Source organism: Castanea sativa, chromosome 11, assembly GCF_040712315.1.
Source record: "Castanea sativa cultivar Marrone di Chiusa Pesio chromosome 11, ASM4071231v1".
Lineage (NCBI taxonomy): Eukaryota > Viridiplantae > Streptophyta > Magnoliopsida > Fagales > Fagaceae > Castanea > Castanea sativa.
In genome coordinates, this window is record NC_134023.1 from 65,701,527 (window position 1) to 65,773,615 (window position 72,089).

General features: G+C 32.2%; 1 protein-coding gene across 1 annotated transcript; it reads left to right on the forward strand.

Moving 5' to 3' along the window:
* The first annotated feature begins 8,449 nt into the window (after positions 1 to 8,449).
* On the forward strand, positions 8,450 to 22,134 carry LOC142616970 (carotenoid 9,10(9',10')-cleavage dioxygenase 1-like). Its single transcript, XM_075789696.1, has 15 exons — positions 8,450 to 8,533; positions 8,596 to 8,730; positions 10,113 to 10,183; positions 10,373 to 10,387; positions 13,305 to 13,416; positions 14,461 to 14,560; positions 15,234 to 15,296; positions 15,495 to 15,605; positions 15,685 to 15,869; positions 16,994 to 17,132; positions 17,602 to 17,719; positions 17,802 to 17,903; positions 18,176 to 18,427; positions 18,914 to 19,025; positions 21,791 to 22,134. Exons 1-15 carry the CDS (start codon positions 8,450 to 8,452, stop codon positions 21,818 to 21,820), a joined length of 1,629 nt encoding a protein of 542 aa, XP_075645811.1. The 3' UTR covers positions 21,821 to 22,134.
* Positions 22,135 to 72,089: the final 49,955 nt, after the last annotated feature.

Below are 72,089 nucleotides of genomic sequence, written 5' to 3' on the forward strand. Positions count from 1 at the left end.
TTGCTAAAAGGTGACATCTTTACTTCCCTCTCTTCTTTTAATTTTTTTATTTAATGCACATATTCACATGTTAAATATGTAATAAATAATACTAACATTTTAAATTATACGTATTATTTTTACATCATTGTAAATTCTCACATGTTATGTATACATACCTCACATGTTTTGTTGTAAATAATTTTTGTCATAAATATTCAAATGATATGTTATATGTAAACAAATACTCTCTCTCTCTCTCTCTCTCTCTCACACACACACACACACACACACACACACACACACACACACACACACACACACACAGAGGCACCCCACACCGCTTATCCAAGGGATAGTACCCCATTTTGATAGAGAGGGAGCCTTATGTAACAAACTTATTTCTAGTTAATATCTTACATTCTCTTTCACCCAAAAAAAAAAAAAAAACTAATGATTGATAGCGACTCCTTAAAATAAAATAGGAAAAAGAGATTCATACACACCTCACCCTAGAAACACATACACACAAAAGAATCACGTCACCAAAGACCCAACATGCGACAAGCTAGCCAAGAAAGAGAAAAAGCCTTAAACGAGCTTTTCTCCAATTTTTGGCGTGTCCATAGCGCGCGCACACATTCTTAAATAAAGAGGTTTTGAACTTTCTCTACCTTCTTGATTGAGACTTTTTTTGGCATTCTTTGGCTGTGTTTGCATTAGTTTAAAAAACTAGCTTTTTAAATATTATTATTTAGCTTATTTTTGTTACTGTTAGGTTCTAAAACCTTAGGGATTAATGTATTAGAACTTCAATATGTAATGTGTTGGCAAACCATGATCAAAACATAGAGTCTAGGTTTAAGCTTATTTGAAGTATGTTTAATTGTAAAATTGGAATTGAGTGATTGCATAAATTATTGGACAAATTCTGCAAGGCTTAATCGATCGAAAATTAGATTCGATTGATCAAGAATCGTGTAGATTTAATTTTTTGCAGATTTTCCAATTCAGCCTAAACCCGTTTGATGTGAAGGGTTTTATGTTTTACTTCACATATTAAAAGACCCTAGCTACGTTTTAGAAGTCTTTGATGTGCTGTGTGTTGAATCTATTGTGAAATCTAGAGGTGTTTACCTTCATACACACTTAGGGTTATCAAGATCAAGATTCATGTCAAGAACTTGGTGATCACTTCAGTTGCTGCATAAAGAACTTAAAGAAGATTTGAAATCTTTGACTGGAGTCACAAAGTCATAAGTAGGAGAACTTGTGGTTGCAGTGGAATTAACAAAGAAGTAGTCCGTGGACTCGGAATTGTCACGTGGTCATGGTAGTAAATTTTCTACTCGAGGTAGCAATAAGATGTTAGTGGTTTAAGTTCTATTGTACAAACTTTAATTTTTTCATAGTGGATCTGTTTTACCATGAGGATAGCTAGGTTAAATCCTCCCTAAGTTTTTTACTAGTTTGGTTTTCCTGGGTCATTAGATCTTTGTGTTCTTTACATTTCGCATTATATTTATTTACACATATTTGTTTAACCTAGTTTTAATCAACAAACTTGTTAATCAACTTGGCTTAATATTAAGTTAAACATATTGTGTTAATGGGTCTTATGGGTCCCATTTTTTAGTATTATTCATTGGTTTCACTATATTATTTTAGCCAATTTTTAGTTTTATCTACTTTCAGCAAAAAGTGGTCCTTGCACTTGTATTATTGCACAGACACCCTAGTTGCAATGTAATAAGTGGTCCTTGCAGCCTAAGAACTATTATAATTGTAGCCCCATCTTTAATAAGTTACAATGTGGAATGTCTCTTACAGGATTGCTTAAATGGAGAATTTGTTAGGCTGGGCCCTAACCCAAAGTTTGAACCTGTAGCTGGATATCACTAAATGTATGTCTCTTTTTCCTCTATCCGGAAGGGGGTAGGGGCCTAAGTGGTCCGTTTCTAGAGCTGCGTCACCAGTGGCTTCGTGGTTTCTTCCATTTGACCAAAAATGTAGTTTGGAAAAAGAAGAGAAAACAATCAAGAACCTTTGGTGATCTAGTTGATTTCATATAATGAAGTTTTGTTTGGAATTGAGGAGTTTTGCTTTTTGATGAAATAAAATGAACAGAGTTGGTTGAGTTTCGGAGACAGAGAGGGAGAGAGTTGTTTTGTTTTGGATATAAATTTTTGGTTTCATTTGGTTGAAGAAATTTTTTGGAATCAATGTATTTGGTTTGTGTTAATTCTTCCCATTTGAAATAAAATTAATTTTAAATTTCTCTTAGTTTTTTTTTTCGAAAAAAAAATTATTTATATTTTGGATTTTTTAATTAAAGAAACTGAAAAAAAATCAAAATTGTGTTGTTTACATGTGGTACTTAACTACAACCCACCTAACGCTAGTAATGAAAGTCTGCATTAGATAACAATTAAAGTTAAAGAACTGAAATGAGGTTCACATTTTAGGCTTTTAGTACAACGGTAATAGCATCATCTGTTGAGGTATTTAACATCCAATATCTATCTATCCAAAGAAAAATAAAAGTTTGATGATTGAAATGATCAAATTAAAAGTTGTCGAATTGAATTGAATTTTGATCAAAGTTAAAAATTTCAAATTTGTAATATAACCATTAAATTTTTAATTAGTCGTACAGATTATAACATGCATCATGGGTATATAGAATTTTGAAGTGAATATGCTGAATTGAAGGGGTTTGGTTTCGGTGGTTGACTACTGGTATTTGGGAATGGACTGTTAATTTAAAATGTGTTCGTGGGCAATATTGGACATACCCGAGAGTTGGAGGGACTAAAGACAAAGTGGCACCGTTCCTGAAAGTGATGGTCCCGTTCACTTATTAAAGCCCCCAGGTCATTTTATCTTGTGGGATAGCTGTGACTTGTGACAAAGTGCTATAGTCTACTTGACCACAAAATTTTTCTTTTCCCAGTGAAAGAGAAGGGTGAGGGGACGACCAGTATGACTTCTCTATATGGATATTACTATAGTAGTACTCTCACCGCTTTCGAGCCAAGACCCTCGTTGTATATGCAATATAGGAGTACAAGGAGTACCAACGAGTTGCTAGTGCGTAAGGGGTATTCGAACCACGTACCACCAAGAATAATGGTAATATGTAGCCTCACTAGCTCACGGCAATGCTCCCAGCGCAGAAAAAGAGAGAGAGAGGTGGCGAAGGAGAAGAAGAGGTACAGTGGTGATGAAGAAGTGGGAATAGTGGCGGTGGAGCCAAGGCCAAACAAAGGGGTGGCTTCGAAAGTGATGGACTGTGTGGAGAAGCTGATAGTGAAGTTCATGCACCGCTGTTCTACTCCTAATCACTATTTCACTGGCAACTTTGCTCCACTTCCTCATGAGACTCCTCCCACCACTGACCTCCTTGTTAAAGGTTTCCTACCGGTGAGTCCATTGTATTTTGCTTACACACCACATTCTTGGAACTATTGGTTTGGACTGCATGCAGCAACGTTTATTTTTTATTTTTTTTATTTAAAATTTAAAACATAGTAATTGTTTATTATTGTTGAATAAGTTAATTAAAAAAATTTTATATTTGGCATACAGGAAAAAAACCCCATTGGATTTTCAAAAAATCACCTAACCATCAGGCGACTAGTGGTGCAAATTAGTTGGTGGTAAATGAGCTTAGTCAAGTATTAAAAGTTTAGGATTGTTCAATTATTTTTACTTTGAACACGAGCTCGACTTGTGCTCATCAACAAACTAACTGAACAATCATTTTTATAAATTACAAGTCTCATCACACGTGTTTTTGCGCGTACAATGAGATTTTTTTTAGTGGTCTTATTTTGTAGCAAAAAAGTGTTTTTATTTTATATATATAATTTTTATTTTGAGAATTTAATTGATAAGTGGATAAAGAAATTTGAAAATCTACAGAAAAATGACCTTATTTTTTAGACAATGTTTTAGTGGGAGTTAGAGTTGCATTTTTACCGGATTGTAATTTAGTTTGTCTCTACTTAAATAGAGGGGTGTAGGAACATTTTTGAACAAAAAAAATGAAGAATCCAAATAGAGAAGCCTCTTAAATAATAGTATAGATAATAACTAAATTATGAATTTTGTTGAAATGGCTTGAATTTTAATGTCCGTGGATTAACATTACAAGTAAGCATTAAATGCTATCTTGTACGAATTGTCAAAGAAAACGGCAAGTAACAACACCAACTTTAACTATATTCATGCGTAGCTGAAATGTATGACTCTATAGGCAATAAATGGAAACATGCCTATGTTAGAAAGTATGACTTGATCAACAAAGTCAAAGATATGCAATTCAGCATGAAAGCTTGCGTGAAAAAAATACTACACTCATGCATTAAATGATGCAGGGATCGCTTGGCCACTATTGTTGACTTCCTTAAACAATAGAAGTCTCTCATGTGCTGAAACTGTTGGTATTTCAGCTGAAGTTTGGCCATAAATAGAGGTGGAGCAAATGAGAACAAAAGAGATGTAAGCGAGAGATAGTTCATGCGTGAAACAGAGAGATAGCAAAAGAACTTCTTCTGTGTGTGCACACCAGAGTTAGGAAGTGAGAGTGTCTTGCAATTTGTCTAAATACAATAGGGTGTTCTCTATAATGAAGTGAGAGAACCAATGGTGTATTTAGGGTTTGGGTTTGTGTGAAAGTGTTTTCAAGCCGTTGTTGTAATCTCCACAGTTATAGTGAAATTTATTCTGTCGCTTCCTGTGGACATAGGCATATTGCCGAACTACGTAAATTTCTTGTGTCATATTTTCTTCTTTCTTTTCTTTAACCTTGTGTAAACAAATTATTTCACCAATTTTCACAACAACTGGTATCAGAGCTCCAAGTTGATTTATTCAATGGAGATCAATGCTTCTATTGCCAAGATAGACGTAGTTAAGTTCAACGGAACTGTTAACTTCAGTTTATGGCAAAGAAGGGTGAAAGATCTGTTGGTACAACAAGGTTTGGTGAAGGCTTTGTACGGGAAAGCAAATAAACCAGAGACGATGATGGATGACGAATGGGAAGAACTCGATATGAAGGCAGTCAGTACAATTCGACTATGTCTGGCAGACGAGCTTATGTACGATGTCATGGATGAGGTGTCTACTGCGGCTATATGGTTGAAGTTAGAGAGTCAGTATATGTCCAAGTCCCTCACAAATAAACTTAATCTTAAGCGAAAACTGTATGAGCTTAAGATGGCAGAGGGTACGGATTTGGCTTAACACGTCCACACATTCAAAAAAATTATTAGTGACTTGTTGCGGATCGATATAAAATTCGATGATGAAAACAAGGAGATGCTGCTTTTGTCCTCCCTCCCGGCATCCTACGAACACTTGGTTACAACCCTACTTTGGGGGAAAGAGGCTTTGGAATTTGAAGATATCTTAGGAGCCTTGTTGGATCACTACTAACGGAAGCAGAATTCGGGTGAAAGTTCTGGTAAAGGGCTTATGGTAAGAGGTAATCAAGAACGTGGAAGGAAGAAAGACAGAGATCACACTTCTGCCAGGGGCCATAGCAGATCCAAATCCAAAAGCAAGATAGTGAAGTGCTATAAATGCCAAAAGAAGGGGCATTTTAAGCGAGACTGCCCAGAGTGGAAAAAAGGCAAGGACAAAGACAAGGAAGGGTTATCAAGATTTGCAAATGTTGTGGTAGCAGATTCAGATTCAGATGGAGATATGCTTTCTGTTTCATCCAGTGCCAACAAGCTAATTGATTCTTGGATTATGGATTCAACATGTTCTTTCCACGTGACTCCTCACAGAGATTGGTTCGACACTTACAAATCGGTTAATTGTGGTTTTGTTCTAATGGGCAACGATGCTACTTGCAAAGTTGTTGGAATATGAACAATTAGAATGAAGATGTTTGATAATGTGGTGAGGACATTAGGAGAGGTACGGCATGTTCTAGAGGTGAAAAGGAATTTAATTTCATTGGGAACCCTAGACTTTAATGGCTATTGCTATAAGTCTGAGAATGGGTTAATGAAGGTGTCAAAAGGCGCTATGGTTGTGATGAAGGGGCAAAAAGTAGAAGGTAATATCTACAAGCTATTCGGCAATACCATTGTAGGTGGAGCTGTTGTAGTGACTGAATCTGAGCAGGATGATACACTCTTGTGGCATATGCGACTAGGGCATATAAGTGAGTGTGGTATGAGGGAATTGCAGAAGAGAAATCTGTTGGCTGGAGTTAAGTCATGTAAGTTAGATTTCTGCAAATACCGTGTTATGGGAAAGCAGTGTAGGATGCGATTCAAAACAGCCACGCACAAGACAGAGGGTATATTGGATTATGTACACTTTGATATTTGGGGGCCAGTGCAAGTGGTCTCTAAAGGTGGAGTTCGGTATTTTATGAGTTTCATCGATGATTGGTCCAGAAAGGTTTGGGTTTACTTCTTGAAGAACAAGTCCGAGGCATTTGCAAAGTTTAAGAAGTGGAAAGCCGAAGTGGAAAACCAGACTGGAAGGAAGATCAAGTGACTAAGATTTGATAATGGCACTGAGTACAAGGATGGAGAGTTCTTGAAGTTTTGTGAAGAGCATGGTATCAAGAGGCACTTTACAGTACAAAGAACACCTCAACAGAATGGAATGGCTGAGAGACTTAACCGGACAATCGGTGAAATAGCTAGATGCATAAGACTGAATGCTGGGCTTCCTAAAGTCTTCTGGGTTAAAGCAGTGAACATGGCTTGTTACATTCTTAACCGATCGCCTAGAGCTGCGCTTGATGGGAAAGTTGCTGAAGAGGTATGGACAGGGAAAGAAGTTGATTACTCGTTGATGAGGATATTCGGGTGTCTAACCTATGTTCATATTCCCATCGAAGAAAGGTTAAAGCTTGATTCAAAATCCAATAAGTGTATTTTTCTCGGGTTCGAGAAAGGAGTAAAAGGGTACAAGCTCTGGGATCCAGTGGCACAAAAGGTGGTGATTAGCAGGGATGTGGTGTTTGACGAGAAGTCCATGATAAAAGATTTCAGAAAGGAAGAAGAGTCTCAAGAAAAGGGAAACAATAGTAACAACAATAGATCAGTGGTGCAGGTGGAGCTAGATGAAGTGGAGTCTCAGCTAGAGAAGGAGCCTCACAATAGTGATCAAGAAGATCACAACATGATATTAGAATGGCCTAGACGCAATATAAGACCACCAGTCAGGTATGGTTTCGAGGATCTTGCTTCTTATTGCTTAGTAATCAGTAGCGGGGATCTTTCCACTTTTCAGGAAGCAATTGATATCTTTGAAAGGGACAAGTGGATGGAAGCTATGGTGGAGGAGATGGAGTCCTTGAATAAGAACAAGACTTGGGAGTTGTTAGAACTTCCAAAGGGAAAGAAACCGATAGGTTGCAAGTGGGTGTTTAGAAAGAAGGAAGCAGTATCAGAAAAGGAAGGAGAACAATTCAAAGCAAGATTGGTAGCAAATGGATATTCACAAAGACATGGGATTGACTACGATGAGGTTTTCTCACTTGTGGTCAGGCATGCTTCTATCAGGGTAGTGCTGGCCTTAGTAGCATATCTGGATCTAGAATTAGAGCAACTGGGTGTGAAGATGGCATTCCTTCATGGGAATTTGGAGGAAGAAATCTTCATGGAACAACCAGAGGGGTTCAAGAAACCTGGTACGGAGAATCTTGCCTGCAAATTGAAAAAGTCACTCTATGGGCTTAAACAATCTCCTAGACAATGGTACAAGAGGTTTGATTCCTATATGATTCAGATTTTTTATACCCATTGTGAGTATGATTGTGTATATGTTAAGATGCTTGATGATGGTTCTTATATTTTCTTGTTACTGTATGTTGACGACATGTTAATTGTTGCTAAGAGCATGTGTGAGGTTGACAAAAAGGTTTGTTGTACAAAGAATTTGACATGAAAGACTTAGGTACTGCTAAGAAAATTTTGGGTATGGAGATTCGCAGGGATAGGGAGTCAAGAAAGCTGTGGATATCTCAGAAGAACTATATCAGAAAAGTTCTTGAAAAATTCAACATACAAGATGCTAATCTTGTAAGCACCCCATTGGAGAATCAATTCAAATTATCTAGTAGTCAATGCCCGAAGAATGAAAAAGAAATTGAAGACATGTCAAAGGTTCCATATGCAAGTGTAGTTGGGTGTTTAATGTATGAAATGGTTTGCACTAGGCCAGATTTGGCTCATGCAGTGAGTACTGTTAGTAAGTACATGGCAAACCCAGGTAGAGAGCACTGTAATGCAGTGAAGTGGATATTCAAATACCTAAATGGAACTGCAGGATATGAGATTCTGTTTGCGAGGCAACATGGGGATAATGTAGTGGTAGGATATGTGGATTCGACTATGCAGGCAATATAGATGACAGAAGGTTTACAACAGGTTATGTGTTCACACCGTCAGGAGGGATTGTTTGTTGGAGATCCACACTACAATCCTTAGTAGCTATGTCTACTACAGAAGCTGAGTACATGGCGGTAGCTGAAGCTGCAAAGGAAGCATTGTGGTTGAAAGGGCTAGTCAAAGAGTTGGTTTGAACCAAGGAGGAGAATAGTTGCATTGTGACAGTCAAAGTGCCATTTACTTGGCAAAGCATCAGGTTTATCATGCTAGGACAAAGCATATTGATGTGAGATTCCACAAGATAAGGGAGTTGACTACTATAGATGAAATTATTCTTGAGAAGATTGACACTTCAGAGAATGCAGTTAATATGTTGAAGAAGCCGGTACCTACAAGCAAGTTCAAGCACTGCTTGGACTTGATTAGTATTTGTGGCTTGTGATAGCCTGTAGGGGCTAAGGTGGAGGCGATTGAAGAGTTTAGTTTGTGAAGCTTGATACAATTCAAGCCAAGGTGGAGATTTGTTGAAATGGCTTAAATTTTAATGTCCGTGGATTAACATTACAAGTAAGCGTTAAACGCTATCTTGTATGAATTGTCAAAGAAAACGGTAAGTAACAACACCAACTTTAACTATATTCATGCATAGCTGAAATTTATGACTCTATAGGCAATAAATGGAAGCATGCCTATATTAGAAAGTATGACTTGATCAACAAAGTCAAAGATATGCAATTCAGCATGTAAGCTTGCATGAAGAAATACTACATTCATGCATTAAATGATGCAGGGATTGCTTGGCCACTTCTGTCGACTTCCTTAAACAATAGAAGTCTCTCATGTGCTGAAATTGTTGGTATTTCGGCTGAAGTTTGGCCATAAATAGAGGTGGAGCAAATGAGAACAAAAGAGGTGTGTGAGCAAGAGATAGTTCATGCGTGAAACAGAGAGATAGCAAAAGAACTTCTTCTGTGTGTGTGCACTAGAGTTAGGAAGTGAGAGTGTCTTGCAATTTGTCTAAATACAATAGGGTGTTCTCTATATTGCAGTGAGAGAACCAATGGTGTATTTAGGGTTTGGGTTTGTGTGAAAGTGTCTTCAAGCCGTTATTGTAATCTCCATAGTTATAGTGAAATTTATTTTGTCGTCTCCTGTGGACGTAGGCATATTGCCGAATCACGTAAATTTCTTGTGTCATATTTTCTTCTTTCTCTTCTTTAACCTTGTGAAAACAAATTATTTCATCAATTTTCACAACAAATTTTAATAACTCAATTATGATACGTTTCGGAATAACTTTTATTTGAAAAATTAAGTTTTTTGGAGTGTTCAAATGCTCTACTATATGTAAAATGAATATTCGGAGTTTAGAATTTAAGAACTAATATTTTCATATAGGTTTTTCTCTTCTTGCCGATAGATTCTAGATTTTCTTTGTGAATTGAAGGTTTTGCGTTTAGCTAAAACGAGATCTAGCCCTTATCATGCTTTCCTTTCTCTTCATCAAAAACGTTTGTCGCAGGGCGCACACATAGTGAAATAAAAAGGTTTTGAATTTTCCTTACCTTCTTGATTGAGACTCTTTTTGGCATTCCTGGTATCGTTTGTCGCAGGGCGCACACATTCCTGGTATCGTTTTAGCTTCTTCTACTTGTATTAATATACAGACCCCCTAGTTGCAATGTAATAAGTGGCCCTTGCAGCATAAGAACTATTATCATTGTAGCCTCATCTTTAATAAGTTGCAACGTGTAATATTGCTTACAGGATTGCTTAAATGGAGAGTTTGTTAGGGTGGGCCCTAACCCAAAGTTTGAGCCTGTAGCTGGACATCACTTGTATGTTTCTTTTTCTCTGTGGAACTATTTACTATGATATATAAGAAGTTTATCATGGTCCGTTTTCTTTTTGTAGATCGTCTTTTATATGTGCGTGTGAGTTCGGCTTTTTTTTTTAGTTCTCATGAATCAATATTCAGTTGTTGATGAGGTGAATATTGCTCATACCCTTTGTTGCTCACTTTGCAGGTTTGATGGAGATGGGTACATGACTTTCTATTGCTTATTCAAACCAGTATTTCTTTCAAGTTTTCTTGAAGAGAGACTTCAAACATATAACTTCAGTACCATTTTTCCAACACTACTAATGTCTCTCTGCAGCTTTGTATGTTTAATATGTGGGGGTGCTTTTTAGTGTACATACTACTCAAAAGATCAATATATTTGTGGGTTCTAATTAGCTCAACTAGTAAAGTCTTTGATAGTTGTATAAGAGATTTGGGGTTCAATCTCCGTCTACACCAACAAGATTGGTATTTTGGTCTGATGATAAAAAGTTATCATCAGGAGCAAATGCCATATGTTGAAACTTTCTAAAAAAAAAAAACGATCCATATATTTCATAATAAAAGTAACAGTTTAATCTTCCATAACAATGTACTGTGAAGGAAAAATCTTCACATAATTTGAGAAAAAAAAGAGGGTAAAATATCATTTTTGTCCTTAAACTTTCACAAAAGTTCGTTTTCCATCTCTAAACTTTCAAAAGTTTGTTTTTCGCCCTTAATCTTTGCAAAACATTACTTTTTTTGTCCTTTTATCAATGTCTGCTAATTTATGTCCTATGTGACCTAATGGCGTGCTGAAATAGTATATAACTTAAACCAAATCATTTAATTTAAAAAATGGCTAATTACATTTTCCTCCCTTAAGATTTGGGGAAACGACAGTTCTCCTACCCCAAACTTGAAGAGAAAAAACACTTTCCCCCCTTAACATTTGATTAACCAAATTTTGTTAAATTAGTATTCAATATGTTATGTACTAATCTGTGCTTTATTTAAGAAAAAATTTCCAAAATTATCTTATTTCATAATTAAAATTTATTATTTTAAAATTTTAATTGTGTGTATTTTAAAATATTAAGTGTGAATATCTTACTTTTTTTCTTCTTTTTTCAACGAGTTATGGAGAAATTTCTCATTACAAGTGTTTTGGTACTTGATAAATTTTACATTTTATTCTAAATTTATCAATTTTTTTTACTAACTATGATTTAACTTTTGTATAGAGATATTTACATAAAATAAAAAAAGAATATTTCGTTACTAATATAAACAAAAGGGTGGGAATATTAATTTCTTCAAACCTCATGGGAGGGGAGTGCTTTTCCTTTCGACTTTGCTTCATTCGATGGAAGAGGAAGGAAAAGAAGAGAAAGGAATGACTTTCCTTAATTTGTTTGGTTAGAAAGAAAAATTAGGAAAAAGGAAGAATGAGAGGGAAAATTTTTTTGTGGAATCATTTATTTTCTCTCCTAAAATTATTCTTATACCATTAAAACTTAAATATTCTGGATTTTTTTTTTTTTTTTTTGTTGTGAAATGACGTTTATATTCTTATTAATTTATAAAGGACAAAACTGTAAAATACATCACATCTTTTTCCTCTCTTTTTCTCTTTATATCCAAACATAGACATAGTAGAGGAAGTACTTTCTTTCTCCACTCTTGTTCCTCTCCCTTCTCTTTTTCCTTTCTCTTTTCTTCCCTCCCCTTTCACTCAACCAAACATAGTCTTCAAATTTGGGATGGAGCGTCATTCCCCCAAAACTCAAATGAGAGGGGTGTAATTACCAGTTTAAAAAAGTACGTATAGGCACTTACTGGCATGCAATTATTGGCACATGTGGAACAAATATTCTTAGAGACAAAAAAACACCTCACTTTGAATGTTAAGCAAATAGAATCTAGATACATCTCAATCTCAAATAATAATAATAATAATAATAATAATAACAATAATAATAATAAACACATTACAAATTGTAATTGGTGAAACATAGAATGAACATAAAAAATAGTATAGAAGATTTGTATTCATATTAGACTGCAACACAATCATGAAGTAATGTACTCAATACAAACTTGGACGTATTGGTGATATGTTCATCAGGATAGAAAGAAGATATTTTTCATGTTCTCCTTCTTTATGATCCCTTCGCAAACTTAGGTGTTATTGTATTACTGAAGGGGAAAAGAAAACTTGATTTTTTTTTTACTAACGTCATTTGCTATTTTCATGACACATTTTACACTATAGTATTGTATTCTGGTTGGTTTTGGCGAGTCATGTGTGTCTATGTGGATATCGCTTGATTTTTTAGAACTGTCAACGGATAGAAAAATGTGAGTTAGGAGCTGTATTAATTACAGTCCTCTTAGGCTCTTACTATTTATTCCTTATATAGAAAGAGTGATTACAATAGGGCAAGGAGTATCCTTCAATATGACTGCTCAGAAACTTCTAAGTTTTAAGAGCATTCTTATCAATCCATGTATAATAGAAAAATGTGTTGAATTTATACAATTAAAAAAAAAAAAATGGCCTACGTCAGTTTGCGTATAATTATGTAAATTTACATATTTGCTATAGTAACCGTGTAAATTTATATTGACACTATTCTTTTTGTAATTAGTTATTTATTATTTTTTTATGTATTTCAAGAAAAAAGGAAAAGAGTGGATGGTGGTTGTGTGTGAAGAAAGAGAAATAATTTTAAAAATCAAGAAAAATTGACATTTTAATAAAATGTATTGTAAAATAGATAATCTGATATGGATGAGTATTTTGAAAAGTGAGTATTTAAAATAAAAAAAATAAGTTTTTATGCTAAAATAGATAAAAAATTTTACATGAGCTGCACATCACAAGGGTACAATCCATAGGACTAGGAGTACAATTCAATATAATTTATCCAACAAGAACCATCCTTGCTAGTTTTATGTTCTCCGATATATTATAGTTGGTTATGTTCCAATATTCTGTTCTGTGTTTACAGCCTTCCCACTTTTTGTTTAGATTTAGGAGATTCATGAATGTTGGTTGGAACCCATTGCTTTTATACACTGTTAATCTGCTATAGCAAGAAGGGATTTATGTGATATCTTTTATTTTGCAGCATGATTCATGGTTTGCGCATCAAAAATGGGAAGGCAGCCTATGTCTCTCGCTATGTAAGGACATCTAAGCTTAAACAAGAAGAGTATTTTGGAGCCGCTAAATTTATGAAGGTGTGCAGTAAGCTATAGGTTTCTTTTCTATTTTTTCCCGGTTTTTAGTTGCATCTTTTGCCTGTACATATTAACTTTGCTGCTAACGGGATTGAAAGACTTTTGAGGAAGTATTTTCTCTTTATTTCTGTTGATCTTAGTGCATGCTTTTATAGTGGGGAAATACAATTGTTGGAAAAGCACTAAAGGATTATTGGGGAAGACTGTGAATGTGGAGGTGGTCTTTTAGGAAAAGATAAAAGTAGGCAAAGAATTGGCACTACTAGAAAAGCCAAGCTCTAGAGAACTAGAAGATAGGGTGGGCGACTTGGGAACATGTTATAGTGTATAGAGTGCATAGTGTCACATCATTTAAAATTCTAAATGAGCTGGTACTGTATACAATTTTATATTTGTAATATATCCTTGATTTGAACCATGAAATGAGTTCATTTTAAATGGAGAGAATTTTACTATGGCAAATTAGGGCATGATAAGCGATAGGGTTTTAGTGCAAAAAACTTGGCTCTCAAGATCATTATAAACTACCACTTGTTCCAAGCAATTGAAAAATGGCGAATTTCATTTAATCACTATAGTAACATTCTCTTGTAGTTGTGAGCCAAGACTCATTCACAATAAGTGAGGTCCAACATGTGAATTTTTTAACTTCTAATTGGAAGATATAGTGGAGATAGAGTTTGACCTCGTAATCATCTACTTCGATACCATGAAAATTTTTAGGAAGAAAGTAGTTTCTTTTTGTTTCCATCTATCATTTTATGTGATTTATAGAAAGGAAATACAACTGTTACAAGAGAGTCGAGGGATTTGTATTAATCTAGGAAGTAAGAATACTTTGATTCGAATTCAAAAATTTAAAATCAAAATACTTTGATTGGCTAACAAGGGAGGCAAAAGGAAAAGTTTGTGATAGATAAATAAGAAAAGGTAGTTGATGATTGTAGAAGTAAAATTATTTTGGGCAGATAGCTTCTGCCATGCATGTTTACTATGGCGGTCACATTTCAGGTTTTTATTTTTTTATTATTATTTTTTTTTCAGATTGGAGATCTGAACGGGCCATTTGGATTACTTATGGTGATTATGCAATTGCTGAGACAAAAATTGAAAGTATTAGATGCTTTGCACGGAACTGGAACAGGTAAGTTAGTCTTATATGCACGTTTGCTTGAATGCAAAGACATATACTGGGATTGTACACACAATTCTTTGAGTACAGTAATCACGGTTCAAAAACACTAGTCTATGTGTTATTCTGTTTTGGATATAATAAATTTTAATGTTGAATGAGCTCATTTATCTTGGGTACTAGACTACTAGTATATGTGTAATTTAAACTTCTTCTTTTGATGGGTAAGCTTTGAAATTTTAGACCTACACAGCCCATTCTACACTTCTGCCAGTTGAGTCACAAGTGTATACTGCTTATGTAATGTAAATAACATTAAAAGAGAGTATCATCAGGAACACTTGGCAAAGTATGATTTTTTGCCTTTTTATATTTTTATTGGTAATTCAAACATCCCACCAGACTTGAACAGGGGACCTTGCCTACCCCCCATTCTATGAATGGGATGGAGGTACCATCTAGCCCAAAGGTAACTGGCAACTATTGGCAAACTATGAATGTATCCCTCTTCCTTTAGTACACACATGACAGGTATGGATCTGTCAGTAAATATCTCTGATATATGCATCTTTCCACAGTCTTTGTTAAGTAATTTTAGTTGGGTATAATATCTTCTTTTTTTTTTCCTGTTTGGATAATCCTGATGTGAAGTGCCAAACACTAACTATTTGTCTCCCGTGTCCAGCTAATACGGCTTTGGTATATCACCATGGGAAACTTTTAGCACTTCAAGAGGCAGATAAACCATGTAAGCATGTCTTCTTCTATAGTTTTTTTCTTCTGAAAAGCTAATAAGAAAAGGGTTGGTTTTTCTCTGCATTGGCATGATGATGTAAATGCTGTGTGCTTTTCATTCTAGGGAAAAAGTAAATACAGACCAATGCTGATTTGTTTAAACTTTCCTGCTCTAATGTGGAATTGACATCGTTCTCATTACATTATTTAGATGTCCTTAAAGTTCTGGAAGATGGAGATATTCAAACACTTGGGATGCTGGATTATGACAAGAGATTGGAACATTCTTTCACTGCTCATCCAAAAGTTGACCCATTCACTGGTAAACTATTGTAAAAGGTATTTTGTGATCCATTGTAATGAAAGATTGCCTTCTTAACTTGCAGAATCCTTCCATGCAGGCGAGATGTTTACATTTGGCTATTCACTTACACCACCATATATCACTTATAGAGTAATTTCAAAGGATGGTTTCATGCATGACCCAGTACCAATAACAATATCAGACCCCATCATGATGCATGACTTTGCCATCACTGAGAACTATGCAATTTTCATGGATCATCCATTGATATTCAAACCAAAGGTATGGTACTTTCAAAGTTGTTTCTTTTGGAAGTTTTGCCCTGGTACAAGTTACAAGAGAGGAGGTGCCATATGATATTACAAAAATAGTTGGCGTGCATAGTGATGAAATACCACTTTGAACAACCGTAGGCTGAAGGAGGAGGTGCCACCTGAGGGGGATTTAAAGTTATGTTTTAGCATTTAGTTCACCAATTCACCAACTTAGTTTGTAAACAGTTATTTTGATATTTTGAATTTAAGAGGGAGATGTACCTACGATTTTATTTGGCCTTCGACAAAACAATATGAATATAAATAAGCTTGACCTCATTTGCTTTAACAATGTACATGGATTACATTTTTACACAGAAGTATTGTACAGCTGGCTGCATCAACCATTAGGGTCACCCATCTTAGTGTTTTCACTTCTCAATCAATGAAACAAGAGTGCTCTTGTGTGTGTGCATGCATGCGTGTAATATATATTCCCATTCTTGTGTTTCTGTTTTGTGCACTTCTATCTGTTGTATATATTTGCATTGAAATTTAATGCCACAGGACTCTGATTGTTGAGTGTTCATTATTATAAACAATACAAAGGGGCTAGTCTTTCCCATTCTTTGGTATCATTGAAGCCATTCTGTAGTCATTGAGAAGTTTCTCAAAATTCAGACACAAAGTTGGTACTGTTGAAATGGATAATATTAAATCTAAAATTTGAGGTGTCTCAACTAAGATGAGCAGAAAAAGGGCTTGCATCAGGAGTTTGTCATTTAATTTTAGATCTATAGATGTCATGAGTTCCAACATATAAAATTTATAAATCCTTCTGAAGTAAACAATTCTAATGTACATAGATGTTCAAATCATCTCAACTATGATGCTTTGATTTTGAACTTTTGTAATTTCTTTAAAGCCTTCCATAATTTTGGATAAAATCCTCAGCACGCTTTGTTGATCTCAAGATCAACTCTTATAATCTTCGCAGGAATTTTTTCCTTGAGATTTAGATGTGATACCCTTGAAGACAAATTTGGGTATTACTGTTTTGGTAAATGTGATGATCAAAACAGTGCTTTGTTGAGCATCATATCAATCAAATGACATGCAACTTGGAATAATTGTTTAAATTTTGATTTTCAGGAAATGGTGAAGGAGAAAAAGTCAGCATTCACATTTGATGCTACAAAAAGAGCTCGTTTTGGTATACTTCCTCGGTATGCAAAGGATGAGATGCAAATCAGATGGTTCGAGCTTCCAAATTGCTTCATATTCCATAATGGTGATCTCTTTTTGGATGCCAAAATATCTTTTGAATTTATATTGTTTTATTAGATGAAGCTTGTTAGTGGCTAACATATAACATCTACACAAAGATCAAATATAAGTAGTAATCTAGTGTTATAGGCAAGACCTTACTTGAATAAGATCTTTCCATAGGCTCGTAGCTATGTATCCTTCATCACTAAGGAGACAGGAACCTAAGTCTAGTGGATGACTCATCACTCATGACTGTGTGATCAGAGTGTGATTAACTACCTCATGATCCATGGATTAATGAGGCAGTAGATGATCGTTCTCAACCTGGAGAGAAGGAACTTACTCCTTTCTTCATATTGAGATTTGGCCTATCTCAATTCTTTATAGATTTGCAAATTTATATCATCTTGTAGTTCATTATTAAGCTTTGATTGAAGTTTATTTGTGTTCACGTTTCCATCTTGACCTTTTTAATGACTTCCTTTCACTAGCCAATGCTTGGGAGGAGGAGGACGAAGTAGTTTTGATCACTTCTCGTGCTCAGCATCCAGATCTGGACATGTTCAATGGAATTGTCAAAGAAAAGCTCAAAAACTTCTCAAATGAGCTGTAGAACATCTTTCATCCATTTATGAAAATGTAAATATATATATGCATACCTAAGTGATTATGATAGTTACTATTTTTTCAGGTATGAGATGAGATTCAACATGAAAACTGGACTAGCTTTACAGAAGAAACTATCAGCTTCTGTTGTAGAATTACCTAGGGTGAATGAGAGCTACACTGGCAGGTAATGGGAGATTTTGGATTTGTTTATTGTTGGTAGATCATTCAAGATTGCATAAGTGCTCATTATGGCAGCAGCAGATAAGAGAGGCTATATATACTCCGAAGGCCATATTTATATGATCTTTTGCCTTTTTGAAAATGTTCTGAAACTCAATTTTTGTCTTGCAAAACACTTTTATTATTATTATAGTTTTTATCTTAAATTCATTTTGTTCTCTTGGGTGTCAAATACTTCCATCATTTATATTTACTGATTATGTGGTTGGTTATCAGGAGAACAAGATATGTCTATGGAACCATACTTGAAGGCGTTGTAAAGGTTACTGGGATAATCAAATTTGATCTGCATGCTGAACCTGAGACTGAAAAAACAAAGCTTGAAGTTGGAGGAAATGTTCAAGGAATCTATGATTTGGGACCTGGCAGATTTGGCTCTGAAGCTATTTTTGTCCCTCGTGTGCCTGGCATTACTTCTGAAGAAGATGATGGATTTTTAATATTCTTTGTACATGATGAAAATGATGGGTAATACTTTCTTTTCTCATGCTATTGACAAATTTATATTCTCCCTGTGCCTGGCATTAATGTTTTTGCTTGGTTAAGTAGAGGAAATTCTTGTCAGAATGTGAGATTGAAAGCCTTTGAAAGAGGGTTATCGAATTGCTCTCGCAAATTTAGGATCTGTAGATTGCATCAGTGGAGAAAATATTACTATTTTGCTGTTTCCTCTTTTTACTAAAGTTTATTCCTAATATGTGAAGAATCTAAGGGCTGCAACTTTTTTTTAGCTCTGAAAAACTAGTTCAATGTCAATCATTCTTGACAAAAAGAGTAAAAGCTGTGCAGCCTAACCTAGTGTTGATTCATTTGCATCCAAACAGAATTCTATCTTGCTTTTTCCATACACCATGCTTAGTTCCACTTTGTTAATACCTCTGATGACTGAGATTTAAAGTTTGGATTTCTTGATGAAGATGATGCAATCTCAATATTTCATTGATAATTATACAGAAAATCATCAGTCCACGTAATTGATGCAAAAACAATGTCAGCTGACCCAGTGGCAGTTGTTGAGATCCCTCACAGGGTTCCATATGGGTTTCATGCCTTCTTTGTGACAGAGGTCAGTGTTACATCAATTGCTTCTGGATTTAATTTCTTTTTTTACATCACTCTCTGGTGTTGAAATTAACTTCAGAGCTGAATTCTAAAGAGGGTTAATGAGTGAATGAAACCCAAGGAAAGTAGGATTAGGACAAAGGATGCATTGGAAATTGATAGTTATGTGATGCTAAGTTTGAAAAGAGCAAGAATTTTTTTTTTCAGAAAGACTGATTACTCTTACTTTGGAGCAAAGTAGAATGCATAAGTTGTTGAGAATACTGCTGGGCTTCCCTACTTTGATCGAAAATACTTCCTATTTAATTTCTTGATAAGTTCTCCAGAGAACTTAGTGGATATGCATTCATTTTATATAATGCTGCAGCTGAATAAACTATTGTGCATGATATGATGATCTAGACGAGAGCATTGCTATGGGGGTGTACTTGATTTTGTTTTTCGGTTCCTAAATCTTATCTATCTATATATTACTAAAAGCTGAAGCGTAGCGTTTAATGTTGTTACGCTCACGTTGAGTCACGTTAGCATCCACGTCATTATTTTTTTCTTTCCATTTGCTTATAATTATTTTGATATTTTTTTTATTTCATATTTATACTTCTCAAACCTTTCTCCCTCTCATATCTTTTCATCTCCCCACTACTTCTCCAACCTTTCTCCTTCTCTCACCTTCTCATCTTCCCACTACCCTCTACATTAATATTATTCTTCATCTTTCCCTTCATCTTCCTCTATTTTTGTCTCTTCTTATTCACACCCTCATACTATAAATTTGTCACTATTTTATTCTATGCATAGTTTTCCCTTAAAAAAAAAAAAAAGTTCTCTCTCTCCTCTCTCTCTCTCTCAATTTTTGGGTGGATTTTTATTTTTTATTTTTCTTGCATCTTCGCTTTAGGTTAATAATTTTTTATATTCTTTAATCTACTTTAGGTTAATGCGATTCAGTTTTTTTTTTTTTTCATTTAATTGTTGTGTTTTTTTCTCTCTCTCTTTGATTGTTAAATGTTATCCTATTGCGTTATAAAAGATTAAATATAAAAATATAATATTATCTTACTACATAACATGATTTGGATAATTTAATTTGATAGTTATTATAATTTGATAGCATGATTTTTCTAGAGCTCAATTTAGATGTTAAACTATGAGACTTTAGTAATTTTTGTTTATTTTTTAATCCTTTGTGGTGGACAAAGTACTCTTAATCTATATCTATATATTACTAAAAGCTGAAGCATAGCGTTTAATGTTATGCTCATGTTAAGCCACATCAGCATCCACGTTATTATTTTTTTCTTTCCATTTGCTTATAATTATTTTAATATTTTTTTATTTCATATTTATATTTTTCCAACCTTTCTCCCTCTTATACCTTTTTATCTCCCCACTACTTCTTCAACATTTCTCCTTCCCTCACCTTCTCATCTTCCCACTACCCTCTTATTCACACCCTCATACTATAAATTTATCATTATCTATTTCATTCTATGCATAGTTTTCCCTTAAAAAAAAAAAAAGATTATCTCTCTCTCTCTCTCTCTCTCTCTCTCTCTCACACACACACACTCTCAATTTTTGGGTGGATTTTTATTTTTTATTTTTCTTGCATCTTTGATTTAGGTTGATAATTTTTTATAATCTTTAATCTACTTTAGGTTAATGCGATTTAGTTTTTTATTTTATTTTAATTGTTGTGTTTTTTTTTTCACTCGCTTTGATTGTTAAATGTTATCCTATTGTATTATAAAGGATTAAATATAAAAGTAAAATATTATCTTACTACATAGCATGATTTGGATAATTTAATTTGATAGTTATTGTAATTTGATAGCATGATTTTTATAGTGCTCAATTTAGATGTTAAACTATGAGACTTTGATCATTTTTGTTTATATTTTAATCCTTTGTGGTGGACAAAGTACTCTTAATAATTGTATTAGAAGTACTCTATAATACTATTTATTTAGAGAAAAGCGAAGGTTGGCTAAACAATAATTATTGGATGAGAGACAAATTTTATCTTTCGCAATTTTATTTTAATTATTATTATTATTATTATTTTATAACAATGCATATATAAAAATTTAATTCTTAGATTTTGTTAATAATTGTTTATTTGATAATATATTTTGGATGACCGATATTACAATTTCTACAAAAAAAATAACCTTAGTAGATTATAAATAACAAATTGTTTTCCTAATTGGTCCAATTAATCATAGCTAAGTTTTATTAATTTCTTAATTACTTTTTCAGTGTTTTGGATTGTAGGCAGAAAAAATAAGTTTGAGAAAGTTTGTTTAAAATTGAAAGAATAATTTCCAAATTTTATATTCTTTTTAATGATTCACAAAATGTTATAAGTAAATTTTATTAAAAAATAAATATTTTTGTTAACTTGCTTTTTCAATTTCTGAGAAAAATTGTATTTTTTTTCATTTTAGCATTAGAAAAATTATTGAATTTATGATTTATGATTATTCCTATATTACATTTATGATTATTCTTATAATTAATAAAAATATAATTACAAAATACATTACTCTTTATTAAATTAGTCTAAATTGTATAAAAAAATTAATAAAACTTCCATAAAAATAATTATCATGCACAACGCGCAGGTTCGTCACTAGTTTCACTACAAAAGCTGCCTTGTTAGTTGTTACTCCTCTGATTGTTCTGTTCCTACTTTTTGCTTCTGCCTTTTCTATTTGCTCACTTCTTAATTGTGGTGGTTCTAATTTATTCGTCCTATTTGAACAGGAGCAACTTCAAGAGCAGGGGAAACTGTGATGTCTGATTGTGGGAAATTGCAAAATAAAATTGAAATAGAGAAACTGCAAGTGGAGACAGATCTTGTAAATTGTACACAAAAGACCTCTTTGGTAGTACTTTCCCAATATTGTATCTGGAGATCTTTCTAAGTTAAGATGAAAACTTAAATTGTAATAATTCCTCTGGTGAGGGGGAAGAAGTATCACTCTATAGTTCCCGTGTTATCTTTCTTGTCGAACTATTCAGGAAATCTCAACAAAAAACTCTTGACTTTAAGCATGTGAGTTTTGGACATTGGCGATATGTGTAAGGGTTAACACTGATACCTGTCAACATTTATGGTATGGAGTTAATCAAGTAATGGTGATCGTAGTTCAAAATGTGGATGTTTTTCTTTACTAAAGCCAGGCTACCAATATTGTCTCTTAAGATTGAAGTTGTAACTTACTCAACAATATTAGAGGAGCTTGTTGTTTCTGTGCCTGAAAGAGTCTAGAAGCTATTGGGCTGGAAAGAGAAGCTATTGTCAATGGTAGATAAGGAAATCCTTAGCAGTAGCATGAGCAATCCCAACTTATGCCATGATTGTATTCGAATTCCTGAAGATGGGTGTGATTGAACTGAATGCAATTGTGGAGAAGTTCTGGTGAGGAAGGTTTGGACAGCCACTAGCTAGAAAGCACAGACATGGACATGGGTACAGGTACGAACACGGTGCCACGAGTAATTTTTGAAAAATTATAACATAAAATGGCCATATGTACAGCACCTTAAATGAAGTGCTAGGCCTCTACCTATTCAAATACAGGTAGTAATACCCCATGCACGATGTTAGAGGAAAATGCCATAGTAGACATGCTAATTTACAAGAACACTAGATCATGGAACCCATATGTTATTGATGCAATCTTCTTACCTCATGAGGGGGAGCTAATCAAAGCAATCTCATATAGGTAGTAATTGAACATATGTATTCACCAGAACAATAAAGAAATGCTTGAAAATTGATGCAATGTTTTTCTTAGTTACATTATGGCATTGGGCTCTATTTAGAATTTGGAAATTGGGTATGGAGCCTAAAATTGACTATACGAAAATTCATCATAATCAGTAAGGCCAATTGGGTTGGATAGGTAATTGTAAAAAAATGCAATTATCATTCATTGAATATGACTAGATATGAAAATTCTTAGAAATCAAAGAGTTCTTTTTTGACTCCGCTTAGTGCAAAGTCTAAATCTCATTATATTGTCACACTTGCATGCTTATCCTAGCCTGGGACTTAAGAAAAACTAGATTTTCAGCTTAATAAGCTCCAATTTTATTAAAGAGTAGGATTCTTCAGCTTAAATTTTGAGGAATTTCTATCATCTATTATAGGAAAAGCGTCAAGAAGGTGAATTTACCCTTGATTCTTTTCAAGCCCAATTCAGCAAGGCCCTTGGGCTCGGGGTGCTGTTATAGCCCATGGACCTATTCAGTGAACTGGTTATGAAATTGGTCCCATCATTTATTTACAGGCCCGTTGGGTAGGACTAGTTACAAGGTTCCTGTAGTGGGCTTACATTTTTTTGGAAGAACCTTAAGGCCTTGTAAAACAACCTTGGATCAAATTCAGTCTATATGGGAATTAGAAGAGTTTTATGGTAGGTAAATAGAACATAAGAAGAACCTTTGCTTTCAATTTTGTGTTATTGAACGTTGAGCTATTAGAAATCATAATAGCTCAATAATGTTATTCATAAACGCACCCTTGGTGCAATGGTCACTCTAAGTATAAGTGCTTGTAGGCTGTGGGGAGCAAGGGTCAGAGTTCAAGTTTTTAGAAGTGAGCTTCACACACATATACATTTAGATTAAGTTGGAGTAGAATTTTTATCCTGTATCAAAAAGAAAATTGTGAAAGAGAATGTTTCAGTTGTTCCCATTGTGGGGGTTGGGCAAGACCACATTTGCTCAATATGTATACAATGATGTGATTGTAGATAGACATTTTGATCTTAAAATGTGGGTTGTGCATCTTTATTACCTTTGATGTGAAAATAATTAGCGAAAAATAATCACATCTGCTCCGGATAAAAAACCAGAAGAACTTCACATGGTTGAATTGCAAAAGCAAGTTCATCAAAATATTGTTCAAAAGAAATATTTATGTTGGATGATGTGTGGAATGAAGATTATAATGAATGGGATAATTTGAAAAGCCTTTTAATTGGTGATGTAAAGGGAAGTAAAATTTTAATGACTACGCGTGCCAAAATAGTTGCAAAAATTACATAACATACACAGTTAAAGGTTACTTGAAAGACCAAAATTGGTCTTTATTTGAGAAAATAACATATATAGAAGGGCAAGAAACCAACAACCCTAAACTTGTAGCAATCAGAAGGGAGATTGCGGACAAATGTCAAGGGGTGCTCCTTGCCTTAAAGTGCATAGGAAGTTTACTATTCTTTGAGGAAACAAAGCTTAGGTGGTTAGATGTCAAGAACAATGTACTAGAAAATGTAATTCAACAAGAGAATGACATTTTCCCGATTCTAAAGTTAGGTTATGATCATCTCTCCCATCATATTTAAAGTGTTGTTTCACCTTTTGTTCTTTATTTTCCAAAGATCATGAGATGTGTTAGAAAACACTAATAGTAACTATGAATAGCAGACAAATTTATCCAACCATCAAGCATAAACCAACAATTAGAAGATGTTTCTAATAAGTGCTCCAATGATTTAATTTGAAGATATTTCTTTGACAAAGTAATAAAAGAAGATGGAGTCTTAAAATACAAGATTCATGATGTAACCATGATATTGCAAAATCAATTGCAGGATTTGAGTTTAAGGTCCCTGGATTTTATGGCAATAATATTAATAAAAAAAAAAATCATTGTATATCATGTCCATTCATTATTGGCTCATATTTTATTGAAACTTTGAGGTTATTGGTTAAAGCAGACAAAGTACGTACATTTATTTTAACAACTCACGAGAATGGATCTAGTAACTTAGGAAGTCAACATTGAATACACTTAGTTTGAGTTTCAAATACTTGCGTGCATTAGATTTACATGGCTTAAACATTATATATATTGTATATATATTCCTTTTAGAAATTCTATTCTAATATAATTTAAGTGTATATGTGTGTGAAACTCCCTACTAGAGACTTAAATCTCGGCCCTTGCCCTCCTCACCCCACAAAAACTTATACTTGTGGATGGACCATTGCTATATTATAAGAGCCAAATTCTATAGGGAAATATACATATTGAGTACCTTGATCTTTTCAATACTGTGTTTATTAAAACTCTCTTAATTTTATTAATACATTGTGAAATTTGGAAGCACTAAATCTCACTTGGTGTAGGGGGGGCAAGAGTTGGGATTTAAGTCTCTAGGAGGAAGTTTCACACACATATACACTTAGTTTAGGTTAGAGTAGAATTTATATATTGTAAAAAAAAAAAAAAAAAAAAAATCTCACTTGGCGTGCAAGTCTCAAACAATTACCAAGAGAATTGATCAGTTTCAAGCATCTTCATAATAGTGATTGTAATCATTTGAGTTATATGCCCCATGAATTAGGATAAATGATTTATCTTTTGGAATTATTACTATTAATTGTGGTGGACTAGGTGAATTGAATCAACTTACTAACCTAATGGAACACTAGAGATAAGATATTGGAATGTGTGGTTGCAAATTTAAAGGGAAGTATCATTTTGAAAAGCTGATATTAAGATGAGATCATGAACATAATATTAACTAGTCGCTAACCCGTGCGATGCACGAGATAGTTAAATAAAAATTAAAAGTACTTATTTTGCTTAAAGGTTTATGATTTAGCTTTAAAAAATGTATAACTTGAAAATAAATGAAAATAAGTAATTTTTTGTTCAATATAATGGTTTAGAAATTTTTATTTTCTTCATATCATTGGTTTCACATAACACATTCCAGTAGGCTATTTTATGGTGATTTCACATAATACTCTACTGCAATTAAATCTACTATCCACCACCAATCTAATCTATGTTATCTTGATAGTAGATCTACAAATTGCATTCTCATATCCTTAGAGCTTGCCACATCATTATTGTTATCTATATATAATATAAAACTGAAAATTTTGACTTTCTTAGATACTTATGTTAGAAGTAGGATTAAAAAAAAAAATTTAATTAGACCTCATGTTAGAATTTTTTTTTTAAAAAAGGACTCATTTTAGGTTTCAAAAAACTATTTAGTTTAAAAAATTAAATTTTTTTATAAATTAAAATGATGATGTCACATTAGAATATATATTTTTTAAAAAAGACTCACTTTAGGTTTCAAAAAAAGAAAAAAGAAAGATTCACGTAAAAAAAAAAAATTTATGATTAAGGAAAAAAGAGAGAGACTCCTGTTAGGACTCTCTCACTATTTAGTTTAAAAAATTAAAATTAAAAAAATACTTTAGGATTAAGGAAAAAAGAAAGAGGGTCCTGTTAGGACTCTCACTATTTAGTTTAAAAAATTAATTTTTTTATAAATTGAAATGATGATATGGAAAATTGTGAGAATTTCAGAAGTCATTGGAAAGCTTCCAACCAATCCAAAATCTTAAATATTTAGATGTGTATTGGTACAAAGGTATGAAATTTTAAAATTGAATTTTTTGGCTCACAAATTTTTTAAGGTTATACAATTGAAGTAAATGCCGACATCTGCCACGAATCTAGAGTATAAATCTAATTTTGACAAAAGTGTAGACATCCTTGTATCATCCACAAATTCACACCATTCTTCCATCTAGTATAATATATAATAGTGATTGTATCATCCTCAATGTCACATGATTCTTCCAGTCACTAAAGTCAACCACAATTCAATTTTTCCAAAATCCACAACGCAAAATCATTAACATTTCCTAGCATTTCTTTTTTAGATATTCATTATTGCCCAAATTTGACTCCTATGCCTCTGATTTTATATCTCAAACCAAAAATATAGCTAGAGAAGGTTAGCTTGAATCCATTGCAATAGACAATGGCAATAGCTTTTTCACTTCCCACTCCACTTCCTAATTCTACCTTATAGTCTATGAATTTACATTACATAAGTGATGAAAAATCTCTACTAGATGAGTGGGCATTAAATTTAAAATCTATCAAGAGTTTAAAGATTAGGAGTCTAGGCTAACACCACTGTTTAAATTCATGTCATATCTCACCTCCCTCATGAAGCTAAAGATTGCATGGAGTTCAATTGGTTAAATGGCATTAATGATGATGACAAGAATAATGATGATTGCATGGACTGGAGGTGCCTTAATTACCTTCATTCTTTGAGTTTTCGAATGGGTTTTCCATCTAAACTCTATCATTCTAGGGCTTGAATATGTTACCACTTTACAAAAACTCTTCATTTCGAATTCTCCAATTCTGTGACTTTGGGTTAGCAAGCTCACATCACTTGAACAAATTCAATTTATGAAAATTCTTAATTTGGCATCAGTTCCTAATAGAAAAATCCCTTGCATTTGAATTTCACATCATTGTCTAATGGGACACGTCGTCTCATGTTTTTACGAAAATTGAGAATTGCATATGTGAGAATTGGCCCAAGATTGCTCACATCCCTCATTTTACAATTCATTTAGTCTCATAACTCTGAGATCACACCTTTTGGAATTGTCTCTCGTACATTTTTTGTAGTTGCCATGTCAGATCACACCTTTTGGAATTGTCTATTGTCCATTTTTTGTAGTTGCCATATCAACAAACTTGATAGGTCCTTCTTTTGGTAAGTACTAATCAAGTTTCCACATGATAGGCAATTCATTTATTATTAGTTTCCTTCAATATTTCAATATTTTTTCACATAAAAAACTTTGTGATTTTTATTGTTCTATTTTACAAACAAAATAGAAAGACAAGAAGAGTAGTGTAGTAATTAGATCATCCTATATGTGTTTATAAATTTAAAAATTGCATGATATAATGATTGATATATATATATATATATATATATATATATATATATATATATATATATATATATATATATATATCATTTATAAATGTCTCATACCTACTCAAGAATGCAAATATCGTTTTTTTTTTTAAATTTTTTTAACATTCTTGATTGTGTGTTATTAAAATTTCCTTTTATTGGACATTGTTTAAAGTGTAGAAAAAACAACTAATTTGACCAAGAATGCCATATTTTATATAAATATCTTCTCATATAAATCTTAGAAAAATAACATTAAAATTTCATTATACTTAAATAAGTAATGCTCAGCTTAAAACAATTAATATAACAAAATAAATTTATTTATCCTATTAGTAATCTTTTTATTATTAAATAAAATAAATGCTACAATGTTGGTTACACACACAGATAGATATATATATATATATATATATATATATATATATATATATATATATACACACATATATATATATTACATCATTCAAAGAAATTAGGAAATCTAAATGATTAAGATTCATTATAGTAAATTCACAAAGATTTAATTTTTTTTAATGTTTTTTGTGTTCATTGTTGCCAAAACAATTAAAAATAAGGAAGAATGTCATATTCTAAATCGATTACTGTTGTTGTTATTATTATTATTATTTTAAATAAAAATAATTTATAATATAAAAATCATAAAATAATCATATATGAGAATAAAATATTGCAAAATTTTTTCACCCCAAAACATATACTAATTTTTTTTTTCATCCTTGATGCAAAGCTAAGTTAGTTTACATATGAAGATTCGTAGAAATTGCTCACATTTTCATTCTTGAGTTCAAGTGTATTATTCTAAGAAAATTATTGCATTTTACTTTTTAAAAAATGATAGGCAAAAAATGTATTGACCTCTTGTGATGGATTAAGTTGATTAATTAATCAAATTAACATGCAAACGCGTGATAGCACAAACAAATCACCAATAAACTAAAGTGTAGCGGAAAATAAATTGACACGGTGATTTGTTTACGAATAAGGAAAACCTCCAAGGCAAAAACCCCACCGGGTGATTTTAAAGTCACCACTCCTAAAAATCCACTATTATCACAACAAGCGGTTACAAGTAAAGGAATCCCAGTACCTTATACCAACCTACAGTTGAACCCTTACCCCAATACCCAATTGGACTTGTTTTGTAGTGACAATCTCTTCTTTTCAATGCACGGCTCCCAGTACGTGACTAACCAATTACGCGGATCCCAGTACGCGACTTCAATCACCAATTTGAGAAAGATATTGGCTGCAAAGTTCTTCAGTTCATCCTCACAATGAAGAATAAGAAGATGCTTGGTTACAAAACCCTACGGTGCAAAGACACAACAACTTCTTCACAAAGAGATGAATTATGGCAAACTTTGTCTCCGGTCACAAATTTCTTGAACAAACTTTTCTCAATACTTGTGCAACTTGTGCTTACTTTGATGGCCCTTAAAATAATCATTTTATATGTCTAGGGTTATGAGAAAAGAAGACCCAAAGACATATTAACAGATTGGAATCAAAATAGATCTGAAAAAATATTTTTCTTAAACCTCGACAACTAGAGGTGTCGAGATGCTGTCGAGCAGCTGTTGAGTCTCGGGACTGGAACAGCTTATTAAAGCTCGATAGGTGAAGCTGTTGAGCTTTAATGACAAACACTTCTTTAACTTGTTTATTGGACAGATTTGCATGGTTTTAATACTTGATCTTGAAACCTTGTTTCTTGAAGTATTAAAACATCCTAAATTTACCCAAATACAAGTAAAATGAGTTTTGTCAAAGGATTAGTCAATTACATAAAAGAACGACATATGTTCTTAACAAGTGAACCACATATGTCCTAACAAAAAAATTAAAATTTTATTATTACATTAAGAGTTTAGGGTTAACTATTATTCTTGCGAAATATTCAAACACCATATGAGTGGGTTCCCGTTAGGTCAATTGGTAAAGTATTTAATGGTCGAATAAGAGATTTGTAGTTTAATCCCCACCTACACAAAAAACCAATTGGTGTTTTGATTTGGTGGTAAAAAGCTATCATTATGAGTGGATGCCATATGTTGAAACTCTCCAAACACCATATGAATCAAGCTTGCAGAATATCTAAATTTTGACTAACACTTGGCAAATACATACAAGTATTGCTGTTATTTTATTTTATTTTATTGGTTTGAGTACAATTATTTAAGGTTGATCATAACATGTTATTAAGCATTTAACTTTAATTATGATAAATTTTATCCACAATTTTTTTTACCTTGCTCTTAGTCTTGTGGCATAATTTGAATGTTCTTTTGGATTGTTCATATTATTAGATGTTTTAAATATTACTAATGGAAATAGTAATTGGTAAAAATAATCACATAATGTCAACAAATATTTATTGATTAATATTACTCTATATATGTCAGACATCAGGATTAAATAGCCTTTTGGAACTTAACAAAAAGTAATGTTAAGTTGCCTCTTTTAAGCAAATAAATAGATGGGTTTGAAATGAGTTTGGATTCAATAAATATATGTAAAACAAATTTGAAATTAAATTGTTAAATTTCAATAGAATTTGGGACGAGTTTGAGATCAATATTTTTAAATAAATTCAAATTTAGAATAGATACTCTCAATCCAAAACTATCTTTTTCCATTGTTAATTAGATCGAATTGGACTAAATTGGATCAAATATACCAAAGTTAACCGAATTGAATCGAAATACTACGTAGGAAAAATAATTTTTACACTTAAAACTTCAGATATTATATAGATAGAGATGGGATGATGTGTAGCAATAAGGTCTTGCAAATCCTTGTTTTAGAAAAAAAATGATGAACGACAAATTTTATAGCCATCACCTGCTTGTAGACGACAAGTAGCAGGGATAACAAATCATTGTGTTTAGGTTCTCAGATGGAATGCTGCAAGTCGTGCACAATATATATATATATATATATATATATATATATATATATATATTTTTTCCGTAAAGTGTTGTAATTTGATTGGTTAGGGTGGTTGTTCGTGGAGTCAGTTATTTAGTTAAAATTCTGTTAACAGTATTCCCCTAACAGTTAAGTTAGTTTTGGTGTTTTAGTTAATCGATTTATGCTATATTTTAACGTATAAAAATAGACTCCACCATACGAATTGAATGGGGAAGATTAACAATATATTTTTCTCTCTCCATTGTTCATGCTGATGTACTTAATAGCTTCCAATTCATTTCTTAATAAGAAAGAGTAAGTGAATTATTCATATTACCAATTCAATATAAAATGTTAGCCACATTTAAACAGTCATTTTGTATCTAATTAGGTAAATGGTAAAATTTAGTTACAAAATTGGTTGTAACTAAAGGTTATAACATTACTCAATAAAATAAACATTACTATATATTTTGAAAATCAAACTGTTGAATTGCATATTCTTTAAGCTTTTAATGCACATGTCAAATTTTGTGTCAATCAGATATTATTTAATATATATAATCTATAAACTTATATTTTATGCATAATTTTAAACTACTAAAACTTGCTATTTAAACAATTTATTGATGACATAACTATTGATTTTTAATTTTCTATAAATTTTGCAAACATGGAGAATACAATAAGAAGATGTAATTTAATGGTGGATTTGTCAAAATTCACATTCAATACAAATATATTAAGTAAGGTTATAGCCAATTTTGTAGCTAAACTTTGTCTTTTAGTAAAATAAATGAGTTTTAAATAAAAAATTATAATAAATATTATTTAAGTAATATTTAAAGATTAAAAAGAATTCCCAATTAAAATTGTTGCTGATGCCATGCCTCACTTGCCCCTGATTTTTAACTCCCCCCCCCCCCCCCGGCCCTTTAGCATTTTTCCCATCGTCTATTGCATGAAACATTATCAAATATACATGTATAACTATTGCTTTTTTCCCCTAAAAATTATAGTTATTGCATGCATATAGTTTTCAAGGGATGGGTCTTGGCTTCAATATTTTATTCTTCTACTTTGCACTGGACTTTTCACACTGTTGTATTTGAGGATTTTTATTAATTCCTTATCCCCTGAAAAGCCTATAGAAAAAGTGGAGAGACCTTTTTGTTTTATCATTGATTTGACAAATTCAGTCTTGACTAAATGAAGAGAAGACTAATTCAGTCCCCATTTGAAAGGTCACTAAACATGAGTTTCATCCACATGTTTTCACACTATCATATATTACTAATTTAATTTGTGCATTTAAGGCTAAGTAATGTTACATTTTATCCTTAAATTGTAACATTAGTAACAAGGCTAAATGTCAAATTTAGTGATGTATGCGAGTAGTACTTTGTCCACACGTATTTGTGTATGGTGCTTCTTGTTATTGGTTTCCTATGCATGAGGAGGAATACTCTTCTAGGAGAACACTAAAAAAAAGAACTGCTAATGGCGACTCTACTCCTTCACAGCAGCAGTACCTTCATCTTCATCAACATTGAAGCGCTTTTATATAAGCCCACTCTGGCTTTCCTGTCACTCTTTCAGGCTTTCAGCGTTCCTTTTACCAACTGAGAAGAAATGGCCCAATCAATCATTTATGCCTTGTACAGACAATGATTGAAAATTTGGGTTCCCAGACTTTCCAAGAGATTGGAAAAATCTGCGGTCTCTCTTGAAAAACTCGAGAAAACTGTTTCTAGAATCCAAGCTATACTTAAGGATGCAGAGGAGCAACAGATTTATAGCCATCAAGTCAAGGACTGGCTCGACAGGTTAAAGGATGCAGTTAATGAAGTAGATGAGTTTTTGAAAGAATTCAACACTAAAGCTTCACGACAAAGAAGAAGAGGGGAATAAAACCATAAAAGAGATGCGCACTTTCTTTTCAAATTCAAACCCAGTTGCTCTTCGTTTGAGATGAGCGGTAAGATATATAGATGCTGTGAGGAAGAAACTATCTGACATGGCAATGGATAACAGTGACTTCAAGTTGAAAGTAATCCCAATAGAGAAACATGATGCGAGTATAGAGAGGGAAGAAGACACTGTTATGATTCAGACAACAGGAGACCAGCATGTGCATGTACCTGCACTTGGACTCTCGGCTTGCACAAAGATTGCAAGACAAGAAATAGATTGAAGGTAGGAGTGAAAAGGATTAGGAGTTGTTGTATAAATTAAGAGCGGTTCTATCAGTCACTCATTCATCTGTATCGAATTAGCCAATTTCTCACATGAGGCGTAGTGTATTTTGAGACATTTTGTAAGAAATCATATTATGTGTCATGTATAGTACTTATTTTTAAGTTTTAGGTGGGTATTATTTCTCTATCATTTAGAATGAGTAGTAATAATTTATATACAATGGCAGCTTGCTGTGTATGAATGATCAATGTTACAAACATAACCATAAATTTACAATTCCTACGCCATACAATAGTGAGCAAATACAAGACATCTAAGCTTAATTGAATCTAAAGATGCTATCATTGTTGCTAGAGTGGTGGCGATCATTTCTATGATCACGATCTGCTTCCTCCGGTGTATAAATAATCCTTCATGCGTACAAACCTTTGTTTGAATTCTACACAATGGGCTTTTACTTGAATTCAACACCATGCGTGTAAAATTTGCTTCAATAAAAGTTAACTTTCTCTAAATAATATGTTTAGTGAAGTGGATCTTAAATGCAAAGTTAGCGGCATCTATTACCTATATTTATCAAATGATATTGTCATGGTATTTCTTGAACCTAATTGCCTTGATTCTATATATTAATGTAGGCAACAAATATTGTTACTCAACCGTTAAGTCATATCATCCACTTATTTTCTACCTCTTCTTTTTTTTCTTTTAAACTTTTCTTCTCACTACTCTCAACAAACAAAAAACAAAAAACAAAAAACAAAAACAAAAACAAAAACCTTTTCTTCTCCCTATTAGTTCACACCTACGGTTACACTTCCTCTAACATTTCCCTTCCCTATTTGCCTCTTTATCTTCCCCACTACTCTTTATGTCACCATTACACTTCCTTCATCATTTTCTATCTTTTATAATTTGACCCTTCTTCTTCCCATTTTATATTGTATAAATTTGATATTATTTCTTTCATTCAATCCATATTTTCCCACACAGGAACTGTGAGTACTCTCTCTCTCTCTCTTCTTTTGGTGAATTTTTGTTCTTTCTTATAAAACTAATTAAGGTTGATGGTTTTTTTATGTGTTTTTTTCCAATTTTCCATCACAAAGTCTTCTCACTCCCTTTTATAGCCTTGGTTGAATTTTGATTTGGGTTAATACTTAGGTTCTTTTGTGGAAATAGAAATTGAGTTTGTATCAAAATACAATCTACATGGCTATGAATTTGAATATACCTACCAATTTTTTGAATTATAAATTATTATAAATTCTATCTTTTATTCATTTGGATTCATTGTAATTTTAATTAAGATAACGTTGTACTTTTGTGATGAGTTTTGATTATCATGATAATCTCCTTATTCCTTAAGAGATGAGAAATTTGAATAATAAAGTTGAAACTTATAAAGTTTATTTGTATATTAGGTAAATATAACACACTACAGCAAATGTTAGAAGGACATGGTTCACCTTAAAAAAAAATATTAATCAAAACACAATATATATATATATATGTATATATAATAGAACGATATATTTGTAGAGATAAAAAAATACTTGAAGAAATCTTTTAAAAAAAATTGACAATATTTGAAGTCTGCGGCTAGTTTAAATAATATTCAATGAAAAAATTGAGCAAGGAATCTTATACAGCCAATATGTAAAATGCACAATCATTATAAATATTTTATAAATTATAAAGGTACTTGCTTGCTTCCTGAGAACTAGAAATTACTCCAATTTGATTGTATCCAAATATTGAAGAAACTACAAGATAACAAACATGATGGGTTATTATTATTTCCTATCTAAATGAATATTTTTTTATGAATTAAATTAAACTGATATTTATTTTTTAAAAAAAAGACACTATATATTTAGGCTTTTTAACTTAGAGAGAATAAATATATGGACGTGGATGGAGGACTATTGTTTGGACTAAAGAACTGAAATTACAAACAATCAATCAAATTTTTAAGCTAATTAATTAACTACAAGACCCAATGAATGAAAAAAAAAAACAGAGAGGGTGCAGAAATGGGAATAGGTGTTTTGAGTGGCAGAGTAAGTGGGTTTATTAATGGAGGTGGAAACATAAATATGGGTTCATACTATTCTTCTTCTTCACATAGACTTTCTCCCTCTTTTTCTTTTTTGTATTTGCCTTTTTCTCCCTTGTGGCCGTGTTTATCCATTCCCTCTCTCCATGTTTGTGGGAATAATTAAAGACGTCAAACATTATTTTTTGACTTCTGTGTGTACTTGAATGATAAGTTATAAAATGTGAGAAGAAGACAGACCAAACCCGAGTGCAGCGGATAAGTTAAAACGCAGCACACATTTAGCCTCTGCCGTTTAACCTTTCCACTGTCGTTTTGTCAAACAAAAACATCTTTGCCCCCTATTTTTTATTTAGGTTGGGTTAACGAGCACAGTAAGGCATCCGTTAAGATACCACTTTATGTAAAAAGAATTTTTGTCAGCCTAGCAGCTATACGCTAGTATTCTGTTAGCTTTATAAGCTTTAGGGTTAGCTTTATACAATTTCTTCTATATATCCAATATTTTTATTAGGTGGGACCCACATTATTTTAACCTTAACAAGAACCACACATTTGCCATTTATTTATAGTATAAGAAGTTGTATTGAAGCAAATCAATGAAGTATGTTTTGTCCGTTCTTGATAGATATCAATTGATCAAGAGCCGTGCTTTGACAATACTCGATTGATTGAGAGCTATAGTTAGACGGTCCGGTAATTGAAGTTCATTCAATCGAGAATTATGGACTCAAATTTCAGTGGTGAGTTTAAATTAAAACTAATAACAACTTACCATCTACGATTTGTTGTGAAAATATTGTAAATATAGTACTTTTCTATTTTATATGGGTGTTTTTTTTTTTTTTTGCAATTTTTAAGAAAAAAATATTTTGTTTTAAATGATACCACGTAATCCATATCAAAATCTAATCTAATAAACGAGAGGCATGTGTACAAAAAGAACTACATACTAACACATGCTTTTCATTTGTTAATGTTAGTTTTTAGACCCCTTAACACAATATATTTAACCTAATATTAAGCCAAGTTGATTAACAAATTTGTTAATTAAATCTAGGTTAAACCAATATGTGTAAAAAAATTATAATGCGAAAAGTAAAAAATACACAGATCTGATGACCCAGGAAAACCAAACCATTAAAAAACCTGAGGAGGATTTAACCTACCTATTCTTAAGCTAAAAATAGATCCACTATGAAAGAATTGGAGTTTGTACAATAAGACTTAGACCACTAACATCCTATTGCTACATCGTGTAGAAAACTTACTACCACAACAACGTGACAACTCCGAGTCCACGGCCTACTTCTTTCCTTGATTTGCAGCAACCACAAGTTCTCCTACTTGTGACTTTGAGACTCCACTCAAAGGCTTTAGATCTTCTTGAAATTTTTTTATGTAGCAGCTGAAGCAATCATCAATTTCTTGATGTGAATCTTGATCTTGATAGCTCTATGTGTGTGTATGAAGGTAAACACTTCTCAGATCTCACAAAAAATTCAACACACAACTCAACAAAGACTTCTAAAACGTAGTTAGGGTTTTTCCTTTTATACTTGAAGTCAAACACTTAACCTTACACGTAGTAGCGAAGCCAGGATTTAAGTTAAGGAGGGGCAAAATTTGTATATGATATATGTACTTTCACAAAAGAAAAAATAAGTCAAATATTATAATAGCTAAGTACAAATGATTTTTATCAGGGTTCATGATAGATTGTGGCTTTCCAAGCAGTTTACTTTGCTTTCCACATTGGTATGCAAGACTGCATTTTTGAAGGGATTGATGAGGACCTTTTTGCTAAAATACGGTAGGGAAACATTAAAACTTATGTGTAAGGCATACTAGTGGAGGACTTGTGGTTCTTATTTATTCACTTAGAAGGTAGAGTTATGCTCTTTTTCAAGGCTAAAAAAACAAAGTGAAGTTTTAGTTGGCTAAATTATCATTAAGTGTGATTGATTAGAGCTTTTGGTTAGATGAAATTCCTCACAAGTTAATGAAGATCTTTGATCTAGATTGCTATTTCTATAAAAAAAAAAAAAAAATAGGTTGGGGTTTTTAATAAGCATTAGCTATGAAACTGAGGGTTTTTTTTGGGCAAGCCAGGGGGCCAACTGCCCCCCCTAGCTTCGCCCCTGCCTACACGTCATATGGGCTTGGGCTAATTTGAAAATTCTGTAGTAAATTTTTAATCTACGATTTTCGATCGATTGAGCCTTACAGAAACTGAATAGTAATTTCTTGCAATTACTCGATTTCAAACTTACATCAAACCAAATTTTGAGTAAGTCTAAACATAGACTCAATGTTTTGATCATGGTTTGCCAACAAATACAAAGTGAACTTCTAATACATTAGTTCCTAAAGACTTTAGAAACTAATGTATTAGAACCTAACAATTAGTGGATTAGTTATTTTTTATATCACCAACATGGTGTCATTTACTATCAAATACCTTCTTATTTTCAAGGGATAGGCTTGGCTTCAATATTTTTAGTGGCGGCTCCTGGAATTTTTTTGAGGGTAATCCTTAAGAAACTTAAATTATACAAAATCTAATAAAAAGAAAATTTCATATATTGACAAAACACACACACACACACACACACACACACAAATACATAGAATCTTACACTTTCCTTCTACAAATCTTTTTATTTTGAAATTGTTATATGATAGTCTCATTATCAATGTTGCAATTTACATCTCTTCAAAAATTTAGTTAAATAAAATTTTTCTTGGACTTTTATTTTTATTTGTAAAGACCTAATATGTTGTTAAGGAGACCAAAGTTTAAGAATTTTTTGTTATAAACTTTGTTGTAGTCACTCTCACTAAATGAATTAACATTGTTACATATTTTGAAAATTAAATTGATGAATTGCATGTTCTTTATATTCTTAAAACACTTTAATTTTTATGCTAATTGGATGTTATTTACCATTCCATCTATAAAATTATTTTTTATGTATGATTTTAGATTACAAAAACTTAAAATTTTTAATATTTGATTAACGACATAGCTATTAATCTTTTTTCTCCTTAAAATGTTGCAAGCATAGAGTATTTAAGAAGAAAATGTAACTAAATGGTGAATTTGTTAAAATTCACGTTCAATAAAAAAATATTGAATAGAGTTAATACCTGAATCTACAACCATGCTTGTTGTCAAATTTTGTTTAGAATTTAATTATATTGGGCCTAAAAAAATTTTTGGGTGGTCACAAAGTTTTTTTTAAAGATAAAAAAAAATCATAAATTTTTAAAATCTATAAATAATAATTTTATTTTTTTCCTAGTCAGGTGGTCTTGTGACTACCTGAACTCTAGGTAGAGCCGCCCTTAATTAGAATATAATTAAATATATAAATAGATTATATCATATAGATTTCTGGTAAATAGCAGGTTTAGTCAATTAGACCCTTTCTTTGTCCATAAACTAAAGGATCTAGACTGAGCATGGATAAGAAGCGAAGACAAGCCTGCTCAGCCAATTCTTTCTCCTTTTCCGAGGAAGCATGATACACTAATGTAAATTATGTTGAAACTTCCTACCGAATCATTTGACTGTTTGAGTTCAAAAGTCGACAAAGTCTTGATGAAGGGCTCCATCAAATTTTTTTTTTTTTGACGAAGGGCTCCATGAATATTTTATACTTCTACTTTGCACTAGACTCTTTCCCAGTATTGTATTTGAGGACTTTTATTAATTCCACATCCCCTGAAAATTCAGATAGAAAAAATGGAAAAACCTTTTTGTTTTATCATTGATTTGACAAAGTCAAAGAAAACGGTGAAACACATAAATAAAAATGAAGAGAAGGCTAATTCAGATTCAATCTTATAGATTCAGTAAACATGAATTTCACCCCAACCTTTTTAACACGGTATTCATCCCTGTACTAATTCAACGTGTCCATTAAATGCTAAGGGTCCGTTTGTGATGCTTATTTTTTTGAAATTAAAATTATTTGCTGATAAATAAAAGTAAAAATGAGGTGAAATAGTATGGTGAGAATCATGAATAGTACTAAAAGTACAACAAAACCCATAAATAATAACAAAAACAAACTAAATAGTAAAATTAATTAACAAAAATAATATTTAAAAAAAAACTAAAAGACTTTTTTTTTTTTTCCGTAAAATTTCCTAGCAAGTGGTTGGTTCTTATGCTTCACACGATTTGGTATTTTGGTGTATGGTGCAGAAGAGACCTATCACTCTCAGAGTCCGTTTGGATAGAACTTATTGCTGAAAACTGAAAACTGAAAACACTGTACAAAAATAATTTTTTAATGTGTAAAAATTACTGTTCATCCCAAAAAGTACTGTTTATTGGCCTAAAATCACTGTTCATGGACAATGAACAGTGACATATGCGCGTGGGAAAAAAAAAACGGGCTGGACGTGGATGTGCTGTGCTATCCAAACGCATTCTCAGTCGCATATGATGGGGTTTCTTGTTAGTTTCCTAACATGAATATTGTTCCCGGACAATACTACAAAAGAAAGAACTGCCAATGGCAACTCTGGTCCTTCACAACAACATTACCTTCATCTTCATCAACATTGAAGCACTTTTATTTGAGCCCCCCCTCTAGCTTTCCTGTCACACTTTCAGGCTTTCAGAGTTCCTTTTGCCAACTAAGAAGAAATGGCTGAATCAATCATTTATGGTGTTGCACAGACGATCATTGAAAGTTTGGGTTCCCAGATTTTCCAAGAGATTGGAAAAATCTGCGGTGTTGAAAAAGAGATTGAAAAACTAAAGGGCACTGTTTCTCGAATCCAAGCTATACTTAAGGATGCAGAGGAGCAACAACATCATAACCATCAAGTCAAGGATTGGCTCGAAAAGCTAAAGGGTGCAGTTGATGAAGCAAATGATTTATTGAGTAAATATGGCACTAAAACTCCAAAGCAAAAAGCAGGGAAAAAAATCACAAAAGAGTTTCGCAATTTCTTTTCAAATTCAAACCAAATTGCTTATCGTTTTAATATGAATGAAAAATTGAAGAAGATAAGGCAGAAACTAGATGCGATGGTAAAGGATAGCGAAGACTTCAAGTTGAAAGTAATCCCAATGGAGAGGGAAGAAGACGCTGGAGACCAGCATGTGCGTGTACCTGGAACTGGACTCTCGACTTGCACAACAGTTGCTGCAGCAGAGGATTTGGATAAGGAAAAAATAAATTGAAGCTGCAAGCGAAAAGGATTAGGAGCTGTTATTCAAATCAAATAGTGTATTTTGAGACATTTCTAAGAAATTATGTCCCATGTATGGTATGGTACTTATGTTAGGTTTTAGATTGGTAATATTTCTTGACAATATAGTATAAAAGGTTTTTGTAAAAGGTTGCTCAAGCATTCAACCAAGTTGTACTGAAGCAACTCAATCAAGTACGTTCTGTGGTTTTCTTGACTGATAATTGATTGAAGGCCGCACTTTGACTAATACTCGATCGATTGAGAATAGTTAGACAGTCCATTGATCGAAGTTTGTTCAATCGAGAGTTGTAGACTCTTTTTTTAGTTATGTATTTAATTTGAGATAAGTGTCTTATTTCCTTAACCTTAGTTTAAAACGTATATATGATGCCTTACAAACTCGTCTCTGGTGAGGTAAAAAGAGGCAAACTCAGAGCCAACTAGATAGAAATTGTCAAATTGTGGCCTCCAACCCGTGGGTATATAGAGTGAGATTTTCTCTAGTGTTATATATTAACAATTAGTCGCAAACCCACGCAATGCATGGGAATAAATAATTATTTTATATTGTAATATAATGTATAATTTGTTCTCTAAAATTTTTTGAAGATAATTTGTTCTTCTTTAAAATTAAATTCATTTCTATTCAGTCCAATTAGGTTTATTTCGGTCCAATTCGGTCCAGTCAATCAATTTCAGTCCCCCTTTAGTCAAAGTGCATATATTGACATTGTAAAAAATAACACGCTTTTACATAAGGTTTTAAAATTTTTGTAGAGTTTATTTAGACCCCTTAGACCACAATTGGATTAACCTAATTAACAAGCCAAGTTATTATTTAGTCCAAATTCTAGATCTAGGTTAACACAATCAAACAATCATATCAATGCAAAGTGCAAAATATAAAAATATAAAGATATGATGACCTAGGAAAACCAAACCGGTAAAAAACCTGAGGAGGATTTAATCTAACTATTCTCAAGGTAAACCTGAATCCACTATGAAAGAATCGAAGTTGTACAATAGCGACTTAGACCACTAATATCCTATTGCTACCCACCAGTAGAACTTACTGACACGACTACGTGCAAGCTCCAAGACCACGGACTCCTTTTTTCTTGAATTCTCCAGCAAGTACAAGCACTCCCGCTTGTGTATCTTTAAGCTCTTATGGCAGCAATTGAATGATCATCAAGTTCTTGAAGTAATCTCCTTCTTGATAATCATAAGCTTGTGTGAAGGCAAACACCTCTCAAATCTTACAAGAGATTCACACAAACAATAATATGAGCAATAAAGACTCTAGAAAGTTTTTGGGTACAAACCCTAGATACAAAAAGAGGCACATTCTTTTCTCTCTTAGAAGCCTTTAAAAACGTGCTTAGGGTTTCCTTTATATAGTGGGAGAAGTAGATCTGGAACCCTAATCCTTAATGGGATAGAACTGCTATTTGGGCTGACTTAAAATTCTGTGGAAAATTCCTGATGCACAATTCTCGATCGATCGAGTCTATTCTTTGATCGATCGAGCCGTGCAGAAATAGAATAGTAATTTTCTGCAACTACTCGATTCAAAACTTACATTAAACTAAACTTTGAGCAAGTCTAAACCTAGACTAAATGTTTTGATCATGGTTTGCCAACACAATACATATTGAAGTTCTAATACATTAGTCCCTAAGGTCTTAGAACCTAACAATTTTCATTCACACGTTTTCATATTTTAAAATCGCAATATGATAGCTTTACTATCAATGCTATCAGTTACATCTTTTTCAATTAAGACAACCAAGTAATCATTAAACTACTGATTTTCCATTCAATTACCAACATATTGCCTAAATAAGTAATAATATAAACACCTATAAAAAAGTATCAATATAAACAAAATGATCAGTTTCAAGCATCTTGATACTAGTGATTAGTGATTGTAATCATTTGAGTTATATGCCCATGAATTAGGGAAAATGACTTATCTTTTGGAATTATCACTATTCATTGTGAGCAAGGACCCTTCTTCATCAATTTCCAAGCACGTTGGTGGACTAGGGGAATTGAATCAACTTAATAACCTGATGGAGCACTAGAGATAAGATATTAGAATATGAGGCTGCAAATTTAAAGGGAAATATCATCTTGAAAAGCCAATATTAAGATGAGATCATGAACATAATATTAATAATGATGTTGAGAAGTCATTAGAAAGCTTTCAGCCACACCAAAATCTTAAATATTTAGTTTTGTATCGGTATAAGGGTTTAAGATTTTAAAATTTTTCTGGCTCACAAATTATAGTAGATGCTAACAACTGCCACAACTGTCTCAACTCTGTCTTTGGAACATTAATCTCTTGATCATATGGAGGATCTAGAGTATATATCCAATAGTGACAAAGGTGAGGACTTTCTTATATCATCCACAAATTCACACCATTCTTCCCTCTAGTACATATCTGATAGTGATATAAGTGAGAATATTCTTGTATCATCAACAATGTCACACCATTCTTCTAATCACTGAGTTAATCACAATTTAATTTTGCCAAAATCTACATTTACACCAGATCATCAACATTTCCTAGCCTTTCTTTTTTAGATATTCATTATTGCCCAAATCTGGCTTCTATGCCTCTGATTCCATATCTCAAAGAAAACTAAATCTAGAGAAGGTTAGGTTGAATCCATTGCAACAGACAATGGGAATAGCTTCTTCACTTTCTTCTTCTTCCACTTCATATTTCTATCCTCTCTATATTATAGTCTATTACATTACAGTAAATAAGGGATGAAAAGTCTCTACTAGATGAGTGGACATTAAATCTAAATTCTATCAAGAGTTTAAGAATTTAAAGAATAGGAGTCAAGGCTAACACCTCTGTTTAAAGTCGTGCCATATCTCACCTCTCTTGTGGAGCTAAAGATTGTACATTGCATGGAGTTCAATCGGTTAAATGGCATTGATGATGATGATGATGCTATGGATGATGACGATTGCATGGACCGGAGGTGCCTTAATTGCCTTCATTCTTTGAGTTTCGAATGAGTTCTCTATCTAGACTCTCTCACTCTAGGTCTTCAACATGTTACCACTTTACAAAAGCTCTTCATTTCAAATTCTCCCAGTTTGCAAGTGACTTTTGGATTTAGCAAGGTCACATGACCTGGAAAAATTCATTTTATGAAAATACTTAATTTGGCATCAATTCATAGTGGAATCGGTCATCTCCACTCTTTACGATCATTGAATATTACAAGGATTCCCACTTTGATGAATTTTTCCAAGTACATTAGCAATCTCACCTCACCTAAACAACTTCAGATTCACTTGCGTTTGAATCTCACATTATTGTCTGATGGGATGAGTTATCTCATGTTTTTACAAAAATTTTGCATATGTGAGGATTGGCCCAAGATCGCTCACATCCCACATTTTACAACTCATTTAGTCTCATAATTCTGAGATCACATCTTTTGAAATTACCTCTCATCCATTTTCTGTAGTTGCCATATCGACAAGCTTGATAGTTCCTTCTCTTAGTAAGTACTAATCAATTTCCCACATGATATACAATGCATTTGTTATTATTTTCCTCCAATATCTCAATAATTTTGCTTGTAAAAAAATTGCAATTTTTAGTGTTCTATTTTACAGACAAAATAGAAAGACAATAATTAGATCATCCTATATGTGTTTATAACATTAAAAATTGCATGATATAATGATTGATATATATAGGGATGGCTCACACCTACTCAACAATGCAAAAATCGATTTTTTTTTTTTTTTAACATTCTTGATTGTGTGTTATTAAAATTTTCTTCTATTGGACTTTGTTTCAAGTGTAGGAAAAACAACTAATTTGAGCAAGAATTCCATATTTTATATAAATCTCTTCTCATATCAATCTTAGAAAAATAACATCAAAATTTCATTATACTTAAATAATTAATGCACTGTTTAAAATAATTAATGTAATAGAATAAATGTATTTATCCTACTGATAATCTTTTTTTATTAAATAGAATAAATACTACAATTTTGGTTACAATATTTTTATTTTCATAAAACTTTCACAATAAATCTTAGTTGGCAAGTTGTTGTAGGCTTTTAATTTAAATTCACCATAGGAATTACTTTTTTGTACACTAGTAACAACAAGTAACAAATTGCCAACTAATATATGTTATAAAAGTGTTTTGAAAATATTGTGAACATAGAATTTTAATATCAATTCAAAATAAAATGTTAGCAACATTTAATTAGTGATTTTGTATTTAATTAAGAAAAAATAATGAATTTTAAATAAAAAATTATAATAAAAATTATTTAAATGATTTTTAAATATTAAAAGGATTAGAGGATTTCATGCCACTGCCGCCCCTGCCCCTGAATTTTAAATTGCCCCCCTTGCCCTTTAGCATTTTTTTCCCCATGGGCTGTTGCATGATGAAACTATATCAAATATACATTGAAGTATAATTATTGCCTCTTTTCTCCTAAAGATTACAGTTCTTGCTTTGGCTCTTGTGTTATTAATTGTCCATAATTGATATATTTTATATGGGTATTCTTATATTGTCATTATTATTTTTTGGTAGTTTTCATTTTCAAGGGATGGCTCTTGGCTTCAATATTTTATACTTCTAATTTGCACTAGAATATTTCACACTATTGTATTTGGGGATTTTTTTTTTCTTAATTCTTTATCCCCTGAAAAGCCATATAGAAAAAGTGGAAAAACCTTTTTTGTTTTATCATTGATTTGGCAATGTCAAAGAAATTAGGATGAAACAAATAAATAAAAATGAAGAGAAGACTAATTCAGATTCCATTTGAAAAGGTCAGTTAAAACATGAATTTCACCCCCACCCTTTTAAGAGCACTCATAGTGGTGATTTTAGCACCCACCACACCAAAAACATGCAACATAAAATAAAATTATTATTTTATTGCTTCTCTTTCTCCTTGTTTACTGACTCACGTCTCTCTTTCATTCTCACCTCCCTCCCTCACTCTTCTATTAATTAGTATGACTGGCTTGCGAAATTGGTTAAACTGTGAGTGAAAGTTTAAAAATTTAACGCCTTTGATTCCATTACAAAAAGGTCACTAAACATGAATTATTATCCTCATAAACGCTTGACACTGTCATGTGTGTTACTAGTTCAATGTCTGCATTAAAGGCTAAATGTCATTTTCCATAAAATGTTAACTTCAGTGGTTCTTTTTGGGTCCAAACGATTTCGTGTATGGTGCAGAAGTGACATAATTACATTACTCTCATACGATGACGGTGCTTCTTCTTAGTTTACTATATATGTATGAGCAGGAATACTGCTCTAGGAGAACACTACAAAAAGAACTGCTAATGGCGACTCAACTACTCCTTCACAATCACAGCAACGTTACCTTCATCTTCATCAACATTGAAGCACTATAATTTATTTTAGCCCCACTCTGGCTTTCCAGTTTCCAGTCACCCTTTCAGGCTTTCAGCCTTTCAGCCTTTTGCTTTTGCTAAATAGGACGAAATGGCTGAATTCAGGGCTGGCCCTAGGCCTAGGACATTTAGAGCATGGCCTAAAGCCCCTAACATAGAAAGGCCCCCAAAAGTTTTTATTTATATTTATATTCATATTTATTTATTTATTTCTTCTAATTTAAAAAAAGAGTGAGTTATTTGTGCATTTTTTTTATCATATAGGCCTTATAAATTAATATGTCATTGACCACAATAAGTAATTCAATACTTATTTATTCTTTTATTGAAATGTCACATTAATGTGTAAGTTTTTTATAGTAAAATTTGTAGTAACTTTAACATCTTCTTTGCACAAAAAAATTATAAATTAATAGAAATACAACTAGGGCGGTAAACGAGCCAAACTTTGTCGAGTAGTGTATGTTTAAGCTTGGTTTGTCAGGAAAAGTCAAAAGCTCAAGTTTGGCTTAAACTTGTGACAAGCCTAAAAACAGTATTTGTACTTGAGTTTGTGGGAAAACTAAAAAACTTGAGCTTGACTTGGTTTGGCTTGATTAATTAGTCAGGCCAAACTTAAGCTTAATATCAAGCTCAAACTCGAGCTTAGGTCAAGCTTTTGAGCCTGAGTTCCAAAAAAATTACATTACCAAATGCTTAAGTCTCTAAAATTAAGAAAAAAAATAGTATACTCATTTTATCATGCGTCTAGTCCTACTTATGATTAATAATTATACAAACTAAAAATTTACATAACTAAACTCATTCATTCATCATTCCTTGTCTACTGCTTCAACAAATATTCAAAATACAATTTTTATATTCACATTAGATGGTAAAGAACTAAAAAATTACTTGTTTGTAATTATTATGAATGAGAAAATACAAACATGTTTCATAACTTTACTTAAGATGATTGATGGGAAAGGATCATATGTGGCCCACTTAATTAACTAATTTATTTTTAAATGTAACTATAGTCCCAACTCTAAAGTGGTTCTTGGTCAGTTTAGAGGGAAAGAAACAATTAAGATAATGGGTAGTGGTCTCTTGTTAGTCATGTCATTATTAGGATATGTAATGAGTATATTTAATTAACACATATAAACTTATAAATGAGTCTATGCTTGAATTATTTTGTATCAAGCCTAATAACTCAGGAGCTTGTTTGTGAACAAATTTTTTTGTTTGGGCTTGACTTGTTTATTAAATGAGTCTAAAATTAAGGCTATAAACAAACAAATATGAATGAACTTTTTATCAAGCCAAACCCGAATTGTTTATAATAGGTTTGGTTTATTTACAACCCTAATTATACAACACAATCATCAATTCACTATTAAATGAATGAAAAATACTAAAACTAATACAAATATTATGGCAGAAAACTTACATATTGATATAACAGGAATATAATTGGTGTCCCTCACACTATATAATAACTTTTTTTTATTGGTAAAACATCAGTTTGTAAAACCTACATAGTTATTTTCGCTAGCTCACTTTGAATAAATTAGTCTTATTAATTAGTAAGAACTAGTCATGGACCAACGCGATGCATGTGAATAGATAAGTATATTTTTGTTATGGTATAATATATAATTTGTTCGTTAAATTTTGTGGAAAATAATTTGTTCTCCTAAACTATTGATTGAGTTTTGTTTACTATTTTAGATACATGAAATTGGATTTGTATATTTCTTAGACATTCCTAAGTGACTATACCATATTATAAATTTAATATTTAAAATAATATGTAGGAGAAAAGTAGACTTTATGTCAAAAATTGAACACTTCACTTATCGAAATGAAAGAAAATAATCAGTATTGCATAAAGAGAACACAATTTTTTTTTTTGTAATTACATACACTTTTATTTATTAAGATTTAATTACCTTTAACTGGATTTTCATATCTCATTTTTGTTACTACACTCTTGTTGAGCTTTCTCATTCATCATATCATTGGTCGCATCATTATTCTTTTTAGTATTTATTTTTTTACTTTTAATTTTTTTGAAAATATAAAATTTATAAATATATTGGCTTTACAAATTCATCTTAGACATTTTTAACTTTACATATTCATTTACTTTAATTTTGATGTTATAACTAAATAATAAATCAATGAAAAATAAAAATAAAAATATTGTATATACATATTCATCTTGGGCTGTTTGATTTTAATAGTTGATAGACACATTTAAATACATAGCCAACATTGTATTTTGATATAAATTCAAAATCTCACTTCCAAAATAACTAAGTATTATGTCAAAAAAAAAAAATCAAACAAAAGCTAAAAGAGGGAGAGAGAAGACTTGTGATGGAAAACTTAAAAAATCAAACACGCTACCAAATCATATTTACCCAAAATAGTATTATATAAAAAATACAATGATTTATCAACCTAAAGTAAAGTTGCAAAAAAGAATATATATATATATATATATATATATATATATATATATATATATATATAGAGAGAGAGAGAGAGAGAGAGAGAGAGAGAGAGAGAGAGAGAGAGTAATCATCTTTTTTGGGAGAGATATAGAAAATAAAATGAGAAAAAGAAGCATCAAATAAAAAATATAGTCATAAGTCAAACACCAAATTATCCAAGCCATGATATATAATAGAATAACATTATATTCTTGTAAACTATATTTATATGCAATAAAATATCATTTAACAATTATAGAAAAGAGAAAAGATAATAACTTAAAAACACAAAACCAAATTGCAACCCAAAGTAAAATTATAAAAAACACATAAATACATCAATCAAAAGTAGAGATACAAAAAATAAAAAAATTCACACAAAAATAAAATATGGGAGAGAGAGAGTAATAAACTTTTTCATATGAAAAAAAAAAATAAAATGGGATAAAGAATGTCATATTTATAGTGTTAAAATGGGGATAAGAAGAGTCAAAATAAAAGAAAGAGAAAGAGATAGATGAAAAGTGACACCAAGATTGAGAGTAGTGGAAAGATGAAAAGGTAAAAGAGAAGTTATGGTTGAAAGTAATAGAGAGAAATAAGAAATAGGTAGATAATGTGGTCGATATGGCGCAACAAGAACGTAGTAACAATAAATGTTACGCTTCATCTTTTAAATATATATAGATATAGATTAATAATATATTTGAAATAAAAAAATTATAATATAAAAAATAAACTAAATATTATTTAAATATTATTTAGATATTAAAAAGCTCATTTAAAATTTTCATCTTATATAGACTGTAAGTGCACAATTGCACCTGAACCCAAGAACAGCTACGAGCCCAGGCCCAATGAGCCTTCAACAATATAAATTTCTAGAGTGTGGGCTTAAAACCCAAGTTAGAAGTATTGAGGATTTGATAACAATTCCAAAGCTAAAAACACTTATTAACAACAAACAATTATTGCAAATAAACCTCCTCAGACGTAAGCCGAGAACTCCTTTTCTATTATTTCTCTTTTCTCTTTTTTTTTGTTACAAAAAGAAGATCCCCCTCCATTGTTCTAAGTTCCCCTTTAAATCCTTCTCTTTCTGATACTTTGTCCACGTGTTGTTCTCACCCCCTTCCCCCTAGATATTTTTCTCCTTAGTGCCTCTGGATAGTGACCAGAAGTTTCCTTTCCACTGTTCCGGGGTCACTTCCCCATTAATGCGGCCAGGGAGGTAGGTGCAGAGTCTTTAATGTGGAAGTGACAGCTTTTATCTTTGGTATTTCTCAAATGTCGGTGCTTCTAGGACATTCAAGGATTCACCCCTTTTAACCATTGGTCTTCACCGAGTCGTCCCTTAACCTTTATAATGAAGTCCCTGGTTCTCCCATACCCGTCCGAGGAGCAAATCACCCCTCGGATGAATCCTCGGATCCTCGGCGTATGGGCCGACCCGTAGTACTAACAAAATCTTAACCCAGGAGCAGGTCGGCCCTCCTTAGCATGGCCCAAAGGCCCATATACCCACTGGGGTCGTTTCACTCCCCACATAGACAATCTCACCTAATTTAGATAACAACTCCTAATCCTTTTCACTCCCAGATTTTCCAAGAGATTGGAAAAATCTGCCGTCTCAAGAAGGAGATTGAAAAACTCGGGAAAACTGTTTCTAGAATTCATTGCCGTCAAGTCAAGGACTGGCTCGAGAGGTTAAAGGGCATAGATAAGGAAGTAGGTGAGTTGATGGACGATTTCAATGATAAAGCTTCAAAACAAAGGAGAAGGAAGACAAATAAAGTCATAAAAGAGATGGCGTACTTTCTTTTCAAATTCAAATCCAGTTGCTCTTCGTTTTGAGATGAGCGGTAAGATAGAGGCGGTGAAGAAGAAACTATATGACATAACAAAAAAAACAGAGACTTCAAGTTGAAGACAACAGGAGACTAGCATGAGGAAAACATAGATTGAAGCTGGGAGTGAAAAGGATTAGGAGTTGTTATCTAAATTAGGTGAGGTTCTATCAGACTTTCATTATAGTGTATCTATCTAGCCAATGTCTCACACGATGCCTAGTGTATTTTGAGACATTTTGTAAGAAATTATATTACGTGCACTTATTGTTAAGTTTTAGGTTGGTAATATTTCTTGACAATATAATATAATTTTTTTTAAAAAGTGTCTTAAGTATCTAAGGGCACTAGTTTTGAAGTGCGTGCCAGGCACGTATAAATTACTAGTTCTCTCTCATCATTTTTTAATTAAAAATTCATTATTCTATGTCATTTAGAATGAGAAGTAATAATTTCCATACAACGGTAGCTTGTTGTGCATGAGTGATCAAAGTTACAAACATAACCATAAATTAAATTTACAGTTCCTACGCCATACAATATTGAGCAAATACAAGGCATCTAAGCTTAATTGAATCTAAAGATGTTATCATTGTTGTTAGAGTGGTGGCGATCATTTATATGATCACTATTTGTTTCTCTCCGGTATATGAATAATCCTTCATGCCTATAAACTTTTGTTTGAATTTTACACTAAATTTACACAATGGGCTTTTACTTGAATTCCACACAATGCATGTAAAATTTGTTTCAATAAATGTTAGCTTTCTCTAAATAATATGTTTACTGAAGTGGATCTTAAATGCAAAGTTAGCAGGATCTATCACCTGTATTTATCAAATGATATTGTCATGGTATTGCCTGAACCTGATTGCCTTGATTCTATATATTAATGTAGGCAATAAATTTTGCTACTCAATCGTTAAGTCACATCATTAATTTATTTTCTACTTCTTCCTTTTTCTTTTAAACTTTTTTTCTCACTACTCTAAAAAAACAAAAAAAAAACAAAAAACAAAAAAAACAAAAACAAAAACCTCTTCTTTTCTCTATTAGTCCACATCATACACTTCCTCTAACAATTCCCTTCTCTCTTTGCCTCTTTACTTCCACCACTACTCTCTACTTCACCATTACACTTCATCATTTTCTCTTTCTTATAATTTGACTATTCTTCTTCCTATTTTATTTTGTATAAATTTGATATCATTTCTTTTATTCAATCCATATTTTCCCACACAAAAAATGTGTGTACTCTCTCTTTCTTTTCTTTTGGTGAATTTTTGCTCTTTCTTATAAAATTAATTAAGGTTGATGGTTTTTTTTTTTTAAAATGTGTCTTGGTATTGCATTTTTTTTTCACTTTTCCAACACAAAGTCTTCTCACTCCCTTTTATAACTTTGGTTGAATTTTGTTTTGGGTTAATACTTAGTTTTATTTTTATTTTTTATTTTATAGAAATTTGAGTTTATATCAAAACACAATCTACATGACTATGAATTTGAATATTCCTACCAATTGTTTTAATAATAAATTATTATGAATTTTATCTTTTATTCATTTGGTTTCATTTTATTTTTCGTTAAGATAACATTGTAATTTTGTGATGAGTTTTGATTACATGATGATCTCCTTATTCCTTAAGAAATGAGAAATTCGAATAATAAAATTAAAACTTATAAAGTTTAGTTATATATTACGCAAATATAACACACTATAACAAAAGTTTGAAGGACATAATTCACCTTAAAAAAATATTAATCAAACACACAAAAAACAATAGAATGATATATTTGTAGAGATAAAAAGATAAAAAATACTTATAGAAATCTGTTTATTAAAAAAATTGATAATAATTGAAGTAAGTGTTACTTTTTATATATTACAGTATTACACCCAATTACATAATATATATATATATATATATATATATATATATATTTCCACGCATTGTGTGAGTCTATGACTAGTTTAAATAATACTCAATGAACAAATTGAATAAGGAATCTTATACAACCAAAATGTAAAATGTACAATCATTATAAATATTTTATAAAATCTAAAGATGCTTGCTTCTTAAGAACTTGAAATTACTCCAATTTTACATAAATATGGGTTCATACTATTCTTCTTCTTCACAAAGACTTACTCCCACTTTTTCTTTCTGTATTTGTCTCTTTCTCCCGTGTGGCCATGTTTATCCATTCTCTCTCTCTCTCCATATTTATGGGAATAATTAAAGACCTCAAACATTATTTTTTGACTTGTGTGTGTATTTGGAAAATTTAAAAAATGTGAGAAAAAGACAAACCAAAACCAAGTGCAGTGGATAAGTTAAAACGCAGCACACATTTAGCCTCTGCCATTTATATTTATGGCATAAGAAGTTGTATTGAAGCAACTCAATGAAGCATATTTTGTCCATTCTTGAATGATATCAATTGATCAAGAGCCGCGCTTTGACAAATTCTTGATTGATTGAGAGCTATAGTTAGACGGTACGGTGATCGAAGTTCATTCAATGGAGAGTTGTGGACCCAAATTTTACAGGTGTGTTTAAATGAAAATTAATAACAATTTATCACCTATAATTTATTGTGAAAATATTGTTAAGGTAGTACTTTTCTATTTTATATGAGGTTTTTTTTTTTTGGGTAGTTTTCAAGGAAAAAAAGCATTTTGTATTGAATAATACTACATCATCCGTATCAAAATCTAATCTAATAAACGAGAGACATATGTGCAAAAAGAATTACTCACTAACATATGCTTTTCATTTGTTAATAGATTAGTTATTTTTATACCACTAACATGGTATCATTTGATATTAAATACCTTCTTATTTTCAAGGGATGGGCTTGGCTTCAATATTTTATACTTCTACTTTGCACTAGACTCTTTCAGAGTATTGTATTTGAGGATTTTTATTAATTCCACATCCCCTGAAAAGCCATATAGAAAAAGTGGAAAAACCTTTTTGTTTTATCATTGATTTGGCAAAGTCAAAGAAAAGGGTGAAACAAATAAATAAAAATGAAGAGAAGACTAATTCGGATTCAATTTTAAAAAGTCAGTACACATGAATTTCACCCTAACCTTTTTAACACGGTATTAATACGTGTACGTATGACTGGCTTGCGAGCATTGTTTAAACTGTGAGGGGAAGTTAACAAATTCAACGCGGTTCTAATTCAGAATCCATTTTATTAGGTCCATTAAACATGAATTTCATCCTCATCTTTTGACACTCATATATTACTAATTCAATATGTGCATTACCACCGTGCAGTCGTGCACGCTTAGTGCGGTAGTCACTCCACAAATATAAGTGTTTGTGGGGTGTAGGGGGTAAGGCCGGGGTTCAAGTCTTCAGCAGGAAGCTTCACATACATATATACTTAGATTAAGATAAAGTAGAAATTTTATCTTATATCAAAAATTAAAAAAAAAAAAAAAAATCAATGTGTGCATTAAAGGCTAAATGTTATGTTTATTTTCTATGACATTTTCTAGCAAGGCTAAATGCATACTTCAGTGATGTAAGTGGTTCTTATTGGTCCACAAGATTTCGCATATGGTGCAGAAGAGGCCTATCACTCTCATATGATGGAGTTTCTTGTAAGTTTCCAATGCAGGAACATGAATATTGTTCTAGGCAGGGCCGGCCTAAGGCCTAGGCAACTTAGGCCTTGGCCTAAGGCCCCACAACAAATAAAAAATTTCCCTACTAAAAAAATGCCCCATTTCCTTTTGTAAAAGACCCAAAATTTTATAAAAATATAATATATTTTAAATAATTGCTATTTTTGTTTAAGAGTGATACTAAAAATACCACAAATTTTACTATAAATTTAACTGACATGTCACCAATCACATAAAAAAGTAATTCAAACACAAATAAATTAAGTTGTTGAAATTCATCAATTACAGTCATAATCACATTTATTGTGAACATTTTGTAGTATTTTTAATATTTTTCTTTTTCATTTCTAGCAAGGCTTTTAAAATAGGAGACTGATAAAGATTTAAACCAATTGAAACCCTAAGATGTTTTTAAAAAAATGCTACAAATGTGATAAATCATCAATGATAACTAATTTCCTTTAATAATTTGAGACATTTATCTCTGTAAACTAATCTCCTACTAAGCCACATACCAAATAATATCTATCTCTTTCCCTTAAAAAGAATATATAAAATTAAAATTTAGATTACAACTGTACTTAACTGTGCATAGTCATATATCCAAGTTAAAATAAGTTCCTTTTGGTTCAACTATGATATTCAATCTTCTATATAAAATTAACCTTAATTTAACTAGTATTATTCATCAATTTCTGTATTTACATCAAATTAGTCTTAATTTAATTAGTATTATATAATTTAATTTAATTAATGTTTGCATATAAAAATGTTCCATATAAAATTTTTGCCTTAACCCCAAATTTTGTAGGGCCGCCATAGTTCTAGGACAATACTACAAAAAGAAAACTGCCAATGGCAACTCGCTTCTTCACAGCAAGATTACCTTCATCTTCATCAACATTGAAGCACTTTTATTTGAGCCCCCTCTAGCTTTCCTGTGACACTTTCAGGCTTTCAGAGTTCCTTTTGCCAACTATGAAGAAATGGCTGAACAAATCATTTATGGTGTTACACAGAAGATCATTGAAAATTTGGGTTCCCAGGTTTTCCAAGAGATTGGAAAACTCTACGGTGTTCAAAAAGAGATTGAAAAGGTCAGGGGCACTGTTACTCGAATCGAAGCTATACTTAAGGATGCAGGGGAGCAACAACGTCATAACCATCAAGTCGAGCATTGGATCGGACAGCTAAGGGGTGCAGTTCGTGAAGCAAAAGATTTATTGGAAGAATACGACAACAAAAAAACTCCACAGCAAAACGCAGGGGAAAATATCACAGAAGAAAGCGGGGAAGAAACTCAACAGCAAAACGCAGGGGAAATTATCACAGAACAAAGCGGGGAAGAAACTCAACAGCAAAGAGCAGTAGAAAAAATCGCAAAAGAGGTTTGCAAATTCTTTTCAAATTCAAACCAAATTGCTTTTTACACCAAAAAAAAAAAAAACCAAATTGTTTTTCGTTTTGATATGAGTGAAAAATTGAAGAAGATAAGGAAGAAACTAGACGCGATAGTAAAGGATAGCGAAGAATTCAAGTTGGAAGTAATGCCAAGGGCGAGGGAAGAAGACGTTGGAGACTAGCATGTGCGTGTACCTGGAATTGGCCTCTCGGCTTGCACAACAGTTGCTGCAGCAGAGGATTTGGATGAGGTTAAAATAGATTGAAGCTGCGAGTGAAAAGGATTAGGAGCTGTTATTCAAATTAAGTAGTGTATTTTTAGACATTTCTAAGAAATTATGTCCCATGCATGGTACTTATTGTTAAGTTTTAGATTGGTAATATTTCTTGACAATATAGTGTAAAAGGTTTTTGTAAAAGGTTGCTCAAGCATTCAGCCAAGTTGTATTGAAGCAACTCAATCAAGTACGTTCTGTGGTTTTCTTGACTGATAATTGATTGAAGGCCGCACTTTGACTAATACTCGATCGATTGAGAATAGTTAGACAGTCCATTGATCGAAGTTTGTTCAATCGAGAGTTGTAGACTCTTTTTTTAAGTTATGTATTTAATTTGAGATAAGTGTCTTATTTTCTTAACCTTAATTTAAAACATATATATGATGCCTTACAAACTCGACTCTGGTGAGGTAAAAAGAGACAAACTCAGAGCCAACCAGATAGGAATTGCGGCCTCCAACCCGTGGGTATAGAGTGAGATTTTCTGTAGTGTTATTAACAACTAGTCGCAGACCCATGTAATGCATGAGAATAAATAATTATTTTATATTGTAATATAATGTATAATTTGTTTTCTAAAATTTTTTGAAGATAATTTGTTCTTCCTTAAAATCAAAAAATTTCTATTCAGTCCAATTAGGTTTACTTCGGTCCAATTCAGTGGGTCTTAACTTGATTCTTTTTTTTTCAAGTTTAGCTCCAAAAAAAAAATCTTTATTTTTGGGTTGAAAAATATGAAATTTATTATATTTGGGCTAAAATATTTAGTTCTAAGTTAAAAAAAAAAAAAAAAAAGACATTAGAAATTAGAAATATGAACCTAAAAATGCAATAAAAATGATATATATTCAAACTTTTAATTCGGTCCATATTGGTTCTATTTGGTCCATTATGTTCTCTTCGGTCCAATTTCGTTCCATTCAGTCCTATTTAGTCCACTCTGTCCACTAAAATTATATTCGGTCCATTCGGTCTTATTCAGTCTACTTCGGTCTAATTATTTTCATCTAGTCCACATTGGCTCTATTTGGTCCACATTAGTCCTATTTTGTCCACTTCAGTCTACAGAGGTCCATTCAGTCCACATTAGTCCTCTTCGGTTCATTCTGTCCACTTTGATCCAAGTCAGTTCTATTCGGGCCATTTGATCTACTTTGGTCCTATTCGCTCCATTTTGTCCACTTTGGTTCTATTTAGTCTATTTTGTCCACTTCAGTCCTATTCAATCCACATTACTCCTATTTAGTCTAGTATGTCCACCTCGGTTCTATACGGTCCAATGTGGTCCCGTTAGGTCCATTCTATCTACTTTGGTCTTATTCGGTCCTATTAGGTCCTATTTAGTCCTCCTGTCCACTAAAGTTCTATTCAGTCCAATTTGGCCCATTTAGTCTTATTTAGTCTATTTAGTCTATTCAGTCGATATTGGCCCTATTCGGTCCACATTGGTCAAATTTTGTGCACTTCGGTCAAAGTCGGTCCACTCAGTCCACATTGGCTCTATTCGCTTCACATTGGTCCTATTCTATCCACTTTGATCCATTTCAGTTCGATTTGGGCCATTTGGTCCATTTTGTTCACTTTGGTCCTATTTGGTCCATTATATCCACTTCTGTCCTATTCAGTCCACATTACTCCTATTCGGTTCACTTTGGTCCAAAATCTCCACCTCGGTCCTAATTAGTCCAATTAAATCTCGTTTGGTCCATTTTGTCCACTTGGGTCCTATTCCGTCCATTCGTTCTAATTCGGTCCTATTGGATCCACCTTGTTCCTATTGTTGATGTAACACAAATTATATTTACTGTCACATTAAATTACTTTTATTTTGTTAATAAAATGAGTAGTCCTATAACATTGTTTTTGCAATGACTTTTGGGCCCTCAAATTTCGCCATTGTCCCATTACATTGTAGTGATACCTTGCATGGGCTTGAAGGCTAGAATAGCCCTCCAATAAATGATAGAAAAGCAAAATAACAAATTATAATTTATAGTAATTCATGGATTCGAAACTTTTATTTGCAACAAATAAATATCAAGGTACTCACCTTGGTCCCTATGGTTTATCAGATCTTAAACTACAGAGTTCATGGTAGCGCGAATTGTTAATTTGTTGTAAAATTTCTTTTAGTGCCTTTGTAGAACTATATATTTTCCAACGATTTTTTGTAACAATAAACTCTAATTTGGAGTTTGATTGGGTTGGATCATTGGGTGTCAGTGCTTCATCTTATCTTTTCTTTGACATATTGATCCAAAGATGCATATCTAACGTTGGTTTAAATAGGCTTATGTGTTGCATTTTTTATTTGTTAAATTGGGTTTGGATTTAGGTCCAATGTTTCAATGTATTGGATTCAACACAAATAAGAAAAATTTTATTTATTGAATTTAAATAAAATATTATATGCTTAATTAAAAAAAAGAGAGACAAAAAATAAATAATTTAATGATATGGAGGATGTTGCTAAATTTAAATGTTGAATAAAATAGAATGAGAAGAAAAAATAGTAAAAATGAAATGTATAAAAATAAACACCAAATTATTTTAATTATGCTATGTAATAAAATAACATTATTTTATATACTATTTTTATATTGCAATAGGATAATATTTGACAATCAATGAGAATAAAAAAGATAACAACGTAAAACTCAAAACTATATCGTATCAACTCAAAGGAGAATTCTAAAAAATACAAAAGTTCATCAACCTAAAGTAGAGATGCAAAAAAAAAAACCAAAAACAGGAAAATATATATATATATATATATATATATATATAGAGAGAGAGAGAGAGAGAGAGAGAGAGAGAGAGAGAGAACCTTTTGTGTGTGAAAATATAGAAAATTATGCATGGAATGAGAGAGGGAATGACAAATTTATAGTATGAGGATAAGAATAAGAAGGGTAAAAAATAAAGAAAGATAAAGGGATAGAAAAATAATGATATTAAGTTAGAGAGTAGTGGGGATATGAAAAGTTAAAATGGAATGAGAAAGGTTGAAAAAAGTTAAGGTAGAAGTAGTGGGAATATGAAAAGTTAAAATGGAATTGAAAATTTAATAATAAATAAGAATAGTTAAAAATAAGATAAATAAGATATTTTGATTGTAATATAATAGAGTTTTTAATTAACTTTAAATTATAAAAAATCATATAAAAAATTGGGAAAAAAATGATAATGTCATGGCTGCTCATATGGCTTAACTAGAGTGCATGTAACAACAATAAATGCTATGCTTCAGCTTTTAAACATGTATAGATGTGTGATCAAAGCATGAAACTATAGAACCTTCCATCCTATTGAGTTTATGATGCAAAGAAAACCTTCAAGGAGGTGCCTTGGAGGGGTCAAAGGTTTTGATAATAATAGACATGGAGGGGTTGTTTATGAAGTGTCCATGTGCAAGAAGTTTAGAACTTCAAAGCCAGCGACTTACAACAATGGGTTTGTCTATTGAGTCATAATCAAGAGATTAAAGATATATTTTTCATCTTCATTTTTCTTGCTTAAGCTCTTAATAGGCAATTTTAACTTTTAAGCTCTTAAAATTTTTCATCACAACATAAACCAAATGTGATTTTAAAATTATCATTTTTTTTTTTGCCTGAGATTCTTTCTACATCCAAACAATTTTTTTTCAAAATGTGGTACGAAAAGATGCTTAATTATGATTAAATTTAACAAGAGGACTTAAAGGGACTCTGATGGCACTTGGTCTTGGTGCTCTCTACAATTGTGGTATTGATCAATGTTCTATAAGGTGTATGAGGGTGAATCTCAGCATTCCTGATTCCCACCTCAAATCTTGGCAGGTGCTTTGTGGAATTTGTGATCAAAACGGGTTGGATTTGTGATCTGGTTGGGATGGGTTTCTCTCTTTGGGGAGTTCAAGTTTAGCTAAAACTTATGAGCCTACTGTTGGTTTATTCCCAAATGGACCAAATCCAAGATACACACTATATTAGGCAAAAATTGCAAAGATATCCTTCAAGCTTTGGCTTAGTTGCAAACAGATCTTCTCTCTGCTACTAATTTTGTATTGTAGACCACTAAGTTACTAATTGAATGTGTGCATTGAAGGCCAAATGTCACATTGTTTCCATAAAATGCCGGCTGATTGTTAACTTCAATGATGCAAGCGGTACTTTTGAGGTCAAATGTCACATATTTTTTTGTTCCATAAAATGCAACAATGCTAAACGTCAACTTCAATTATGCAAGTGGTACTTTTGGGTCCACATGGATTCTTATATAAATATATCATGCATCGGGTGCATGTAATACCACCTCGTGCAAAAGAGGCCTATTACTCTTGTATATGAAAGTGCTTCTTGTTAGTTTCCATGATCATGAATATTGTTCTAGGAGAATACTACAAAAAGAACTGCTATATTGACTCCGCACCTTCACAGCAACATTACCTTCATCTTCATCAACATTGAAGCACTTTTATTTAAGTCCCCGTCTAGCTTTCCTATCACTCTTTTCTGCGTTCCATTGTCCAAGTAGGAAGAAATTAATGGCGGAATCAGTTATCTCTGATCTTATACAAACTATCATTGAAAATTTGGGTTCCCAGATTTTACAAGAGATTGGAAAAATACTCGATGTAAAAAACGAGCTTGAAAAAACTCGGGAAAACAGTTTCTAGAATCCAAGCTATACTTAAAGATGCAGGGCAGCAACAAAGTTGTAGCCATCAAGTCAAGGACTTGATCCATAAGCTAGAGGACGCAGTTAAAGAAATAGAAGAGTTGTTGATAGAATTCAACACTAAAGCTTCACGAAAAAGAGCAAGGAGGGGGAACAAAGTCATAAAAGAGGTACGCACTTTCTTTTCAAATTCAAATCCAAATGCTCTTCGGTTTGAGATGAGCGGTAAGATAGAGGTAGTGAGGAAGAAACTAGATGACATAGCAAAGGATAAGAGAGACTTCAAGGTGAAAGTAATCCAAGAATATGAAGCGAGTAGCAGTAGCTGAGTAACCAAAGTTACTGCCTCATTTGAATTCAAATAAGAACACCTTTTAGCTAGGTGATCAGATTAGTTTTCTGGTCACTATCTTTTGAAACCAGTTCTGTGTTTAAAGAGCTGGAGCAATGAATTAAAGGCAGAGAAGAATTATAACCCAAACATCTTTTTTCTTTCCTTTTTCTTGGAGATAAGTCATCTCGAACTGACTGTCATTTCATAAACACAACCAAACAGATTAAAGACACTGTTATGATTCAGACAACAACTTGGACTTGGACTCTTGGCTTGCACAACTGTTGCTGCAACAGAAGCTTGGGATAAGGATAAAAAAGGTTTGAAGCTAGGAGAGGTTCTATTAGACACTCATTCGTCTGTATCTAACTAACCAATGTCTTACATGATGCATTGTACTGTGTATTTTGTGACATTTTTAAAGAAATTATATTATGATCCATGTATGGTACTTACTGTCAGATTTTAGATTGGTAGTATTTTTGGACAATATAATATAAAAACTAAAAGTGTTTTTTTTTTTTTTGTAAAAACTAAAAAGTTGCTCGAGTAATTAAGATCAAGTTGTATTGAAGCAACTCAATGAAGTACGTTTTGTGCATTCTTGACTGATAATTGATCGAGAGCCACACTTTGACAAATACTCGATTGAGAGCTGTAGTTACCCTTGATTGAAGTTCATTCAATCAAGAGTCGAAGACTGCTTTTTTTAGTTACGTATTAAATTTGAAATAAGTGTCTTGTTTTCTAAACCTTATTTTGAAACACATATATAGAGCCTTACAAACTCGACTCTGATGAGGCAAAAAGAGGCAAACTCAGAGCCAACCAGATTGAAATTGTGGCCTTGAACCCATGGGTATATAGAGTGAGATTTTCTCCAGTATTATCACCAATGTGTGATAAGTCTAAAACCACAAAACCTTCCATCCTAATGAGTTTAGGATGCAAATAAAACCTTCAAGAAGGTGCCTTGGAGCTGGTTAGAGGTTTTGATAATAGACATGGATGGGTTGTTTGTGAAGGGTCCATGTACAAGAAATTTAGAGCTCCGAAGCCAGTGAGTTATAACAATGGATTTGTCTATTGAGTAGTACAGATTGAATCAAAGAGATTAATGATATATATTTTTCATCTTCACTAATAGGCGATTTTAATTGCTAAAACTCATCACAGCATAAAACCAAATCTGATTTTAATTATCTTGTTTTTTTTTCTTTTGCCTGAGATTTTCTTTGCATCCAAACTGAATTTTTTCAAAACGTGGTTGGAAAATATGCTTACCCATGATTAAAATTTAACAAGATGGCACTTGGTCTTGGTGCTCTCTACAATTGACAATTGTGGTATTGTGAAGGAGCCCCCTGGATTTTGTGATCAAAACGGGTTGGATTTGTGATCTGGTTAGGATGGTTTCTCTCTTTTGGGCCATTCAAGTTGGGTTTTTTCAATTTCGGGGCCAGAATGGCACAATAGCACTGTTTACCGAAATATATATCAATTTACCAACGTTTCGAAAATATGTAGGGATCTACTACTTTTTGGGTACTCGAGTTGTCCATGGTACTCGAAGTCCATGGAAAAATTTCGAAAATTTTTTATGGTACTCGAGTTCCATCAAAAATCTTCTAGCAAATTTGAAGACTATTTTTCCAAAGAACTCGAGTTCATGAAACTTGAGTACCATGGAAAACTCAAGTTCTCCAAACTCGAGAACCCAAAAAGTGGTAGATCCTTACATATTTCTGAAATAATAGTAGATTGATATATATTTCAGTAAACAGTAGTATTTGGCCATTTTGGCTCAACTATTGATTTATTATCAGATGGGCCAAATCCAAGATGTATACTATATGAGGCTAAAATTACAAAAATATCCTCTAAGGTTTGGCTTAGTTGCAAACAAATCTTCTCTGCTATTAAATTTGTATTATAGATCACTACGAGCATTTACATCGTGCAAAATTTTCTGTCTATTTTAGTGTAAGAACTTATTTTTTCTATTTTACATACTTTTCAAAATACCTTATGTTGGATTATTTTAGACTACATTTTATTAAAATATCAATTTTTTTTTAATTTTTTTAGATTGTTTTTCTTTCTTTATACACAGCAACCATCACCCACTCTTTTTCTTTATTTTCGAGATACGTAAAGAAAGAATACCAAACTAAATACAAAATGAATAGTGTCAATGTAAATTTACAATATTACTGTAGATACTGTAAAGTTGAATTTATTCAACTATGTGTTGGCTTTATTCCGTGTCAAATTTGCTTGTAATTCAGCTTTTAAAAACTTTGTATTTAGGTGGGAATAATGTAAAGGTTATGTGTGAGAGAGTGTGAAGATTTAATCAAGAGTGTGCATCAAGAAGTGTCTCGCGACTGGAACTCGCGACTGACTCACAAGTGGTGACTCACAAAAATGGAGCACACGTGTGAAGCATGCAGGAAGTTGAAATGTTAGGACAGCTGGATCACTATAGGACAAAAAGTATAATCTAGCCATTCTGGTAACTGACGACTAGAACTCGTGACTCATCCTAGACGCCAAGTTGAGTCTCCAAGACACCCTGTTTTGCTGAAAACTGTCTTTTCACATTTCATCTCATACCCTGCTATATATACCCTCTTTCCCATGAAACGTAGAGTAGGGAAGAGAACTTCCAAAGAGAATTTTGAGAGAGAAACCCTAAAGAAAAACAAGATTGATTCATCCACAATCTTATACACTAGATTTTCAAATTCCTCTACTCTCATCCTGTTCATTGTCATTCCCATGATAGGATTATAAACCAAATCCTTACCTCACCTGATTCTGAGCAATGAGAAGGTTGTTGGTGTTTGGGAAGCAGTTCAAGAGAGAACCAGTTCATATTGACTGATGCAATGGGTTTATTGCGGGATCCGATAAGCTAAAGAAGATAAGGTTAGGCTTAGCCCTGTTGGAGCAAGAAGCTTGGAGGGCTTAGGTGCATCGGGTAGATTAGGCCTGGATGATCTATTACTATTTCATGTATCCCAACTGATTTTCTAGTGGATCATTCACCGCTTGGAGGGCGGCGGAGAGGTTTTTCACCGAGTTTTTCAGTTTCCTTTTCAATAACACGTGCCGGTGTTATCTTGTGTTTGCATCTCTTTATCCCTTAGGGCCCGTTTGGTTAGAAGAGTGGAAAAGAGTGAGGATGGAAAATTAGTGGAAGGATAGAAAATATTTGGTTTTCCTTCATGTGTGTTTGGTTGGAGGGGTGGAAAAGTAGGAGGGTGGAAAACTTTTTTGTTTGGGGAGGATGGAAAATGTAGTTTATATAAATTGAATATTATGTTCTTGTAGTGGGAAAGTGAGAGGAGTAGGTGAGTGCAATAAAGTGAGGATATTTATGTAAATTATATCATTCAGCATCTTTTCCTCCCCCATTTTCCTCCCAAATTGGAAGGATAAAAAAATGTGGACTCGGAGGGATTATTTTTCTCCCCATTTTCTGTCTCTTTTATTTTCTCTCTTGAACCAAATGATCGAAAATGTCATTTTCCATCCTATTTTCCTCTCTCTATTTTCCATTCTCCCTGTTTTCACCCCAACCAAACATACCCTTTCTCTTGACTTTTAATTAATGCCGAGTTGTGATTAAAAATATGGCTTAGAGTAGTTTGATTATTTGGGTATTTCTTTTATATATATATATATATATATATATATATATATATATGTCATTCTGCACATCAATTGTTTGAATATAAGTTTTGCTTTTGAAAATTTGTATTTGAGGGTCTAAACACTCACAAGTGTTTTATACACTAAGTGAACTTTCAGATACAATATATTTTGACACAACTTTGCATGGCCTAATGTGGGTGAATTTTGGGCTGGGTCGGCTAGAATGTGAAACTTTTTCTATTTTAAAAGCACCCATGCGTGTGCTCTTAAGGCCTCAATGGCTTAAGCAAAAGACCCCAAAAATTGTATAATAATGTCTTAATATTGTAAAATGATAATTTTTTTTTAAGAAAAAAAAAGGTTTGTTTTGCATTTTTCCCCTTCAAGAAGGCTCCCAAAATATTGAGTCAATCTATCTATCTATCTATATATATCTAAAAGTTGAAGCATAGAGTTTAATGTTGTCGTGCTCCTATTAAGCCACATCAGTGCCACACCAACACCACATCATCAATCTATTTTCAATATTTTCTCTCTCTTATTTTAATTTATTTTCTCCTTATTAATTTGCCACTTTACAATTACACATTTTCCAACATTTACTTATTTTAACCTTTTTATCTCCCCACTACTCTATACTTTGACCTTACACTTTCTCCATCCCTTCATCTTCCTTTTATTTTGACTCTTCTTATTCTCATTTTTTGACTATAAAAATTTGTTATTTCTTTTCCATTCAATCCATATTTTGCTCATACAAAAAGGTGAATACTCTCTCTCTCTCTCTCTCTCTCTCTCTCTCTCTCTCTCTATATATATATATATTCTTTATTTTGGTGGATGTTTGATTCTTTAGACTGATAAATTTTACTCTACTTTAGATTGATATGATTTGGTTATATTTTAATTTATTATCTTTTTAATTTTATTTTCTTTATTTGTTACATGTTATCCTTTGAAATTATAGAATGATTTACTATTATTCTATTACATAGCATGACTTGGATAATTTGGTGTTTACAACTATACATTTTTCTTTTAAATATTTTTCTGCTCATCTTATTTTATATAATTTTATTATTTGTCTCACATTCTCTTCCAAAAAATGTGATTGCTCTCTCTCTCTCTCTCTCTCTCAATTATTAATTCTTTCTTGCAATTGTAAATTTAGATTAATATATTTTTTTGTGTCTCTATTTTTGGATGATACACTTTGGTGGTGTGTTTTTTGAGTTATTTATCACATGTACTCTCTATCTTATTGTTTTGGTTTGAGTTAATTTTTGGATATTTAAGAAGTGAGAATATTATGTATTTGAATGTCTCTATGAATTATTTGAGTAATATCAATTGTAAATTTGTAATGAGGTTTGATTACCAAAATAATCTTCTTAAGAGAATGAGAAATTCAAATAATTAATTTTGGAACTTAAAAATTTTAGTTGTAGAAAAAAAAAACCATAACACACTATACAAAGTTTGAATAAAATAGATCACTTGAAAAAAATTTGTATTTCTATCTTTCATCTCAAAAAATATAATAGACTAATATCAATCGAATGCACCTAAGTTTTTAAATAATAAAAAAACTCAAAATAATAGAATGATATATTTGTAGAGATTGAGAGATGAAGAATTATTTTAGAAATAATATCTCCAGTACGTTTTATAGACTAAATGATATATTATAAAATGTATATTCCTATGCATCGCGTGGGTTTGCAACTAGTATAAATAAAACTCAATTGAAACTATAAATTATTTCAAAAAATATATATATATATATATATTTATTATGAGTGCTGAATAATCATTGACAAAATTTTCCAAACAACTTGTGAATGAAATCTAAATAAAAAAACTTAATTAACAATTTTACATCTCAAAAAATAAGAACGATTTTAATAAAATAAAAGGTCAACTAAATAATATTTAATTAACATTTAGTACTATTAAAAAGGCTCACTAAATTTTTTGGTCTTAGCTAGAGGCGTGCAATGACCCGGCCCTATTTTAATTTGGATTGCAATTGCATCACTGAAGTTAACATGTAGACTTGTTTACGGCAGAACAATGTGATATTTGGCCTTTAATTCACTCATTGAATTCGGAAGCCGTTGAATTAGTAAATATGACTGTGTTAAAAACTGCTAAAGTTTCAACAACAAAAAAAAACAAAAAAAAAATTCATGAACATTACTAAACGTCAACTTCAGTGATGAAATGAAAGTGATACTTTTGGGTCGTATATGGTGCAGAAAAGGCCTATCACTCTCATATACGAAAGTACTTTGAGTTTCCAGTTCCCACTGTTTCCTATGCATGAACATGAATATTGTTCTAGGATAAGCACTACAAAAACAAGAACTGCTAATGGTGACTCCGCGGTCCGCACCTTCACAGCAACATTACCTTCATCTTCATCAACATTGAAGCACTTTTATTTAAGCCCCCCTCTAGCTTTTCTGTCACTCTTTTCAGCGATCTTTTTTTTTTTTTTTTTTTCCAGCTAAGAAGAAATTAATGGCGGAATCAGTCATCTCTGGTCTTGTACAAATGATCATTGAAAATTTGGGTTCTCAGATTTTACAAGAGATTGGAAAAATTCGCGATTTCAAAAAGGAGCTTGACAAACTCGACAAAACAGTTTCTAGAATCGAAACTGTACTTAAGGATGCAGAGGAGCAACAAAGTTATAGCCATCAAGTCAAGGACTCGATCGATAAGGTAGAGGACGCAGTTAAATAAATAAAAGAATTGATGATAAGAGTTCAGAACTAAAGCTTCACGACAAAAAGAAAGGAGGGGGAACAAAGTCATAAAAGAGGTACGCACTTTCTTTTCAAATTCAAACCCAATTGCTCTTCGTTATGAGATGAGCGGTAAGATAGAGGCAGTGAGGAAGAAACTACATGACATAGCAAAGGATAACAAAGACTTCAAGGTGAAAGTAATCCCAGAACATGAAGCCAGTAGCAGTAGCTGAGTAGCCAAAGTTACTGCCTCATTTGAATTCAAATAATTACTCCTTTTAGCTAGGACACCAGAATAGTTTTCTGGTCATTATCTTTTGAAACCAGTTCTGTATTTCAAGAGCAGAAGCAATGAATAGAAGGCAGAGAAGAATTATAACGCAAACATCTTTTTTTCTTTCCTTATTCTTGAATTGACTGCCATTTCATAAAGACAGCCAAACAGATCAAAGACACAGTTATGATTCAAACAACAACCTGGACTTGGACTCTCAGCTTGCACAACTGTTGCTGCAACAGAAGCTTGGGATAAGTATTAAAAAGAGTTTGAAGCTTGGAGAGGTTCTATTAGACACTCACTTGTCTGTATCTAACTAACCAATCTCTTGCATGATTCATAGTGTACTTTTTGACATTTTTTAAGAGATTATATTATGATCCATGCATAATACTTACTGTTAGATTTTAGATTGGTAGTATTTCTTGACAACATAATATGAAAACTAAAAAGTTTTTTTTTTTTTGTTTGTAAAAGCTAAAAAGTTGCTTAAGTATTCAAGATCAAGTTGTGTTGATGCAACTCAATGACGTACGTTTTGTGCATTCTTGACTAATACTTAATTGATCGAGAGCCACACTTTGACAAATACACAATTGATGCTCGATCGATTGAGAGCTGTAGTTGGGCAGTCCCTTGATAGAAGTTCATTCAATTGAGAGTCAGACTTTTGTTTATTTATTTATTTACTTTAGTTATGTATTAAATTTGAAATAAGTGTCTTTTTTTCTTAACCTTAATTTAAAACATATATATAGAACCTTTCAAACTTGACTCTGATGAGGCAAAAAGAAACAAACTCAGAGCCAACCAGATAAAAATTGTGGCCTCGAACCCGTGGGTATATAGAGTGAGATTTTCTCTAGTGTTATCAACAACTATTTGGAAGCCAATGCGATGCACGTGGAAAACTTTTCCTAAAAGTATGTTGGTCTTGAGTTTTGCATAAAAAGTATAATTAAATTATATTGTTCTTGTTAGGACATATGTGGATATTGTTAGAGACATATGTTATGTAAATTGAGTAATCCTTTGATAAAACGTACTTTACTTGTTATTGGATAAATCTAGGCTGGGTTTAGTACTTCAAGGATCAAGAGTTCAAGTTTAGTATTGAAGTTATGCAAATCTGTCCAAGAAACAAGTGAAGAAGTGTTATTCATTAAAACTCGACAAATAGCTCGACAAATTCATATTCATCGAGGTTTAATGATAATGCTCGACAGCAGCTCGACAAATGTTGTATCTGTCGAGAATTACGAAATTCAGATTTCCAGATCTGGTTTCACGAATATCCATGTGTATTTGTGTAGAGTTTTTTTTCTCACAACTCTAGACATATATAAGGATTATTTTAAGAGTTGCCTCAAGTCACTACAACAAAATGTATTTTCAGTGACGAAAAAATTCGTCACTAAAAGTCCAGTTTTTCGTCACTAAGAACCTTTAGGGACGAAATTCATTTCGTCGTTGAAACCCCGTCACTAAAAGTCTTGGTGACGAAAAATTTTATCACTAAAAGTTTGATTTGATTTTTTTTTTTTTTAACTTTTAGAGACGAAAACGTTTCGTCACTAAATGTTTTCCTTACTAAAAACACCATTCAATGACGAAAATATTTCGTCACTAAAAACACTTTAGTTTATTAAATCATATTTAGTGACGAATAATTTCGTCACTAAAACTATTTTCGGGTATATATAGTGACAAAAAAGTTCGTCACTAAAACTATTTTTAAGAAAATCCATGCACATATAGTGATGAAAATTTTCGTCACTAAAACCATTTCTTACAAAATTTTGCTACATTTAGTGACGAAATATTTCGTCACTAAAACTTATTTTCTGTTTTTATTTTTTTTCATGGCTTTGATATTAACCTGTAACATGTTATTACATTACCAAAACCTCACATTTGAATAATACATTTATTTCAACAATACATTTATAAAAAAAGATCCATACATTCCACAAGTAAAAAATAAAACAAGTATCTAATTCAAACTCCTTCCATACAATAATTGTTTGCAACATATATAATAACTCAAGATGTTCTATAACAATACAAAAAGTATAACATAATATAATTAGAACTAACAGAACATGTCCTCATATGTCTTCAAGTAATGCCAAAAGTAAATCTCCTTAAAACCACCAATAATAAATCTGCACAAATATAAAAACAATACTACATTAAAATCGTAAAGTAAAAACATTAATTATGTTAGAAGAAACATTTCTAACAATGCATTAAGAGTAGTCACACCATGTAATGTGGGTTAATTGCTAAAAGAAAGTACTTACCAAAATTTTTTTTAACTTGAAGTTGAACCACCCCCATAGGTAAGAGCATCATCATAACCATTTCTCCTTAAAAAGTTAAGAATATTCTTTTGGACCTCTTCTTGCTTAGCTCGTGCCTCTTGGTCCGTAGCTCGCTCCTCTTGGTCCATAGCTTTTGCCTCTTTGAGCTCAATAATCTCATTTTCTAACCGTTGAATATACTCTACTGAGGAATTAGATGAGGCGGTGGTTACTAGAGAAGAGGAAGGTCTCATGCCAAGTCATTTTACAATACCGAACTTCTTCTTAAAAACCAAGTTTGAGATCTCCTCTTGTGTAAGGGGAATTGCATTAGGATCTTGACAATGATCCTCTTGCACTTTGAGAATATTTTCCTATCATTTAAAAAAGAGAAAGAAACAAACAATCACAACTTTAATAATACGTATGTTATGGCTTTACAAACATGATAAGGATGGAATGATATACATACATATGTTGCTTCATCCTCATGGTGTATCCACATATTTGTATTTGGATTGAAATGAACATCTTTGAAGATTTTTGCCAATTCAAGAACTTAACCGTCATTACTATTTGTCTGATTAATTAACATTTAAGTATTAGATAGTTATACTTAATTAATCACAACATGTAATATACTAAAGTTTAAGAAAAATGAAAAAACACGCACCTCCTCATCAACCCTAACAGCAAGTGCCTTTGTCCCGCATCTATGTTTGCCTGAAGTTTTCTTCCTATTTTCAGAGTTCTTTCTTGATTTTTTCTAATAAACAACATTCAAGATATTTATTAGATCATGAATAAAACAGTATACATTTACTTTATCTAAGTATTAATCTAATCATTTTACAACATAATATAGTAAATATTAGATAATAATAATATATGAATAAATAATTTACCAGCCAATCCTCATTGGTCCATCTCCCATCAATGAGTTCAGTCCACAACTCAAGTTTGGCATTCTTTGGTGGGTGGCTTCTTGCATAGTCAACACCATGAGATTGTACGAGCTTTTTATAAGCTTGATGCAACTTGTGGGAGCTGGAACTCAATAATCTTCCACATTTTGTATTTAATGTTTCCGTCACCAAGTTGGAATCCCCTTGTAGCTCAAACTGATCCTGTAAAATGAAGTGTATATGTATTATAAAAATACTATTATATGAATTTAATATGCTTAGTGACAACAAAGACGAGTTAAACGTTATCAATGTAAATTTACCGCAATTTTTTTAAGCACCACATCTCTAGTAGCAACATTAACATTTTTCCAATTTTTCACATTGTAACTGGACAAATTACTTCGCACTTGTAAGCCAATTTGATTGACAAGCTTGCACACATTCTTCCCAACAGGAGCATCATATTCTACAGCTTTACGTACTGGTAACTTACCACTTTTTTCAACAAGTGCCTGTACTGCTATACTACGTGTTGTTCCACGGGTATTTCTGCTAGTAGATCCTATTTAAACATTATTAATGTTAAGAAATTATGCATTCCATGTATATTATAGCTAAATTAAGTGAAGTATAATCTCAATAGTAAAAACAAGGTGTAGTTGTAATTAAGTATGTTCTATGTAATTATCAGTCGTGCTAGTTAATGCGCTAGTAGTCTGCGCCTCCGCACTAGAAGAACTTTGGATGGGAGGATTTGCTTTAGGAGATGTTTCCGTAGATTGGACCACCGGGATAGATGCCTCACCTCGCGAGTGTGTAAGTCGTCCTGGTGCCATCTATAACTAACAAACATACATATAATGGAACAACAAAGTCATTACAAGTAATGGAATAATAAAATTATTATCATCTATTATATCCTATGGAACATCTATTGTACCTTATGGATTATAGAATTAGATGGTTCATCATCATTGTCATCGTCACCAATAAGTGGTACATAATCATCATCTATCACAGCACTAGCTCTACTTCTTTTCCTTTTTGCACAATTGGACTGAGCAGTATCCTTTAGAGAAGTTGAGATGTGCTTCAATCCCAAAGCATCAATTCTCTCTTGGTTTTGCCTCATTTTATCCAATCTTGTCATCTCATACCTCGGTATGTTATGAGTGTATTTGGCCTTTTTGGGCATTTTTTGAAACTATGTATTGATGCCATCAAGTTCAAGATAAGTACAAAACATCTCAATAACAATTACTACTAACTTTATATATTATAGTCTACACTTTTATCTATATTAAGCAATTCACAAGTGCAAAATTTGAACACAATTAGTACTACCTCAACACAACAAATAACCACATCAATATTCATATCAAGTTCAAAATAAGTACAAAACAATTGCTACTTAGACAAGCATAAAACTTTAAGATAAGCACACAACATTTAAGACAATTGTTACGAACTCTACATATCATAATCCATATTAAAATCAACATCAAGTATGTCATGCTTTTCATTTTGATTAGCATCTCTTGAAGTTTCACCTTCAAGAACAACCTCAATTTCAACATCACCCATACAATAGTTAATAATATTGTCCTCGATATTGATAGAGACAACATCAACAATCGCTTCTTGTTGGAATGCATCACTATCTTCTGTATTATCATTGGATTCTCCAACCCCGACATCCGGGACATCAAACACTCCCCTATGTTGGATGGATTGTACAATTTTCTAAGGTTCACCCAATTTGGTATCTTGAAGGTAAAAAACTTGTCTCACTTGACTAGGAAGTACAAAAGGGTCATTTTCATACCACCGACTTATAATATCAATGCTTGTGCAGTGTGCATCGGTTCTTATCGTTCTCCTTCAACCATTGGTACTAGTATT

Coding starts and splice junctions, on each gene's coding strand:
- LOC142616970 (XM_075789696.1), top strand. CDS start 8,450: ATGTCTACTACAGAAGCTGAGTACATGGCGGTAGCTGAAGCTGCAAAG. Junction 15,606..15,684: donor AAAAGTTGACCCATTCACTG/GTAAACTATTGT, acceptor CCTTCCATGCAG/GCGAGATGTTTACATTTGGC. Junction 15,870..16,993: donor CATTGATATTCAAACCAAAG/GTATGGTACTTT, acceptor TTTGATTTTCAG/GAAATGGTGAAGGAGAAAAA.